Genomic DNA, 52,705 nt, shown 5'->3' with positions numbered 1-52,705 from the left:
TGATAACTTTCAAAAATCACCTTATTGATATAGTAAACTCAATAGACCAAAGGGTTGGTCCTGGTTTCCAATAAATCACACATGTCCAGGTCTCTCTTGGAAAAGAGGTTTTACATCTCAATGAACAACCTGGTTAAATAAAGGTTAACAATAAAAAAACCTGATCTCCATCCATCCAAACTTCTTTGAAATGAGCAGTGCAGCATATTTTGCAGACTTTTTTTAACTTAAAAGGAAAGCCAAACCATTTTCTTTGCACACATGCATCCAGCCATAGAAACATTTGCAAAAGTAGATCGTTTTAATTTTCAAAAAAATAAACTAAATAAAGTCTTGGCATTTTATAGCCCTTCAACACCACAAAAAAGTACAACTAAAACATTTACAAAGTCTTGCATCTTATCAATGTGAATTTAAATGCCACAAGTTACACCCACACAAAGTAACAAAAACATCTGAATACAAGAATACTAATCGTACACCAATATAAACATCTAGGCCCCTGCAACAGGATCAAACTAAAGCCTACTTTTATACAACAAACTTGTTTTTGGTTATGGAGTTGCTCTTGGTTGCAGTGTCTGCATGGGCTTGATATCCAATGACAAGTTTCGGCGGGAGTCCAAGACTTTCTTTATACTTTTGACTGAAAGGGAAGCAATACGAGAGAAGTGAGACAACCATTTGAAGAGCAAGTCTGCTTGGGAACCTATAAAAACATTAAACATCCATGGATTCTTTTTACTGCACAATCTTTATAGTGAAAATGGGTTATTTAGATTGTAAAAATGGTTAAAAAAAGAAAAAAAGAGGAGTACTTCCCAAAAAAAAAAAAAAAAAAAAAAAACTTTTGCTGATTATTTACTCACCCCCATGTCATCCAATATGTCCATGTCTTTCTCTCTTCAGTCGAAATGAAATTAAGGTTTTTGATGAAAACATTCCAGGATTTTCTCCATATAATGGACTTCATTGGGAACCAAACGGTTCAAGATCCAAATGAGAGTTTCAGTGCAGCTTCAAAGGGCTTTAAACGACACCAGACGATGAAAAAGGTGCTTATCCTGACTCTACTGTTTGAACTCGTTCATCAAAATAAACAAATCTTTTTGAGTCATTTGGTTGATTCAACGAACGAAATGACTCGGGAAAAAAAGATTCGTTCATTTTGATGAAGTCCTTTTTATTAAGTTTGATGAAGTTCATTTTTAAAGTCCTTTGAACAGTTTGCACTGAAACTGTCTTTTGGAGCTTGAGCCGTTTGGTTCCCATTGAAGTCCATTACATGGAGAAAAATCTGGAATGTTTATCAAAAACCTTCATTTCTTTTCGACTGAATAAAGAAATAGACATCTTGGATGACATAGGGGTGAGTAAATTATCAGCAAAAGTTTTTTTTTAAAGTGAACAACTCCTTTAAGAAACCAAAATGGCATCGCTGACGGGCCAATATTTAAAAATGAGAGTTTGTTTCACATTGCACTAAATACTGGCCCACATCAGGTTCATGTACTGATGCTTTGGTGGAGAACGGCCGACAGATCTGCACTCTTCTATCTACAGTAGCAAATGTTTACTTCTGATTTCTGTGGTCTGCAAGTTAAGAGGCAAGTACTAGGGCTCGGTTCAAAATATTGATTTCTCAATTGTAATCGATTGTCATTTTGATGAACCGATATCTATTCTTAAATCCCAAGACTTGATCTTTTAGTCCATGCTATAGAGCTGCACGATTGATTGAAATCTCGATTGAAAAATCTTATTGCTAAATGACAACGATTCACCGGTGTCTATTAAACCTCAAATCTGCATTGGTGCTTCACTGAGCTAGAGAAAGCAGGTATGAGACAGCTTCGCAAACAGTCTTTTCAACATCACAGTATGGTTGTGCGTTACAAATACTTAAATTAATCACAGAAGTACTGAAATAAGCTTATAGTTCAGATAAACACTGATGTCAATGGAGGCTACTAAAAGAAAAAAAAAAAACTTGACGCTTCAAATGAGGAGTTGTTACGATAGTAGGTGGCGAAAAGTGACTTTAAATTAATCCCTTCAATGAATGATTCAATGACACATACATTTTACAAAAATCTGATTCATCCAGTATTATTTACATTGAAACAAGTGATGTCTTCATGAGCGAGTCATTGAATCCTTCATTCAAAAAATTACAATTCAACTCATTTGAGAATCGTGATCTTTGGCCCCGCCCACACTACTGCATTTTCGTTCAAAAACGGAGAACGAATACGATCACCGTCCACACCAGCGTTTTATCTGCATATTAGAATTGATCTCAGTCCACATTTAAAGGACTGAAAACACAGATCACGTGACCATTCACCAACAGTAGGCATGCGCGTGCCGGTGTAAACCGTAAACGGATTGACTGATGATGAGTCAGGGAAGGACACGTCATGACTGATGACACCCAATCATAGAGCAGAGCGTGAGACTCTGCGTCATCATTTCTAAACTCCTCCGTTTTGACCCGTCTTCACTAAAACGCCCTCCGGAGATTCGAAACGCAAAACGGAGCTGCAGCGTTTCTAAATTTCGCCGTTTTAGGTCTTCGTTTTTTCCGTTTTACTCTGGACGGGAGGTGCAAACGTAGCAAAAGGTCTCCGTTTTTAAACGAAAACGCAGTAATGTGGATCGGGCCTCTATTTGAAACATGAAAAACAAAAACAAAAATTATCAATTTATCCAGAATTGTACAGATCTACTATGAGGTTTTTAGTGGATGAAATAACAAAACTTTGTGGCGTGACATACATTTCCCATGTACTTTACCAGATACATTCCCAAATTGAATCGAAAGCTTGTGAATCAAAATCGAATCATGAAAAGTGTCAATGCCCAATCCTAGGAAGTGTGCCTTAAACAATATTAAACCCTAATCAGCTCTGACTGTTATTTGGTAGAAAATACTTTAGATCAAATACTGTTTCGACTTCAGATTCAGACCATTGGGAATCTCGCAGCTGAACAGTATATCCTAGCAGCGGAGGACTGCAGGCTGTTCCCCATCCGTCTGATATGATGGATAATTAGCTTCATTAGGTTGCTAGGCACAAATTCCTTTCTCATGATCATTAATGTTTACAGCACCATGAGTGGTCAAATGCTTGCATCTGGCTCTACCGGACTTCATTCAAAAACACTCAAATACACACATCATAATACGCCAGATGTAAGCCCTCGTTCATATGGAAGCTTGTTTCTGCAATACAATAAAAAAAAATATGGTATTTGCAACTTTTAATCCCACAATTCTGACTTTCTCTCACAATCTTGAGTTTCTTCTCACAATTCGGACTTTAAAACTCACATTTCCGAGATTATATCACAATTCAGAGACAGAAATATATGAATTGGGAGTAATAAATTCCAAAGTGCAAAAAAAAATAATCAGAACCGCATGGCGCATAAGTTGTTCTAGCTTTTATTTTACTTTATTTGTATATATTGGTATTAATTGATCCTTGCACTCAATGGACTGAAAACTAGTTAACGTCATATTGTCCTAAAGTGTAATCTAACCGTGTACCGCCTGCAGAAACACTGCATCCGTTGGGGTGCCATTGTTGTTTTGTATGGTTTCGCGGGCTGTGTGACGTCAGATCTTGTAACCAGGACTACATGAATCTAGTACGAGTTCACAGGTGGGAAGTCACGGGTTTGACTGCCGTTACACGGTATAAGTTTGGAAAAACAGGGGTTACAGGTTGCCTGTTGATTAATTATTGAACAAATTTCACGAGTGTTATTCGCCAACCTTTAACGCCTCGTGACTAAACAAAGGGCGCCAATGTGAGTGTGCACACCGACACGTAAAAGTGTCATTTTAAAGCTACCCTGTGTAACTCTATTAGTTTATTCTTGGCTAAAAACACTTAGTTCTTTCAAAAATATATGTGCTCATTAATGTATATGTACTTCGTTCAAGTAATAAAGTATTCTCGCGAGTGTATAATATGCCATTGAAAATACATACGGGTAAGGGGTTCAAATGTCGGTCGCCATGTTGCCCCTCCATCTTGAAAGTACATTAGCCAAAGAGGGACATACCCGTTCGCCTTCACGTTTACGTTTGGGTTAACACTCATGGACGAGGTCGAACTGGAAGCCATGTTAATCTGGGACTACATTGGCCACCGTAGGAGTTAAAACGAAATCGGAATTGAGAGGAACAGAAACTAATATTCACTGGATGGTCATATACCTTTTCACCACTAGATGGGGGTAAAAATCACACAGTGTAGCTTTAAAAAAACGCCTCGGGTTAGTATTTCTAGTTTGACGCGCTGCGTCAAAAACTATCCGACCAATGAGATTGGTGCTTTTGCTCACGTATTTGGAGCTTCTTCAGTTACAGAAAACACAACTTGGGGGCGATCAAACACAAAACGGTCTTGCCGAGCAAACATGTGCAACGTCAAAGAAGATCTACGCCAATTAGAGTCACCGTCTAAACAGCCAGGAAGAAATAAGACGAGGAACATGGAAGGAAAGATAAATGTAGAGCTGCTGGTCTCGTTGGCACTAGAACATAAAGAACTACATGACAAACGCGACAGCGACTACAAACACCATGATAAAAGAAAACTGATATGGAGTGGTATTGCAGAGCCAATTGGCGCCATCTAATGTCAGGGAGTGAATTTGCATGTTCACTCGGCTCATTGTCAGCGAAAATCGCTTGGGTGTGAACACAAAAGACGCGTTGAAAAATGCTGGTGAATAACGTGCGCTGAGGTGTGTACGGGCCTCAACTCTTCTCACTGCTTTGTCGGATGGCGAAGTATGATTGGTCAGATAACCTGTCAATCAAGCTCCCTGTGAAGGGTCAATTGTGTAAAAAAAAAAAATAAATATTGCAAGAAAAAGGGTCTTTTATTTAGTTTTTTCTCTGTGGCGGAAACAAGCTTCCATATATTAATTCGTATTGTCTGAAATAAAGCAGAAGTGTTGGCCATGAAAAGCAGGATTTAACAGCACAATAGAACTAAAAGCATGCTCACCCAATGTATGTAACGGTCTCACTGTTCTCAGCATTGGAGGTCCAGATGGCGATTTTGTCCCCTTTGGCACGGATATTGATTACACTTCCACAGATATCCCGACTGAAGGAGCCAAAGCCTTCTCCAATAAGACACAACATCTGCCACAAGCACAAAAGTATATTCAGCATACAAAAGCAGCTTTCTGAACAAAGTAATTCATATTTTCATACACACAATGAGAAGTTCTGATAATTTATAATCAGAAAGAAGAGAATTTTAACTTTTTCCAACAGACAAACAATTAAATCCAAAGGTTAAATAAAGCAAGCTATTATAATGTCTCTGACCGTTTCCAGCCAGAACCGGTCAAGTTCAGTGTGTCTATGCTGCTTGGCGAGAGTAATCAACCAGCGGCCGCCACATTTATTACTTCTGTCTTCCCACATGGGCTCGATGCCATCCTGTAAAGAAACAAAGAACATGCATTACAAAGAGTCACTGTGGAAGTGAAATATGAATGATTCAATTACATTTCTTGTTGAGTGCAAATAGAATTGCATTAACAGATCTAAATGTAGACAGCTATGTTTTGAACCGTAAACAAGACTTCAGTCATTAACAGGACAGATATGCACAATGGTAAAAAAAAAAAACCCTAAAGAATAGTAGTAAGAAAGCACCTTGAACATGGAGTAGTCACAGCCAGAGGACAGTTTGCTTGGCAGCTGTATGTTGTTGTATAATCTGAAACAGTTGAAAGTCAGTCAGAAAAACATTTTGCAGATGAAGGTGACAAAACACTTTAATATTTAGTGGAGAAATCAAATGTAAGAGTCTATTTAGCCTGTCAAGTGTAGAGGTTGAGGCCTTCCGGTGAAGACCCATCTAGGCTCTTAGGATTACAACAGCAATTATATCAACTGATATAGTCTGAACGATTTGGGGAAAATATGATTTATCGTATTTTAAATGTTTTTTGTTTTTTTTCTCCAGGAGGTCCAGGTTTGCTGTTGGTGTTTGAAAGGTTGCTTAATTTGGCCAAAATGCCATATTGCGAGATAGATAGATAGATATTTGGCCAAATTAAGCGTGCATACTGTGTATATATATATATATATATATATATATATATATATATTTGAACGGTTTAAATGAGAAACATTAACATCCCATATTGCTGCTGCTTCAACACCCAGGAAGATTAAAAAATAAAGATGGAAAAGTACACAATCTGATACCATTTTTTGAAATGTTACATTTTTTTTTCCCAAAAAAAAAAAAAGAGCTTTTCCCAAGCCTTTTAAATGACAAAATGCATGCAATGATGCTCAGATTAAAAAAAAAAAAACTGACAGCAAATACATCTTATTAGACAATACTGGTAAAAATTAATAACATAATAGTACTTGGGTGCCCATTGAGCCATTTTATATTGCAAAAAAAAAAAATTAACAAAAAATTAAGTCATTTAAAAAAAAAAATTGCAAAAAAACCTGCAGAGGGGGCCAAAAGCCTGGCGATTGTAACCTTTTACCACACATTTTGAAATCAAATCCTTGAACTATATTTTATTCAAAAGTTCCAATCACCCAATTTTCAATATTGAACAGCAACTGTTAGAGCATTTATTTTGAATTTGTCATTAACAAAAAATAATTGATGGAAACATGTTGACGAATTCACAAGTTAACTTTACACAACAGAGGAGAGATTTTTTTATTAAATGTCTGCTTTTCATTCAATTGCTAATTATGTGCATTTAAGTGGAGGAAACCGATAAAGCAAGGCTGTCATGATTCTCATAGTTGTGCTAAAAACGGGAGTACAGGTCAAATTGTAAGAATCATTATCCGTGAGGAAAAATAAAATTGCCAGGATGTTACCATTTTTACAGTCTATGGATGTTACACAAGCAATGAACTTTATTCCTTAGCCTATAATAAACTTTGTAAGCGGTGTCTGTTTGCGGGCCTGTGAAACTTGGGTCCACATCTGGGAAACTCATCACGATCGGTATTTTGCTGATTATTCTTTTGAAATCAGGGCTACCCGACTAGAGATGTTGTTGTCACTTTTGTCAAATAGGGAAGAAAACTTCAACGCCCTACACACACTGGGCATGTGAACCAGAGTGCTTTAGTAGAAAATCCTCCTTAGCAAACTTTTAGTCAATGGTATCGACTTTTGTTACTGAGTGCAAGAATTCAAAGAGAAAACGTTTAGCAAAAGTGAGTAATTTCCAGTTTCCAGGCATCCAGCACGTTGTAAATATGGATATGGAGAGAGTATAGAGATATGGAGAGAGCACCGCGACGGAAAATCTGAAAAACCTCTGTGTTCGTAATCAACATTTTAAACTGGATGACCACAAACACTGTGTTTTAGGGAAAAACTAAAAAATAATAAAAAATAAACAGCTGGTCCATCAGCAAAACTGCTCATTTTTGTCCTAATGCCATTAAATGAGTAGATAAATGCTTACCCTTACAATAACTGTTCCGTTAATAACCCGGTCAATCCGACTTCCCATATCTCACCCTCATTAAATTTGGGTTATGAGGTGGTCCTTGGGAAATTTTCTACCCTGACTCAAAGTTTGAAAACCCTTGTTCTCCAAGAAAATGGACAACTGGGTTTGTTTGTCTAAATGGACTCAAGTGACCATGAACTTACGCCCAGAAGTCCTCAACTGTGTCGAACCTGGTGATGAGCCTTAGATTGTCTTGCCACATTTTGCTCTTATCGTGCTTGTAGAACCAAAGACCCCATCTACACACAGTACAAAAACGGTACAACATGACACAAGGCACAAGAAAAGAGTAAAGTTAATCAGACATTAGAGAGTGAATGAAGGAACGCTAAAGATTCAGAGTTTCAAAGATAATCAGCTTGAACACACCTGTTTTGTAAAGGGTGCTTTATACAAGGGCCCTTCAAAATGTTTGCTTCAAATTTCTTTTTCTCCCCCTTCCTCCTCGTCACTTTGTCAATCTGGTAAAATGTAAAAATACAACGTTATGTTTGTATGGGCACAATCACATGACGCCGTTAACTCGGCGTGAAATCGCTTCAGTAAATGAACACAGGTATTTAAAGGTTATTTCAGGCAAACCAAAACAAACATTATTAGATTATAAATCGCGTACACATTTAAATTAGTACTTTAGTAACATTTTGGAGGCGTTTTGCTCACCAGCTGAACGGCGCAAGACGCCATGATGTCAATCCTGTCGCGCGAAATTGATTGAGCCTCGCGCCCAACGCGCTCGCTTTTATAAGTTCAGAAATGTTAAGATAATGATTTTGAGAGGACAATAATTTTGACATAGTGAATTATTGCAAGTACAACTAGAACACTTTCAAAACAATATAAAAATAACAGTTTTGTATTATTTTATAACACCTTGGCTTGTGGCCTTATTTGGTAAAATGAGCCTTTATTTTAAACGTTTCTTGTCACTTTTCTAACAACTAATGGCACTGGCAGGTGAATTTGTGTGACCTATTTTGTCTCAAATATTATTTTTCAAGTTGAAATGGGTTTGTGACATCCAGTGCAGTCCGTTCGTCTCACCACTAGAGGTCTCTGTCACCCCCTTATTGAAACGGGCTCTAAAATGCAACACAGCCATTCACACAATTTAATATTTATTCAAAATCCCTTTTTGTGAACGTTTGTTGTTGCGGTTATGAGCACCATGCAAAATATATGTTAATAGTATTATTTTTTTTCTGTATAAAATCTGCTGTATAATAGGCTATGTTTGAATTCATCTACATTATGATAGCTAGAATAATACATTTAAAAAATATATTTTTAAACATTACATAAAAATGTGTTTCAATAGAAGTTTAACATGCCATATTTGTAAAATATAATAAGATAATATATGTCATATTTTGCACAAACACGAACCATTTTGCAAGATGTAAACAACACTGGTCCAGAAACACTTCCTGTTTCAGTTTGTAACTGTTTTCTTTATTTCACATGTAAAGAAAACATCTTAAAGATGTTTGTTTAACTTTTTGATTCAGTTTTATATGTTCTGTTGGTTGTATTTTATCCCAGCTTTCATGTTGAGTTAAAAAACTGAAACAGGAAGTGCTTCTGGACCAGTGTTGTTTACATCTTTTTTTTAGTAATGAGTAAAACATTGTGCCTATAACAATAGAATGTAATATATTATAATAGAATAGAATATAGTTTTTTAATAACTAATGAACTTTAGAAGGCCAATACGATAGTAGGCCTACAGAATTTACATATTAATTTACATCCAAAAACAAACCAAAAAAAAAACATACAAAATTGTACAAACTATTGATTAATAAATACAAAGAAAATTATATTCATTAAAGATATGGCAAGTATTGACAATGTTCTCCTGACTGTCCGTTTGTCCTTTCTGCCAGGTTGTTATGTCAGTAGGTGGTGACAAGTCATATGAGTGAATCATTGACTCATAAATTATTCAACTGATTCATTCAGCCATTGATTCATTCACTCATGCCACATCTGTGTGTGTGTGTGTGTGTGTGTGTGTGTGCAATGTTTTCTGTTCCTGGAGATCTACCTTCCTGCAGAGTTCAGATCCAACACACCCGTCTGTCATTATCAAGAGCTCCTGAAGATCTCAAGAAGCTGCTTCAGATGTGTTTGAACTTTGCAAGAATGATCTCCAGAAACAGGATTGGGCAGCCCTAGTGTAGTGTACACATCCTTCGTATGAGACGTTATACCAAGGTGGCCAAATATATATATATATATATACACACACACACACACACACACACACACTCACACATTGTCTTCCTCACTCTGTCTGCTCTCCACAAGCTGGTGTGTGGTGGGCGTTCTGGCGCAATATGGTAGTAGAGCTTGCTTATTAAATAAAATGTGGATGATTAAGGAGCACAATCCACAGTAGCTACCTTTGACAGGAAAATAGTCAAACATTTTAAAGAACTTTCCCTTTTTTTCCATTTAATATTTAATTAAATCGGGACATTTTGTAATAAAAATGATTCTATAAATGATACAAAATTACAATTTCTTTCTTCTACTGAACACAAAGGAAGGTATTTTGAAGATTATGGGTTGATGGGCCACATTAACTTGCATCATATTAAAAAAAAAATATATATATATATATGAAGAGTTCAGATGCAAAAGCCTCTAAGTGCCATTTGAAATTTTCTTCTAAAATCATCATTTATATCAAGCTTGTATATTTAAGTTGAGTAATTTCACTTAAATGGCAATGAAGATTACCTATTAATTGTTATTTAAGTGAAATTACTGAACTTAAATATACAAGCTTGATAAAAATGACCATTCTAGAAGAAAATTTCAAATGGCATTTAGAGGCTTTTGCATCTGAGCTCTTCATATATATATATATATATATATATATATATATATATATATATATATATATATATACTGTATATTGAAAAAGCAATGGCCAAAGCAATGACTAAAAAAGCAATGACCAAAGCATTTACAGCATTTATAAATCTTTGTCAAGGTTAGTTAATACAATCACAACTGTTCACTGTCAGTTCATGTCAGATGCATTCAATAATATTAACAACTTTTGATTTTAATATGTTGAAATTAATGTAAACTAATACATTTTAATAAGTGTGTAGAGAAAACCCAAGTGCATTTATTGCAGCCCATTCTCACTCCCAAGGCGTCACCTAACTGACGCCTTGGGAAGCATTTGGACATGCTTCAATATCTGACGCTTTAGGCGCCCTTTAGCGTCAGTTAGATGACGCCCTAGGATCGCGTGTACCCTACCCCCACCCCACACCTAAACCTAACCGCGTCCTCTAACTGACGCTTTCCTTTAGCGTCAGTTAGATGACGCCGTAGGATCGCGTCATATAAGTGACGCTAAAGGGCGCCTAAAACGTCAAATATTGAAGCATGGTCAAAGGTGACGCCTTGGGGTGAGAATGCGTTGTTTATTGACAAAACTTGAACAAACACTAAATAAACTTGACCATGAGCAGAAACATAAAACTCATCAAACAGGGGTACAGGGAGCAAATAATCATTTGACAAGGAAACATGACTTCCTGTTTACAAAATAAAAGACATCCAAGCATGAACAAAACCTAAGGACTATGGAGCAGTGGTGGTGCATATCGACTGCAAAGGCGATTAAAATGACACCTAAAATGACAATGGGACACCCTTGAGGATCTTGGGTTAAGTTCCCATCATCATATATCACAAGTCCCCCATTAAAGACTTCAGGCTGCATCCAAAATTTTTCTTTTTTGCCTTTTGTCAATTAATTACTTTTGCCCACTCTCCACTCCCACAAGGACGAATTCTTTGAACTTATTTTTCGGTTTACCCGCTTCTTCCCTCAAATATGTTGGAGCTTGTATGGGGGGCATACTGTCAGGAGTATCCTTTGTTTCTTCCTGTCTTAACCTAATTTTTAGTCTATTAGTTTCATTTAGTTATTCATTTAGTTAGTTTCATTTAGTAATTTTTTCCCCTCTCTTTTTAAAGAACTGTTTATCTTTTATTGTTTTTAACCTGTAGCACTTTGAGATCTTTGGATGAAAAGTGCGTTATAAATAAAACGTATTATTGTTATTATTATTACCCTGCTATCAGTTAATTAGCCTATTAGTCATTTAGTTTAGTATTTATGCTGTAGTTTAGTATTAATATTTCCTGAGTTTGACCTGTCTTAATGGCATCTACGTTAATATTAGTCGGATCCAAGCAGTATCCAGATCTGATGAAGCATAGTCCTGAAGTGTCAACTCATCTGATCTCTCACCCGAAGGCCTCCTTCCCTTTACCCCACAGACATTGTCAAAATAATTCCAGTTCACATGGCTTAGCAGAAGAGATAAAAAAACGTCTGTATTATACATTTTATACAACCGCACATACCCATAGACTAAACACGTAACATGCATTTGAACGCCGTCAGCATTTTCACAGGTTCATGTTTATAACTTAAAGCCTTAATTTCCTATTTTCACTGTGTAAATCTGCTTTGAAACAATCTATATTGTTAAAATCGCTATTATGAAGGTGACTTGACTTCATTTCATGTTTGGTGAGTGTTGCTTGCTACCTATTGTAATTTGGGCTAAAATAGCCTACTGTTCTCTTTGTCAATTCGTCTTCGTTATAACAATTATAAAAATGTTATAAGAAGTTTTAACAGACAGGTTCTTTCCATTCATCACTGGTCCTATGATCATGTGATCATCACCACATACAGTAGAAAACTGACAAAAAGTTGTTTATATGCATTTAGAGACAACTTCGTTAAACTCGAAATAAATAGAAAGCTTCAAAAATCCATCAAGGTGTATTCGAATGCTATGATTTTCCCCTACTCAATGCAAATGAGTTTGAACTGGTTTGCAGTGAAGAAAAGTTAAAAGAAAAATGAACACAATAAATAACAGCAAAAGACATTTGAAGTAATTTTACATTGATTGTCAGTCAAGGTCAGATCAAAGTCACTAAATACAGACACGGAAGCCTATTTAGTATTTCAGGTGTAATTTCATGACTAGTGTACATACCCACCAAATAAGAACGCAAGACATGATAATTAGGAAGAAAAGCCTGTAAAAAATGATTTTTTTGGTTAAGTAAATACTAGTGAAAAAACCCAATGTAATTTACTTGAAAAAGTTAGTTCAGGCAAGAATTAAAAAAACTAAGTAAATTCCATATCAGTACTTATTTCAAGCGAGTATAAATGAAAGTTTAATATCAACTCAATAAAATCAAGTAAAAATTACTCAACTTTTCTGATACTGGGGTTCCCATCATGCACTGGACCTTGAATAATTAATGAGGTTCATTTTTCACTGGTTTCCAGCTGTATTTACACTGTTTTATCATTGATTTTTGTTTTCAGTATTAGTAAATTGCCATTTTGTGACATTTCGAGTACATTTTTTGCTTAAAACGACACATTCAAACACAAAAACGATCCATCAAATGTTACCACCATTGTGTATTTACCAAGTATTGAGGTGTTTGCATTCACATAAGGCTTAAAGTCTGACATGATGTATATATAAATTACTTCGATGATCTAAGTAAAGAACACAGTATAAATGACTAATAAAATTGAAGATAATTGTTTTAGTGAAGTGTAATACAAAGGCAAAGGAAATCGGTATTAATCAACCTTTTACAAGCCGAGTTAAAATTACTTATTTTTTGTGAAGTTTACTTAATTCCACATTCCAAGTAAATTTAACTTAAAGATTTCTAATTAAAGCTACTGATAAATATGTTTAGGTTTATCTTAGCAAATCTTTGTAAATTTACTAGCATTTTCTGAGTGAGATCGTTTAGCAAGGTTTTTTCAAGTAAATCCTACTCCAAATTTTTTACAGGAGATTCATCATTAAAGATTATTAAAGAAAAATTAATGATTAGTCTTGTAACTTTGCATTCTATTAGACCTTTGGTCTTATTTTCTGCTTTAGTTTTGCTTCTTTCAGCAAATAACTACATCAATCCACATGATCTCTTCACTGAAAGCCACTTCAACTTTCTACCAACAAAATACAAAATCTGTTTATTACCTAAGCAAGAAAAAACTACCCAACAGTCAAACACAAAGTCAGCTTCAACACACCTGTGCTTATTGGGTTGTTAAGTTGTAAATTGTAATAATCATTATCCTGTATTGCCTTGCCGACCCTGAATAACAACATGATACACACGTACTGATTACTAATATGTTTTTAATATGGCACCACAGAACCACTATAGTGACTTTAGTTCATTTTGCTGTGATTGGCGTTGGCACATTTATAGCAGAAATAGAATGAGTAGAATTAATTCTACCAATACTTGTAACAAAATCTTACAATGCATACTGTATTGTAGTCTTATATACTGTGGTGAGACAAAACGTTTTAATTTTACTGCAAAAACTGGCCAATTATGATATATGCTGCTCAATATAATTACTTGTTTAGGACTAATGTCTAAAATCTACGTAACTTGACGGTAATATGCTATTCGGGATAAATGGACTTCAGCCACTGATAATAAGAGTCAGCAAGAAGTAATCTTTCTAACTGTCCTAGTATCAGATTTAACAGTGCAGTGAACCTCAGTATTTCCATGATTCATCGGCCATGCATCTTTATTTCCTGAAACCTGAAACATTCCCTGTTTAATTTATTTATTATACTATGTACTTTTGTATATGCATGTGTTTGAGAACATATATATTTGTATTTAAAACAAAAATACTGTAATTGCATTAATCTCAGCATGGAATTACTTTCTATTATGTCTTCAATGTTACTTAGGGGTCTTTGTTATATTGTCAAGGACTGTACATTTACTTTGCAATCAGAAATGAGCTTGATGTCTGAGATATAAGAAGATGAGGTGAACATTAAACATTTGGTTGTGCCGTTTTCTCCTACACTGTAATAAATGAGTAGAATCAACTTGTATTATGTTAAACTGGCTTAAAAAGTAACACATTACAAGTAACCTGAAGTATGTAATCAGATTACTTTTCTCAAGTCGCTAATACATTTCCAACAAAAAATCGTATTTTTTCACAAAACAAATACACTCCTGTAAAAATACACAATATTACACAATATTACACAATATTAAACAAATACACAATATTACTCCTGCGGCATTGTGTGATAGATTCAGTATTCCTCAAAATGAATAAAAACTGGGAAATGCAAACCTGCAATAATTATATAGGCTACTTTATGTATTTAATCTCACTTTATTAACCAAAGTCTTTTCTGCTGACCTTTGATGATCCAGTTCAACCTTTCCGATAAGCAAAAATGCTTTGGATAATCATCAAAATTATGTTTAACTCTTTTTTTTTATAATCTGTCTTTAATTAATTCGTCTTTAATCCAGAATGGCAGCAGCGGGAAGGTTTGTTAGAGCTGCGTCCTCTACCGCAGTGTTTCCCAACCCTGTTCCTGGCGGCACACCAACACTGCGTGTTTTCATTGTCTCCCTAATCAAACACACCCGATTCAACCCATCAGCTCATTAACCCACCTGATTGATGATTGAGCTGATGAGTTGAATCAGGTGTGTTTGATAAGGGAGACAAAGAATACACGCAGTGTTGGTGTGCCGCCAGGAACAGGGTTGGGAAACACTATCTCAAGACAGCCCGATCTCATGAAAGTTCGTGTCTATGGCACGAATGTCATTTCTCGTGGCATTTATACGCCAAAAACAGTTTTTGCGTGTATTTGGCACGCGATTTTCGCGTACATACGATACGCACTTTTTTGCGTATAATACGCACCAACTCCCCACCCCCCTCCCCCCTAAACCTAACCCAGGGTTTTTTAGTGCGTACCATATACACGAAAAAAAACACTTTTGGCGAATAAATGCCACGAGAAATGACACTCGTGGTATAGATACGCATCTTCATGAGACTGTGTTGCTCAAGACCAATTCGTTCGAATTCGCCGAATGATTAAAAAGTGGCTAATTCGTAAAAATTCATTCGACCTCACTCGTACGAATTAATACGATTTTGCTAATTCGTACATATTTTACGAATTGGCCAATTCGTATGAATTCGTACGAATGACCTACCCCTTACCCCGCCCCTAAACCTAACCATCACGTGGGTTTACACAAACCGTACGAATTAGTACTAGTGAGGTCGTACGAATTATTACGAATTAGCCACTTTTTAATCATGCGTCGAATTCGTACGAATTGGTCGTGAGATCGGGTTGTTCCTGGCGGCACACCAACACTGCGTGTTTTCTTTGTCTCCCTAATCAAACACACCCGATTCAACCCATCAGCTCATTAACCCACCTGATTGATGATTGAGCTGATGGGTTGAATCGTGTGTTCGATAAGGGAGACAAAGAATACACGCAGTGTTGGTGTGCCGCCAGGAACAGGGTTGGTGAAACACTGCTGTACATACTTTGCATTTCCTTCAGCCTGAGACTTATTCGGTGTGAAAGGTCCGTTACAGTTGCCAAAATAGAACTTGTTATTAGAATGTTATTAAAAGAAAAAAACAAGCCCAGCCCAGGTGAGATAAGGTAATGCTAATGTAATTTATCACATAACTTTATTACATACGACACGCGTGAGAGTTTACACCAAGACAAATTCCTAGTGTATATAAACATACTTGGCAAATAAAGATTATTCTGATTCTGAACTTATTTATTTAGTACGTAAAGTATTAAGTAACGTTATTAAGTCCACAACGCCATAGTTACTTTCTTTTTGTTTTGTTTTTTTTACGAGTTAAAGTTGCCATGACATACTGATCACATATTTATTTTACAGTTAGTAATTTTTACAGTGACCTAATACAGGGGAAAAGTGTATTTTTTGTCAATTATACAGCAATTTAGCCAGTATAATACTGTAATTTTTTTTTTACTAAATGACTAGATTTTGTGAATTCAACCCATGTTTTGGTCAAATATGAACCAGCTAAACAATTGATTTACATTTTTTTTATAAAATTTTGGTTGGGTTTGTATGTATTTGATCCAAACATGGGTTGAAATGTGTAAAATACTGTTTATAATTGTTGCATACGTGTGCTGAAGTTTTTCTTTTTGCTGTAGATATTGAGTTAAAGTTGCCATGACATACTGATCATATATTTCTTTTACAGTTAGTAATTTTTACAGTGACCTAATACAGGGGGAAAGTGTATTTATTGTGAATTATACAGCAATTGAGCCAGTATAATACTGTAATTTTTTTTTACTAAATCACTAGATTTTGTGAATTCAACCCATGTTTTGGTCAAATATGAACCAACCAAACAATTGATTTACATTTTTTTTTATTAAATTTTGGTTGGGTTTGTTTGTATTTGATCCAAACATGAAATGTGTAAAATACTGTTTATAATTGTTGCATATGTGTGCTGAAGTTTTTCTTTTTGCTGTAGATATTGTTTTGTTTTTTTGTTTTTTGCAAGGGGATTTTTTTGGCATCACAAGTTATTTCTGAAAATGCTCCAGTAAGCACTTTAGTTCATTCAGCAACATAATAACGGTTGCTGTTTCCCTCCCCCCAATATTCATGTTTTTGATTTGACAACTTTCATAAAATCATATACACTCCACACTTTTAGAGTTCCTTTGTTAAATACCTTATGTCAGGCTTACAAGTGGAAAATTCAATTTTTTCAAGTGTACATCTCCTCTTCAGAAATCACACATTTCTTCTAAATGTAACAGAGTCTGTCAAAAATGACACGTGAAGTTTTGTACACGTGACGTGAGATTGGACAGGAGGGGCTCTGATATGGACTGTGCCTAGAAACCCTGTGCTGTGAGGCAACACTCACACCTTCACACACTGCTCGGGATCTACACATGCAGGTGAGAGACTTCACTACTGATGCTAAAGTGAACATTCAGTTAATTATTCAGTTGTATATGCTTCAGTCAAAGATAGTTTAAGGAGACACTGTGTTTTTGTTAAAGATACAAATTAAGTGCATAATTTCTGTAAAATTCCTCAACTAAAATGATTTTTGAAAAAGAGCCTTTACAAAAAAGGGGAGATTTTAAGATTGACATGTTGTTGCACTCTAAAAACTGCTGGGTTGTTTCAGCCCAACTTTGGGTCAAACATGAATAAACCCAGCCGTTGGGTTCGATTTTTACATTACATTTTTAACCCAATGTTTGGGTTTATACATATCTGACCCAAAGTTGGGTTACTTTGCTGAGTTTACAAGTTCCTATTTTATTGATGCACATATTGTCCATTAGTCATTTTAAGCGGACATCATAAGAGTATTGACCAGATATTACGTGCTTAGAATGGAAGACTTGAGATAAGTAATATGACTTCTGAACATTAAAAATCAGATGTTTATAATGTAAACTATTAAATATCAAGTGAACCAGTTTTTAGACATTATATGCTCAAAAATGATCAACCTCTTTTCCGAATGAAATTATATTGAAGCGTTTTGTTCCATACGTCTTTAATTTATATTTGAAATATGTATTGTCATTGTCATTGTTTTCTTCACTTTTTTGTCAATCTCGTTTTTATTTTCTTAATGGTTTACACTTTTTTCTAAGTGGTTTGTGCTCTGACCTATAAAGTACACTGTAAAAAAAATATTTTAAAGATTTGTTATTACAACATTTTTTCTTTTGTCAAATCAACTTAGATAATTTATTTAGTTGAGATAACTTAATATTTTGAGTTTCTGATGATTAAATTAATCTCCTTCATTGTATCAAGTCACTTTTTCCAGTTCAATCAACTTAAAATTTTAAGGCAACCATGCAGGTTACTTAGTTTTTTAAGTTAAACCAACAGTTTTTTTTACAGTGTACTTTGATCTGCATTTTATGAATGATGGTATACATTTTTTATTATTCATTATTTCCTGATAATGGACGCACTGTAAGTCTTCCTCAAATTAATGGAAAAAGAAAACTGACTGAAAATTAACTTTCACTGTCAGTGTCCCAGGAGGGCACTTGGAGTGCTTTTTTATTGCCTTTTCCCCATTACAAATTTTAGTAATCATCATAAATTTGAAGCTTAAACCCTCAAAATTCATAATTTTGATGATTATGGCTTACGAAAACCCTAACGAAAACCATAAATTCAAAATTAGAATATTGTGAAAAGTTTTTCAGCTGTAAGCCATAATCATCAAAAATATAACAAATAAAGGCTTGAAATATATCACTTTGCATGTAATGAGTCTAATACATTAGTTTCACCTTTTAAGTTGATTTACTGAAATTTTTTAGAGTTTCAACCTTTTAGCAGCTCAATTTTTGTGATATCAACTTCAAATTCGGAAACTTGTTTAGACATAGGCCTATGGCTTTGCTTTTCTAGCAATTTTAGAGTCCAAATTATTTAGTGAAATAGATATATTGTATAAAATAAAAATCAGTACATTTGTTATAGTAAATTTACTTTCTTGTACTTAAATGTTTGCTTTCATTTCATAATTCTGAGGGCTTTAAAAAGGCATAATGAAGAAAACTGATCACGTTTCAACATTTAATTTGGACTAAGGGAAATTAGCTGATGGAAACTGAACTAAAATTAGTTCAAATGAATAATAAAAAAGATAAAATATGAATAAAACACTTACACTGTAATAAAATATGAGAAAAATGCTTAGTATATTTTAAGCTTCAATGTCCAACTTAACTAATCAAAATATTTGAAGTCAAGCAGGAACACATAATTTAAGTTGAAAAAACACATTACTTATTCTAATGTTGTAAAATTTTAAGTTGTGATAAGCAATCACAGCAATCAATTTTTACATGCAATCATTTAAGTCCTTTATGCTTTGCTTAAGTGGTTTATGGTCTGACCAATAAGTACTTTGAGCTGCAATTTATGTGCAAATAAAATTATTATCTCCTGATAACAGAAGCACGCTGTAAGTGTGACGTCTTAAGGCAAGGCATGTTGATTTGCTTTTAGTTCAGAATGAAGAAAAAACTGATCGTGTTTAAATATTATTTGTAATTTTAATATTTAAAGTGGTCTAAGGAAAATGAAAAATATCTTTCTTTAGGAAAATAGCCGGTATCACTTTATTTTACGACCCGCAAACAACTGCGTAATTACACAGAAATTACGGACTACATTTCTGTAATTATAACATACTTCCGTGTAGGTATAAGTGAACAATATGTTAAGTTTTGGGTAATAAAGGGGTAAAAGCAGATATACAAGCAAATTATTTATAATTTAATTATTTTAAAACTAACAGGTAGCCTACATATTCTGTTAATATATTCCAGGCAAAAATTGCACGTCTGTTGTATAGAAAATTATCATCACATTTCTGGCAAAATTATGTTCTTGTGCAATTTTACAGGGGAATTTTGACATCTGTGGGTTGAAAATTATATATATATATATATATATATATATATATATGGCTGTATGTAAGCACAGTATGATAAAAATGAATTTATTGACTTTTCTTACTAGATTTGTTAAGTCAACCCACAGATGTCAAGATTACCCTGTAAAATTGCAATAGAACATATTTTGCCAGAACTTTTGTACAATTTTTGCCTGTAATATATTAACAGAATAGGTACCTGTTAGTTTTAAAATAATTAAATTATAAATAATTAGCTTGTATAACTGTCACCCCTTTATTACCCAAAACTTAACATAAAGGTTCCCTTATACCTACATGGAGGTACTCTATAATTACAGAAACGTATACACCGTAATTTCGGTCCACTTACAAAGTTATCTGCAGGTTGTATATCTGCTCGTTACCTCTTTAGTACCCACAACTTAAAGGGATACTCCACTTTTTTGGGAAATAGGCTCATTTTACCACTCCCCCAGAGTTAAAAAGTTGGGTTTTACCATTTTCGGATGTATTCAGCCAATTTTTTTTATATATATTTAGAAGAATATCAGTAACAAGACAGTTTCTGGTCTCATTGACTTCCATAGTACAGTATATTTTTTCCCTACTATGGAAGTCAATGAGACCAGAAACTGTCTGGTTACTGATATTCTTCTAAATATATTAAAAAAAATTGGCTGAATGGATTTGAAAACGGTAAAACTCAACTGTTTAACTCTGGGGGAGTGGTAAAATGAGCCTATTTCACCCAAAAAAAGTGGAGTATCCCTTTAACATATTGCTCCCTTATACCTAAATGGAAGTACCCTATAATTACAGAAACATATACCTTAATTTCGGTGTACTTACACAGATGTTTGCGGGTCATAAAATAAAGTGTTACCAAAAAGATTTACGAGTTAAAGTTCAACACAGTGCTGCTGAATTAGAGAATGCGTTTCTCATAAATACATCCGTCATTAACATAATTCTAAAGAATGATAGACGTGCTGCATTACATAATCACCTATATTATTTGTCTCAGGATGTCCTGTAACAAGGTGCTGTCCTTTCTGAAGAGCCTAACGAGGCGAAAGCCACTGGAGCCCGATGGGGAAGAGTCCAACTTTAAGCGTTGCTTAACCACACTCGACCTAGTGGCCCTTGGGGTGGGAAGTACACTCGGGGCCGGGGTGTATGTCCTTTCTGGAGAGGTAGCCAGAACAGTGTCTGGGCCCAGCATCATTGTGTCATTCTTCATCGCGGCAGTGGCGTCTGTGTTTGCGGGCTTGTGCTATGCGGAGTTCGGCGCCCGGGTTCCCAAGACCGGCTCTGCCTATCTGTACAGCTACGTCACCGTCGGAGAAGTGTGGGCCTTCATCACCGGCTGGAACTTACTGCTGTCGTACATCATAGGCAAGAACAAACATTATATGACCAACATTCATTGACCACGGATTGTTCAAAATTAAAAGCCTACTGACTTTATTTCTCAGAATTGTGAGATATAAAGTCAGAATTGCCTGAAATAAAGCCTCAGTCGCATGTTCTAAAGACAGAATTGCGTGAAATAAAGTCGCAATTGTGTGCTATAAAATGAGAATTCTGACTTTTTTCTCGCAATTCTGAATGTATAACATAAAATTGCGAGTTTATATCTCCCATTGCGAGTTATAAAGTCAAATTCTAAGGGGGAAAAAATCTGGCTAGTAGCTACTTGTTTTTTAACCTCAGAATAGTTCAATATCTCACAATTCTAACTTTATAACACGCAATTGCGCCTTTATATTCTCCCAATATGCGTATTATAAAGTCAGAATTTCAAGTAGCCTCGCAATTGCTAGTTTTTATATCTCATAATTCTGACTTACACGCAATTGCGACTTTATATCACGCAAATCTGACTTGATAACACACATTTGCGACTTTATATCACGAAAGTCTGACTTTATAACCTGCAATTGCGACTTTATATAAATTCTGAGATAAAAAGTCTGACTAGTAGTGAGATAAAAAGTCGCAATTACCTTTTTTATTTCTCACTCTGTGGCGAAAACAAGCTTCCAGACATGTCTCACTGAACAGCAAATTAAGAGGAACATGTAGGCTTTTATTTAGTTTTTTTCCTACATCTGACAAGATTTATTTTCCTGATGCTGTTATTATTTTAGCATTTTCCTTTGAAATGTTTACTGGTAGGCTATTTTAAGAGTGGTATCTTACATATCACTTAAGATCAATGCATGCGAATTGTAATCCTGAGATCGGCACTGCACATGCGTATATGATAACACAGTCTCATCCCAAAAAGTCATATAACTGAAGTTTTGGGACGTATTTTGACCATACGTCAATATCCGCCTTTTGAGGGCCCCCTTAAACGTCGGTAGATGGCGATCCCGGGCCGTCATACAACTGACGCTTTACCTTTAACGTCAGTTAGGTGACGGGTTAGGTTTAGGGTTTAGGTTTAGGTCTGGGGTAGAGTTAGGATCCCATAACCTCATCTACCGACGTTTAAGGGGGCCCTAAAAAGGCGAATATTGACGTATGGTCAAAAGACGTCCCAAAACGTCAGTTATATGACGTCTTGGGATGAGACCGGGTTGTATATGACGTCACCAAAACACACCTCCATCCAATACGTATTGGACCATCCAGCTACGTCATCGAGCTACAGACTGCAGCGTTTTGTTTTGTTTGTTTTTTTGCTTGTTTTTGTTGTCTCCATTTTGTATATATTGCAATTCTGACTGTATATTGACTTTGTTGGTTAGAATAAAAAAAAACAAAAAAAAAACATCTTGTTCCGCTTTGATGAGATACAAGTTTCCAGCGTTGAAACACACAACCAAACCAATGTTCTTCCGCAAGACTCATCCTGGTACATAATGTGGCTTTAATATATTATGAGTATAATCACACACACACAAAAAAATAGACATATTGCAGAAGCATTTCCAACAGAATCATAAACACATTTATCGGGATATTATTACACTGACAAGATGTCATCATGGCTCACTGCATAGTTCTATCGCCTATAATAAACTTGCTTATCAAATGTCTGTAATTTGTACATTAATCGCTTGATCTGAATGACTTTATGACAGGCACATCCAGTGTTTCCAGAGCATGGAGTGGCACTTTCGATGACCTGATTGGAAATAAGATCGCCAATTATTTGAGTGCAAATGTACCAATGAATTTACCCGGCCTCGCTTCGTATCCAGACTTCTTTGCTGCTGGCCTTATAATGGTTTTGGCAGGCAAGTAAGATTTACAGTGTATTTGTTGTAGTGTCAATAAAAGGTCTATTGTAAAACAGTAATACAATTCAAAAAGAGAATTAACATTTGTTGTCATTTCTCAGGTATCCTTGCATTTGGGGTGAAGGAGTCTGCCATTGTCAATAAGATCTTCACCGCTGTAAATATGGTAGTTCTGGTTTTTGTCATCATTTCTGGGTTCATCAAAGGAGACCTTGGAAATTGGCAGATAACACAGGGGGACATTTTGAACTACACAATAACTGCGTATGTTGCTTTATGAAATTTATAGAGCATTTGTGGTTATTGTAAAACTTAAAACTGCATGTTTTTTTTATAGTTTACACGACACCGTTTCCAACTAAAAATGGAAAATGATGTGTTTTGGCCATTCATTTACACTGTAAAAAAATATTGATGGTTTAACTTAAAAAAAGTAAGTAACCTGGTTGCCTTAAAATTTTAAGTTCAATGAACTGGAAAAAGTGAGTTAATACAATGAAGGAGATTAATTTAACCATCAGAAACTCAAAAGTATATGTTATCTGAACTAAATAAATTATTTAAGTTGATTTGACAAAAGAAAAGATGTTGTGATTACACTGTAAAAAAATATTGTTGGTTTCACTTAAAAAAGTACGGAGGCGTATTGCATTCACTTGAAGAAAAAAAATCTACTCTGTTTTTCTGAATGAACGAGTTAATTTTTCAGGAGAAAAAAAATTGCTCTGTTTTTCTGAATTAATGAGTTAATTTTTCATGAGAAACAAAAATTTTTCTCTGTTTTTCTGAATTAACGAGTTAATTTTTCATGAGAAAAATTTTTTTTGCTCTGTTTTTCTGAATTAATGAGTTAATTTTTCATGAGAAAAAAAAATGTTCTGTTTTTCTGAATTAACGAGTTCATTTTTCATGAGAAAATTTTTTTTGCTCTGTTTTTCTGAATTAATGACTTAATTTTTAATGGATTTTTTTTGCTCTGTTTTTCTGAATTAATGAGTTAATTTAGAAAAACAGCAAAAATAAATTTTCTCATGAAAAATTAACTCATTAATTCAGAAAAACAGAGCAAAAACTTTTTTTCTCATGAAAAATTGACTCGTTAATTCAGAAAAACAGAGCAATTTTTTTTTCTTTTGAAAAATTAACTCATTAATTCAGAAAAACAGAGTACATTTTTTTTCTTCAAGTGAATGCAATACGCCTCCGTAAAAAAGTAAGTAACCTGGGTTGCCTTAAAATTTTAAGTTGATTGAACTGGAAAAAGTGAGTTAATTCAATGAAGGAGATTAATTTAACCATCAGAAACTCAAAATAATAAGTTATCTCAACTAACTAAATAAATTATTATAAAGTTGATTTGACAAAAGAAAATATGTTGTGATAACAAATCTTGAAAATATTTTTTACAGTGTAGCAACATGACATCATGACTTTTGCGTAAATATACACGCCACTTTTCAAGTCAAGTGTACGCATTTTGAGCTATCCGCGTGTATGCGTGTATGTCTACGCCATTAAATGTCCGAGCGAAACGAAGCAAAATGTAGATCTACATCTGGGGATGCTATAGGGGAAGACTCATAAATGCTATTAACCCCAGTAACGGGTACACTCTAAAAATGCTGGGTTGTTTTAACCCAACTTTGGGTAAAATATGGAGAAACCCAAACGTTGGGTTAAAAATGTAATTAAAAAATGTAACCCAATGGCTGGGTATGTCCATATTTGACCCAAAGTTGGGTTAAAACAACCCAGCAATGTTTAGAGTGTAGGTTTAGGGACGGGGTTGGGGTACGTCATATATTTATATATACAGTAATGTAACGTTAACTCAACGGTGTTCATAAACACGCCGAAAAGCGATTTTGCATGTTGATAGCACGCCAAAAATGGAAATACGAATTGGCGTGTCATACAATTTACACAACAACTGCGTTTTTGGGGCCTGAAAATGGAATCGTTTGAAAACAAAAATGTTATCATCTTTGTGTCAACTACAAAAACGCGAATTTGTGAAAAGGTTGACGTCATGCGTATGCATTGTGTATTATGTGTGTAGTCATAGACGCAAAGTGTTTCTTTACAGTGACATCTACTGGCCTGGCAGCAGAATACAGCTTTTTTAATCATTTTCACAGATCCATTTGACAATCGTGCCGTCTATACGCGAAAAATACAAAGGAAAAACTTTTCCGCTTTTGGTACATCGTTGTCATGTAAACGTAACGTTACCCTCAGATCTGTGACTCTGCAAAAAATTTTAATTGAAAAAATGTAGAGCCTCTTTGATAACGTGGTTGCTTGTTTTTAGCCTACCACGCTATCTGCTACGTTGAAATATTTTTTAACAGTGCTTTTTTTTTTGTTTGTTTAGAAATCTTTCAGTTTCAAATGAAACTTTATCCAGTTTTGGAGCTGGAGGATTCTTTCCCTTCGGTTTTGAGGGAACGTTTGCTGGAGCCGCAACCTGTTTCTATGCCTTTGTGGGATTTGACTGCATTGCAACCACAGGTAACTACTTCATTACGAGTGCAATAGTCTGGTTCCGGAAGAAAAACCTCCATTAACTTTCTCCATAGGGAAATTGATTTTTAACAAAACCTTTAAAGACATCCCTAATGTGAGAACTGAGGTTGTTAATCGATGCTATATGCTTTTTCTGAAGCCATCAGGTCATATTATTTCAAAATGATAACAGTTGAATTTGAGGTAAAACAAAAAGTACATTACCAATGATGCTGTACAGAAATTTGCACAAATCAAAGAGTCACAGGGAGCAAATGACGTAATTGAGTTTGTCTCGCTTTATATGCTCTCAAAATACTTCAATATTCGTATTTCTATGCATATTTTGCAATAAACCTAAATATAGCTATAATTTCTTTAGATGAAATCAACATTATTTTAGCCCCTCTCACACTGCACACTGAATGGCCACTCCCTAAAATAAACATCCTGACATTAGAGGGTTGTTATTTAAAAATATCTGAATAGTATATTTTATGCACAGCCATCATTTGTAGTATAGCCTATTCACAAACTGTTTGCTCAAGCGTTTACTGTGTAACTGCTCCAGCCAAGGTCTGAACCTCCCCTGAATCATCACGCTTATTTATTTGTGGAATGCTAACTGAATTTGTAAGTCAGCAACACTGTTTAATTGTTAATATTATATTTTATTCTGGTGCGCTTAACTCAGAGTTATCGCTTTCTCAGAGTTTAGGCTCCTGTGTTATAGTAGCATAGGCTATTCAGCAACTCAAGCAATTCAGAAGCTTTGTTGTGGAGAGGAAGGTATGGCAATTTGGACAATCCCTGGATAAAATTTTTACATATGAATAACTTATTATTGATATTTTGGTCTGTTTTTTTTAAATGGTTCAATAATTGCAATTTAATTGAACATTAAACACAATTACGCACTACCAAGTCTCCCCCTTTTCTAATTTTCTTAAAAACACATAAATAACACTTAATTTTAACATGTATTCTCTCTTAATTCAACCATATGCAAAGCACGCTGGGAACTAACAAGCACCGCCCAGTTTCAGTTAATGCAACACAAATCATTCATGTAATCCAACACAAAAGAATTAAGTAAACTTAAATGTTACATATATTTGAGCAGATTGAACACAACCAAATTAAGTTTGAACTAAATGTACAGCGATTGTGTTGCATAAGCAAATTTTTTTACTTAAGCAATTTGAACAAGCAGCAAAATTCATTTCTTTAGTGTAGGCCTATATATTCATATTCAATTTACTTGTCTAAATGTTATACTTGTATTTAAAATCTCTGTCTCCTGTCATCTAGGTGAGGAGGTCCGAAACCCTCAGAAGTCCATCCCTATAGGAATTGTGGCTTCTCTTCTCATCTGCTTCTTGGCTTATTTCGGAGTTTCGGCTGCTCTCACCCTCATGATGCCTTACTACCAACTAAATGTTCAGAGTCCCTTACCCGCAGCCTTCACTTATGTGGGCTGGGATCCTGCAAAGTATGCTGTGGCCGTTGGATCTTTGTGTGCTCTCTCAACAAGGTAAAGCATCACATATAGCCTATAAAGCACATAGTACACTAGACTCTAAAACACAGCATTGCATGATTAGTAGAAGATACTACAGTAAATGCTCATGAACTAAAAAGGAAAGTGTGTACATCGGTTTGGTAAAATTAGCATCATAAAGTCAAAGTTCACAAAAACTTTTGCTGATAATTTTCTCCCCCCCGTGTCATCCAATATGTCCATGTCTTTCTTTCTTCAGTCGAAAAGAAATTAAGGTTTTTGATGAAAACATTCCAGGATTTTTCTCCATATAATGGACTTCATTGGGGACCAAACGATTCAAGGTCCAAATGAGAGTTTCAGTGCAGCTTCAAAGGGCTTTAAACGACACCAGACGATGAATAAGGGTCTTATTAAGTCGAAAAAAGATTTGTTCATTTTGATGAACGAGTTCGAAGAGGAGAGTCACGAACGCGCATCACAGAACAGAGCAAGGCGAGCATTTGAGCTTATAAAACTTAAAGTTTTGTATTTATTTTTGAAATGAGCAATCGTTTTGCTAGATAAGACCCTTATTCATCGTCTGGAATCGTTTAAAGCCCTTTGAACAGTTTGCAGTTTGCACTGAAAGTGTCTTTTGGACCTTGAACCGTTTGGTTCCCATTGAAGTCCATTATATGGAGAAAAATCCTGGAATGTTTTCATCAGAAACCTTAATTTCTTTTCGACTGAGGAAAGAAAGACGTGGACATCTTGGATGACATGGGGGTGAGTAAATTATCAGCAAAAGTTTTTTTTTTTTTTAAAGTGAACTACTCCTTTAAGGATGACAAGTTGATTGTTTAATACCTGTGTTTGAAATCCAAGTTCATCAGGTTCTTTATATGTTTTTTACAACTTAGTTATTACTAGTATAAATGTAAATATAAATAAAACTCGCCATGAAATGGAAGGTGCCATAGTTTTCTCTTCCCTATTGTCACGTATACACGAGTGAAACGGCTTCTTGAACAACAAAAAATGTAGGGCGGGACTTGATATGTTTCCATTGGGAATTGATTAGATGGTGTGAGTGACAGGTACGCCACATCATCAGAGAAGAGGTCACTGCGAGAGGGAGGGAAAGTTATTTTGATTAAAGATTATGAGGTCAATTAAGAAATGAATGATGAATTTATAATAAATACTGCAATATTACATAAAAAAACCAAGAATAGTCTATTTTGGTTTCATGGTGACTTTATGCCCCTTTACAAAATCCAGATTTTTTGGGAATAGGTTTTCATAGCTGAATGTTCAAAAGATTTCTCTCCCAGTCTGTCGGTAACGCTCTGTGTTCTGCGTTTCCTAAAGCCAAATATGCTTGCAAGTTCCGTACGTTATCAATAGAGTTCAATGGAAATTGCGATCATAGTTGGCCAACGATGCTTTTGGGAAAAACCCCTGTTTAGTTACCATGCACTGTTCTTTACTGTTCAACAGCCTGCTGGGATCCATGTTTCCTATGCCCCGTGTGCTGTTTGCTATGGCCAGAGATGGGCTGCTCTTCAAACCACTGAGTAAAATGAGTGCCAGACAGAGCCCTGTCATCGCCACACTCGTTTCTGGAGTAGTAGCAGGTAATTCTGATCGAGAACACACACGTTACAGTAAAAGTAACTAATCTAAGTGACATATACTGTACCTTAGCTTCATACCAAAAACATATTTAGGGCCTTGTAGCTAAAAAGGCATGAAGGGCTGTCCCAAAGCTCACTGAAGTTGAATACTTAGATAGAACAACAAAAAAATATTGTTTTGTTAACTATAGTACATGCAAATGAAATTCTAAGAGTGAACTATTTGTGATTTTAGCAATAATGGCGCTGGTGTTTGACCTGAAGGCTCTTGTAGACATGATGTCTATTGGAACGCTCTTTGCCTACACCCTCGTGGCCATCTGCATCTTAATTCTTCGGTAAGACGCAGATAAATATACATATAATAGAAAGAATAATCTATATTATAGATTTTACAATTGTTTTTGCCCCCTGAAGTCACAAAGCACACAGAAAATACATTCACACTGAAATCTAATGCTACCTTAACCCTGTAAATCCTGTTTTTTTTTTCGAAAGGTTATTGAAACTTTTAGACATTAAAAATCTTTTAAAAAGTTTGCATATTTGTTTTTTTGTTGATGCATCAGGCTTTTATGGCTCATATAGTGTGAATATTGAGCTCACAAAGAGGAAAAAGACTCCTCGATTTTATTCAGAGGACCAAACTGAACAAAAAATATACAATTTGGTGTAGTTGCTGATATTTATATGGATAAAAGATAAAATTCTGATAGCTTCACTGAGCATGTTTACGTGCACAACAATACGCTGATAACTCCCCAAAATAAGCTTATTAAAATAGCCTTTTGTCCAGGTTTACATGCAAACTACCCAGGCATTAAAAATAACTTTTGCTGATACTTTACTCACCCCCATGTCATTCAAGATATCCATGTCGTTTTTTCTTCAGTCGAAAAGAAATTAACGATTTAAATCCAGGATTTTTCTCCATATAATGGACTTCAATGGGAACCAAACGGTTCAAGGTGCAAAAGACAGTTTCAGTGCAAACTGTTCAAAGGGCTTTAAACGATTCCAGACGATGAATAAGGGTCTTATCAAGTGAAACGACCGCTCATGTAAAAAATAAATAACAAAGTTTAAGTTTTATAAGCTCAAATGCTCGCCTTGCTCTGTTCTGTGATGCGTGTTTGTGACTCTCCTGTTCAAACCGTTTATCAAAATGAACGAATCTTTTTTCGTGTCATTTGGTTCATTCAACGAACGAAATGAACGAGTTGACTCTGGAAAAGATTTGTTCATTTTGATGAACGAGTTCGAAGAGGAGTCACGAACGCGCATCACAGAACAGAGCAAGGCGACCATTTGTGCTTATAAAACTTAAACTTTTGTATTTATTTTTGAAATGACTGATCGTTTCGTTAGATAAGACCCTTATTCATCGTCTGGAATCGTTTAAAGCCCTTTGAACAGTTTGCACTGAAACTGTGTTTTGGACCTTGAACCGTTTGGTCCCCATTGAAGTCCATTATATGGAGAAAAATCCTGGAATGTTTTCATCAAAAACCTTAATTTCTTTTCGACTGAAGAAAGAAAGACATGGACATCTTGGATGACATGGAGGTGAGTAAATTATCAGCAAACGTCACACGTAGGCTCACTATTGGCCGACACTGGTCATGTGTGTGATGCGTGTGGCGTACGATAACAGAAGCTTACGCTACTAAACTAGTAACCTGACTCGAGGCAGAGAGAGAAGTAAATGAATAGTTGAAATAAAGACGTTATTTTTGTTTTTTGCGCACAAAAAGTGTTCTCGTCGTTTGATAAACTTAAGATTGAGCCCCTGTAGTCACTTGGACTATTTTAACGAAGTCTTTAATGACTTTGAGGCCAGCAAGTTTCAATCCCTCAAGAAGCCTATGGACTAGAGTGATCCAGCTCTCAGATTTCATCAAAATTATATTAATTTGCGACGATGAATGAAAGTCTGATGGGGTTGGAACAAGTAAATACTGACAGAATTTTCATTTTTGGGTGAACTAACGCTTTAACTAATTAAACGACAGGTGACAGTAATCATTAACTAATTAGAAACCAAGGGTGAGGAGAACACTAAACTGAAAGGGAACCAAACACAATTAAACTAAATTACCTGCATAAAATGCATATAAATATCTGTTGTCACTCTATTCCCAATAATATGTCTTTGTTAGATTACATTAAATGCTTTGTTTTAGGATTAAAGCTACACTTTTATTTTGGGGGGCAAAACAGGTAATCCAATGCAATAAAATAATGATTAGGAGATAAATTATTATACAGTATGTAAACAAATATATATGTATATTGATACTGATGATGTATCTAAAAAATATGTGGAAAATCAAGTAAGCCTAAGTTGCTTTTGATGCTATTTACAATACACATTGATTTTAAACTCACATTAATGTTATATCGGGGATAAATAAAGTGAATAGTCTTATAATCAATAATTAGAATTTGCCTCAAAAACATTTTGGCATTGGTAGTGCTCAGTAAACCATTGCATAAGATCCAGAGCGAACACAACTATTCAGATTTATGTAAATTACTGGCAACAGTTAAAGTATTTTTGTCCATGCAGGTACCAGCCAGAGCAAACTGAGATCAGTGAGAAATCACAAGTCCAGAAGTGGAATCCTTTTCGCCCCCCTAAATATGCTTCTGCTTCAAGTTCTAAAGCTGTGTCTCTGCTGACCGTACTGAGCGGTGAGTTTCGGCTTTATATTTTCATGCTTGAATGTGTGCAGTGATAAGAAAGTGTACAAAGTAAGTGTAGCTAATACTTATTTCCATATTTCCTTCTCTCTTTCTCACATCAAACAAAGAGCAAAAGATGCACATTAGTGTTTAATTCATTCTGTATCTAGAAGTGTTATCATTGTTGTGCAATCACAATTTTTTACACACAATCACTTACACAAAATGAGTACAAACTAAATTCTTGAACAAAACCCTTGGAATTAATGAAAATTCCAAGCCTAAAGAAAATCACTAGTTTTCTGGTAATTAGGACTGTATAGTATCGTTCAACTTGTAAATACTATCATTCTGACATAATGCACCATAAATGCCCATTCACACCAAGGATGAAAACTATAACAATAAAGATATAGTTCTAAAAATCATTATAAATATATAAGAATAGCAGAGACCACACCACAACTAACCAGAGTCAGAAGCATGCCAACGCTATGGGCGCATCCCATTTGACTCATATAGTCTACTTTTCTTCTATGCCTTACAGCAAGGGAAGTCCCGGCTGCTTTATCTTCCTCCCTTGCGGGACAGGTGTAACATAGGTCAGTAAGAGCTGTGTGTGTAAACCTAACTCCCCTAATCTCAAGAGGAGCGCTAAAGGCTACGGTCTTTAAAGGGATATTTCAGGATTTAGCATTAAGCTTTGTATTAGGAGAAAACCTGTAGTATTTTCGAATTACCGTGCCACCCTCATATCCCCCTGAGACGAGAGATTTATGTATTTTTTTTGTCTGGAAAAAATCCTCCGATGACGCAAAAATCGTCATTTTGCGTCATTGGAGGATTTTTTGGCCAGAGGCTAAAGACTACAGTCAGTAGTCGGGTCTGTCCCGCATATCCTCAACCCGCCCATAGAGGGCGATCTCACTCACAGAATGAACACATAGTGTCAGTAGGGCTGTCGCGGTAACCGCAATATTGTAGTACCGCGCTTCTGACAAGTCAACCGCAGAGGATTGCACGTAACCGCAGCAACCGCGATATTCACGTTTTTTTTTATAAGGCTATACCCTTCTTGTTTTGAACTTAATGCATGTTTATTGAATGTTAAACAAGTTCGTAATGATAACAAGACTGTTTATCATGGTGATGTGTAGCCTACAGGCTTCACACAGACAGTGAATGATCGGCAGAGCGCGTGCGATTACCTGCGTCTGTCTTTGAAGTCGTGAAAAGCTTGTCGTGTCATAGGGAAGCGGAATATTTGTCGCATCATCATTTTAACGTTCTCGTCACGGGTATTTTCCCATAAATGCGCGTCAGCAGCAGCGCTGGTCTGCATCCCACAGCACAAGGAAGCCACGGGGAAATAAAATCAGTGAGTCACGCATTGAATCAATGCTATATTGGTCTCTAATAAGTGAAGCATCAGCTTCAGAGTTGCCCATGCGACGCATTGCTGCTCAGCTGAGCCTTGAAAAGTTGAACCTCAAAGTTCAAAATAATTAACATCTTGTTTCTTTACATCTCTTATAATGAATCAGCTTTTTTAAACGTGTTCATTAAATGAACGGTTCAATGACTCGCTCAAAGTCCGTTGTCATAACAATATGCGCGCTGAGTGAAAGTCTTTCAATGCGCATATACTGTGTAGACGCTGTTTAGTTTCGGTTACATTGGTTATGTCCTCGTTTTTGTCCACATCGGAAACTTTATTTATATAGCAACAAATACATATAAATTAAATAAATAAATAAATAAATGGCGGTAATGCCGCATATCGCGCTATTGAGCCACTCAACATTACCGCAAGGGAAATTCCACAACTGCGACAGCCCTAAGTGTCAGCCATCTTTGTTTGGAAGCTAAGCTCGCAGACGTGTTATATCTGTGAGAGATACGAGACCGGTGCGTCTCACAGGTGTCGCTCATCGGTAATCGCGCCGTTCTCCCGCGGCCCTCACTCGTCCCGCTCGCCACAGTAAACATGATGAACGGCGACTGTAGGACGCAAAAGCCCAATCCCGGACATTTTGGGCGATCTGGAAACACATTTTCGGGCAGACTCAACACGGAGACTCACTAGTAGCCTAGACTTGTTGTTTAACTACTGCGCTCTGTTACCGGTAGGCGTGGCCTCCTAGGGCAGCGAAGCAAGTGCATTCTTGGAGTTGCAGTCTTTCAACCACATAAGCCAAAAAAATTTCAGTTTTTTCTCAGTCTAGAAAGCTCCAAATGTAAAAATAATTTCACATTTCTTCTACATAAATGACCCCTTTTAAATACACATTCATCTTTCTAGAGGTGAGGTATCCCTTTAACGTCCTTGTTAGTCCACCGTGAGATGGGAGTGAAAGTTTACGCGGGTGAGTTTAACGGATGTAGGTCAGTAAGAGCTGTGTGTGTTTAAACCTCACTCCCCTGATCTCAAGAGGAGCACTGGCGCCTTCCTTTACTATTGCCACTCATCCAAGGAGGAGCATACATCCTTAACTTTTACTCAGGAAAGGGAGGCAAATGAGAGTAGGACATACAGTATGTAATAATTTTCTTCACTCATGCTCTAAACCAGTTCTCAAACCTGTCCTAGGGACCCCTCAACACTGCACGTTTTGCATGTCACCCTCACCTAACACACCTGATTCAACTTATCAGCTCATTAGTAGTCTTAAAGACTTGAATTGGGTGTGTCTGATGAGGAAGACACACAAAATGTGCAGTGGTGAGGGGTCCCGAGGACAGGTTTGACAACCACTACTCTAAACCCCATGGAAGCCAAAGGGGAGCTTATAGGCCTTAAAGGGTTAGTTCACCCAAAAATGAAAATTCTGTCAGTATTTACTCACCCTCATGTTGTTCCAACCCCGTAAGACCTTCGTTCATCTTCGGAACACAAATTAAGATATTTAAGATATTAAGATCGCTCCTGCATACAGTCCATATGGCTTCTTGAGGGACTGGCTCTTGCTGTCCCCGAAAAGTCATTAAAGACATCGTTAAAATAGTCCAAGTGACTACAGGGGCTCAATCTTAAGTTTATCAAACGACGAGAACACTTTTGTGCGCAAAAAAACAACAAAAATAACGACTTTATTTCAACTATTCACTTCCTTCTCCATGAGCCTGTAAGTCAGTTAACGTAGTGTGATTGCGTAGAGCTACGTCACACGTAGGCTCACTATTGGCCAACGCTGGTCATGTGTGTGTGATGCGTGTGACGTACAATAACAGAAGCTTACGCTATTAAACTAGTAACCTGACTCGCGCAGAGGGAGAAATAAACCAATAGTTGAAATAAAGTCGTTATTTTTGTTGTTTTTTTGCGCACAAAAGTGTTCTCGTCGTTTGATAAACTTCAGATTGAGCCCCTGTAGTCACTTGGACTATTTTAACGATGTCTTTAATGACTTTTCGGGGACAGCAAGAGCCAGTCCCTCAAGAAGCCATATGGACTGTATGCAGGAGCGATCTTAATATCTTAAATAGCTTAATTTGTGTTCCGAAGATGAACGAAGGTCTTACGGGGTTGGAACAACATGAGGGTGAGTAAATACTGACAGAATTTTCATTTTTGGGTGAACTAACCCTTTAAAGACCCCAAGGCACTCTGCATAACACCCGCCATAGCTAGTTCTTTGTCTTTTTCATTTAGTACTAAACAATAGTATGCAACAGATAACAAGGTAGGATGCCCGCAGGTAAACTTTAAGTACTTATTAACATTGTCGAACCAGGACTATTACCTTATACACTTCCGAAGGGGAGCATACATCCCTACTTCAAAACCCAACAGTAGTTGGGGAGGGAGGTAGACAAAGTGGAGGGAATCTATACTGCCTATAACTCTACATAACGCCGTTCAGCGGATGACATGTAACTCAGGCACCGGCGTCTGCCAATGATTATGCCTCAGACACCGGTTACACCTATAGCGTCAATACCATGACAAAGTGTCGAAGTACCACCTCGAAAGGGAACTGCAGCAAGCACTTGCAAAAAACAGACTATTATAGTTTTCATTTTAGTTATATGTTTAGTTATTGTTCTTGGTGTGAACAGGTCTTTAATTGTTGTGATTACTCAATGTTTCAATATTTCTACACTTCTTTTTTTTACTTTTAATGTTCTTTCTAGTTGTGTTAGCGGTTCTCCTGAGTGTGATCCTCACAAAAGCTGTACCAGCTGGTCTGATTGAGGAGTGGTGGATGATTCTGATAATCGTTTTGGTTTTGCTGGGTTTTGTCGGGATTATCATAATTATTTGGCTGCAGCCACAGAATGGGACCAAGGCTGCATTTATGGTAAGTTTTCACTGGGTAAAAAAGGCATCGACATTTCATTTTTTAAGTAATGCATAAATTAGATGTGCCTAGATATTGTTGCAGTGGTTCTCAACTGGTTTTGCTTCGGAATCCAGATTTTACATAAGAATTAAATTGCATTGTCACAGTTAATTAGTTAATAATTTAATTTCCTACCGTTTTTGAGAGAAATCTAGTAGCATGCTAATCTGCAGACGTGGGTTTTTCATGCGGAGAACTTTTAATGTTAATGACCAAAAGTTTCATACATTTTTTTTTACAATGCTGTTGCAAATTAAATATAATGTGGATAACATTAAAATATATATATATTTGCGTCAGGTTGATGAATTTCGACAGTCAATCACTGAATGAGTGAGTGAATGAATGAGAAGTGTCGTAAAATAAAACATACCTGTCACACAATCGTTTGTGACTTCTCTTATAAAATAGCATTTTATTTCAGTGCAAACTCTAAAAATAGATCAATCCAATACTAATGTTAGTAAGAGCAAACATGATAAAGATTAGCCAATGGGCTGTGAATTCATTCAATTCTAAACTATTTCCTCACAAAAGTGGTTTATTCAGTGTAGTGAAGCTTCTCCTCCATCGACATCTATTTAAAATAAAAACAAATACGGCCTCTGGTCTCACGTGTACAACAGCGTTAAGCTTTTTTTGGACTTTTTATCAGGGTTGCACTTGCAGATATGACATTTATGAAATAAAAAGGCCACAGGTTACTTAACAAGTTGACTAATATACTAAAACACATGTAATTTATTTGATTATAATTTTAACTGTAGCATGTTATTCAATATTACCTTTAAAGTTATTATATTTTAAGTCCACTAAAGTGCAACTTATCACAAATCACAAATATACTCAAATACAACAAGACATAACCTAACATGTTTAAATAGAAATTACATAAAAGTATCATTTCATTTACCATAAATGCTTATCAGGACTTTCAAAGACAACAGAACTATGAAATTACTGTACATATAAATATGCCCTTAAGTCCTCTGAGTGGGTCAAAAGTTCAATTAAAATTGTATTTAAGGATTTAATTGCATTTAAGTGTCCAAAAACATTACATCCAGCACGTACTTCAGTATATTCTTTTGAAGTATAATATTTCTGTAATAAGTCTTTTTAGAAGTATAAGCTAAAGTGTACTTTTTCATAAGGTTGACAAAAGAAATGTTGAGAACCACGGTTGTTAAGAACAGTTGTCATGGAAAGTTTTGAATTAGTCCTCAGAAACATTATCGCATTTTTCTGTAGGTTCCACTCCTGCCACTACTTCCTATTTTCAGTACATTCATCAATGTCTACTTGATGGTCCAGCTGGGAAGTGATACATGGATTCGCTATGCAGTGTGGATGGCAGTGGGTAAGACAACAGAGTCACACACACTGTCAGTTAAAGGAGTAGTTCACTTTAAAAAAAAACTTTTGCTGATAATTTACTCACCCCCATGTCATCCAAGATGTCCATGTCTTTCTTTCTTCAGTCGAAAAGAAATTAAGGTTTTTGATGAAAACATTCCAGGATTTTCTCCATATAATGGACTTCAATGGGAACCAAACGGTTCAAGGTCCAAAACACACTTTCAGTGCAGCTTCAAAGGGCTTTAAACGACGCCAGATGATGAATAAGAGTCTTATCTAGCGAAACGATCGCTCATTTAAAAAAATAAATAAAACTTTACGTTTTATAAGCACAAATGCTTGCCTTGCTCTGTTCTGTGATGCGCGTTCGTGACTCTCCTGTTCATCAAAATGAACAAATCTTTTTTCGAGTCATTTCGTTCGATGAATGAACCAAATGACTCGAAAAAAGATTTGTTCATTTTGTTCAGCCCTTTGAAGTTGCAATAAAACTGTCATTTGGACCTTGAACCGTTTGGTTCCCATTGAAGTGCATTATATGGAGAAAAATCCTGGAATGTTTTCATCAAAAACCTTCATTTCTTTAACTGAAGAAAGATGTGTACATCTTGGATGACATGGGGGTGAGTCAGCAATATAGTGTCTCTCTGTCTCTCTCTCTCTCTCTCTCTCTCTCTCTCTCTCTTTCTCTCTCTCTATATATATATATGTACTGTATGCTTATTTACAAATCTCCTAAAACTTTGAATATATTATAAATTGATGTGGATGTGTGTACTTGCTAAAGAATAATTATCGTTCCTAATGAAACATAGGCTTGCTCATCTACTTCTGTTATGGAATGCACTTCAGTGTACAGAAGAAACGAAATCAGTCTCCCAAACATCCCATCCCCGTTGAGACAAGTGATGCTATACTGGAGGACAAGCAAAGAAATGGATCCATTACATCGAACCTTCAAACCAAGTTTTAAAGCCAACATTAGTCTCGTTCTTTGCACTTGGGACAGGGAAACTGTATATTAGCGGTACGTTTTTTTTTTTGTACTGAAATTTTAATTAATATGAGGATGAATTTGTATCACAAATTATAAAACAAAATGTTGTACACAGATGATGACCGAGACGGAGTCAGTCTCTTTTTGATAAAAGTCTGAACCTATATTATATATTCGTATACATTCGTACAGCCCCAGTGTCAGTAGTTATTATTGCATTATATATTTATTGCTATTGTTAATCATAAAGCCTAGATAACAGAAAATATGGAAGCACTATGCATCAACCCATGACATTTCTCTTTCTTTGTCACCGCTGTTACGTTCAAAGTTTGGCTTTTGAAGATCAATTAAAAAATGTACATAAATGCCATTAGCTAACAAATATGTTTTGTACATGTAACATATGTCACAAGGACACTGTAAAATAAAGTGTTAGCAATTATTACTATGATTTTACTATGGTTGAACTATTGAGCTTGAAGTTGTGTAAGAGTAAAGACAATGAAATACTGAAAAAAGGCTGTAAGAGAGATGTCTTCATGTGTCTCTGCTGTGGTTGTGACCTGCCTAGCAAATAATCTTTTTCCAGGCCTCTGTTACGACTGGAATTTTTTAATATATATATATATATATATATACTGTTTATATACTGTATATATAAATAAACACACAAAATGATATCCAGTAGAGCCAGACCGATATATCGGCCGGCCGAAATTAGGCATTTTCCATAATATTGGTATCGGCAGTTATAAATGACAGATGAATGAATATTTAAAAAATAAAATAAAAACGGACGAAACACGCTTCAATCATCTCTCCTTGGCCTGTTATATTGAAAAAGTATGTTTTACAATTTGCAGTATGATGTTATTTATTGCTAAATTATGGCTCATCATAGACAAGCTAATGCCACTATCATCAGTGGAAGACCGCTAACGTTAACATTAATGAGCTTGGAAACCACAATTAACTTTTTCTGCCTAAATAAAGTAATGATTACTGTATTTATAACTAGCATATCTCTAGTTACAGTCCCTGCATTGTAAAATGTAAGTTATACTTGCGAGGAGTGAAAATTTAGACATAGAGAAAAAGTATCAAACGTATCTTGTGCAGAAAAGTTAGCTTTTCTTTTACACGTGTGTGAAATCCAACAATATTTAATACAAATAAATAAATAAATAATCGGCCGATATATCGGATTTTAAAACCCAAAAATATTTGTATCGGTATCGGCCTTCAAAATCCTTTATCGTCGGGCTCTAATATCCAGTGTTAAAGGAATAGTTCACAAAAAAAAGAAATTTACGTGAACTAACCCTTTAATCTCAATGAGACTTTTTCCAGATACACAATATAATACACATATATATATATATATATATATACATATATAAAAATACACAATATATACATATATTATATTTATTTGATCAAAAATATTGCTAGAGACAATTCAGTAGTCACTGTATTTGGATAAGGACATGCATCAGTGTGTATCTACACTCATTTGGAGTTTCTTCAGAGATTTGTAATGAGTAAGCATCGGTTGTAGTCTACTGATGGGGTACAGAGAATTGTACAATAGCCTATTGAAACAATAGCCTATTGATAGCGATGGCAAAACACCTTTTCGTTCCATGGAGCCTTTATTTTAAGAAGCAAATAGTAAAACGCCACTACTAGGAGAAATTAAGGTGAAAAAATGCTGTTTAAATAAAGCTTAACTTAAAAACATCATTAAATCGATGCTCGTAACGTACACATTAATAACCGTCCCGTCCATAGACTAAACCAATTTTGTTTTTTTTTGTTCATTTAAAAATATAAACGACAGTGTAAATCTGCACAGCAGATTAAAATATCTGTAGATATTCAGTTGGGCTTCACTCAGCCTACAGAAAACTATTTGTTTTTGTGAATTAAAATCTAGCTTTGAACTGACACAGAGGGCCCTATTTTAACGATCTGAAACGCAAGTGTCAAAGTGCAAAGCGCAAGTAACTTTGTGGGCGGGTCTTGGGAGCTGTTGCTATTTAACCGGCGGGATAAATGACTCTTGCGCCGTGCGCAAATCTACTTTCAAACTAATTTTATTTAATGAACAAATAATCTACCAGTCAAAAACTATTTTGGGCTTAATATTGAACTGATAAATGTGGTTGAATTAATATAAGCAATTTGACTTCATATTGACTTGAGCAGTGTGTGATTTTACTTTGCTGACTGAGAATCATGATTGGCCGTCGATTTAATGTCTGAAAAAAATTTCAGATTGCATTCATACACACATTCATACTTAAAGACATACTTTTTTAGCGGCTGTGTAGTAATTACTTAATCAAAATAACTACTCTAGAGAGTATGTGATTTCAGACGCACCCTTGTCTTTTTATCAGTCGTGCTCTCTCTCTCCATCTCTCTCCTCCCCCATCATGACTGGACACGCCCCCTACTGTTGATTGGCTTTCTAAAGCAGGGATTGCTCACTGCACCTATAAGACATCAGCAGTCAGAATGTTACAATGACATAAGAAAAGTGATTAAAACAAATTAAAGTATGGTGCAGTTAATAATACTGGAACATGGTGTCTATGTGGATTGCAGGCAAATGAATACTGGACTGTTTTGAGAGCAAATGCTCAATACTATGGTCATGAAATGACCGTTCTCGGGCTGAGTGAGTATCCCAACAAAAGTATAATGCAATAAAACAAAGAAATGAAAGTCCTTTTTTTTTCTCTCCATAGTGAGAACAATAGGCTCTACATGGATATGCTGAGGAATGTAAGAGCACAGCTGGATGCACATACGGGCCAACAGTGATTGATGTGGACAAAACCATTGACTGATGAAGTCAATGGAGAGTGCTGAGACTGCGTTACTGATCTAACGGATGTGGGCAGGACAGCAGCCAATATTTTTTGCACAGAGTTCTCTCAGAGATTGCAATTAGTTAGTTTGCAGGAAGGCTTTTTATACAGTGTGCATAGGAGAGCCACTTTAAAATAAAATTAAAATAAATCAATTTTTGGTTTATTAAGTAGACTAATTATTAAATCTTTTTAAAATAAAGAAAAGTCATGGGAAAACACATTTTTAAAAAGTCATTTTAATGCAAAAAAAAAAATGTAAATAAATAAATCTGTTTTTTTCCCTTCAATTTGAACATTTATTTATTTAAAAAATATATTGGTTGATTTTTTTTTTGTGGCACTTTTAGCCTTCCATATAGCTAACATGTGGTGTGACATGTAGTACTCAAAACTGTTTTGAACTCTTTTTTTTATTATTCTGGCCGTCTATAATTATTAAATTATGCAATTCTTCAGACAACACGAAATATATTAAGCCTACTTAACTATTAGAGCTCTGACATGTTCTGCAAAATAAAAAAAATAAAAAAAGTTCAAAAAAAATAGAGGAGACCATGTCAGCAACTAAATTAGCCTATACTTTCCCTTTTTACATAGGCGAATTAATGCAAAAAAAAGTTTATCATATGATGGATTATATGCCAAATTTATATTTATATATTCAATTGTGTGTAAAGACAGTTACTTAAAAATAAATTGTGCATTTTGCACATTTGTTGTATTCACTGAAAATTTATTTAGAAAAATTACCAATGTTCAGCATTTCAGAAGAGTAAAAAATATATGCATTTGAACACAGATTTCATTACAGTAAAGTAAAGATAATTTTATATCACGCGTGCCCTTATTGCATCACCCGACAGCATACATACTGTACATACAGAGACCGTGTTCGTCATCATGGCCTACTTTTCATACACGCACACTGATGCTTTAATATGCTTTTTTTTGGCTCGCTGCTTTACGCGTTTTACACACACTGCTGCAACATGTCAAGCCAATGATGAGCGCAATCGTGAGTTTACGTAACACTTACAGTCCAGCTCCAAGCCAACCCTCTCTCCATCGGCGAGCACGCGTGATGCTGTGGTTTGACGGATGCTGAGCTGGTTCCAGTCCCTCCCCCCTCACTGGCCCGCGGAGTGCTCATCCATGGTGCCAACAGACGGACATTACACGGGCGAGGAAAACAACAAACAGCCTCCATCATAGTGAGTAGACGCATCATATCTCACTGCGTTGTCGGAACATTAGACTACATTACACTATCGGTTAGTGATGCGCAGTTGCATATTGTCATTCATTTTTTACTAGAGTGCGTCAGGCTCAAGTTGGCGTTTTGGTCAGTTTGTTGCGGATAATCTCGATCAGATTGAGATTGTAGTCGATTTAAAACAGCGTAAATGATATGCTTTTGCTCGTTCATGTTACGTAGTGACTCGACTTGTGTTTCAGGGAAACCAATGAAGATTTAAAAAATATATATACATATTTTTTTGTATGGCGTTATCAAATTGATCAATTTAGGCCATTTGGTGAGTTAAACACGGACAAAAATCTTTGTCAATAGGGTTATAGTGTCGGAGTAAGCAGTAGCCAATGCTCTTATTTATTTTGCTATAGGCACATAGTGTTTGAAAGTAAAATCTTGTCTATTTAGACGTGTGTGTGTGTGTGTGTTTCAGATTATCACCACTGCAGGTCCGTGTTAATGTGTCATGGCAAACAGGGGACCAAGCTATGGGCTTAGCCGTGAGGTCCAAGAGAAGATTGACCAGAAGTATAACGTGGAGCTGGAGACCCGGCTCGTGGAATGGATCCTGATCCAGTGTGGTGACGACTTGGAGCGACCCGAACCTGGCAAACAGAACTTCCAGAAATGGCTCATGAGTGGAACAGTATGTGCTGGAATTTATCTTAAACATTTCAGTAACCTTGGTTATATTAATGTCAGCAAATCATTTTTAACAAGGGGGGCCTGAAACAACACTGCATTTGTCATAAGATACACACTTAAAGGGATAGTTCACTTTGAAATTAATTTTTGGTATGTTTTATCTTACCTCAAGGGCATCCAAGATGGAGGTGTCTTTGTTTCCGCAGTAGTTTCAATTTTGATATTTTTCGGTCAAACCGTTCTTGTCTGTCAGTCATATAATGGAGGTCTATGGTCACCACCTCAAAGAGTATGCACAGACAAGTCCAAATTAAACATGATTCATTAGCTGCGTTTGAAATTGAAATTGCGAAATGATAATTCATAGTACAGGTTATATATATGTACATTAGATCGAAATATCTGAAAAACACATACCCGATTTACCCGCCTATAGACCCCCGCCACCTCGAAGACATCAGGACAGAAGTGGTTAAAAGTGGACAAAAGAGACGATTAAAACACCAGGTGTAAATGTGTCTACCTCGTCTACATGTGATCCGATCGACCCAAACGCATCTTAATACCAGGAGTAAACGGCATTAGTTTAAATGTATGGTTAGATCCCTCAAAGCATTCACTTTGCTGATGATGGAAAAGTACACATTTTTGAATAAGTAATAAGACAGTGTACAAGTATTAGAACATACTGTGTTGCCATGACATTGTCTTGATACCACACAACTAGTGTTGACTCGTCCAGACTGCAAATTCCAGGCTCAACTAAATTTAAGTAAGATATAAAGTAAATCCAGATGGTTGTTATCACAGAATAAACCCTGACAGGGTGATCAGGACTCCTGACGCGAAGCTTTAGTCATCACTAGGACTAAGACTACATGTTCCTCCTTTCTCCCTTCCCTCTCTTAACCCCATCCCAGATTCTCTGCCGGCTCATCAACAGTCTATACCCCAGCGGTGAGGAACCAGTTAAGAAAATTACAGAAACTAAAATGGTCTTTAAACAAATGGAGAAGATTTCTCAGTTCCTGCAGGCTGCTGAAGAATATGGTGTTAACAGGGGAGACATATTCCAAACTGTTGATCTTTGGGAAGGTAAAACACACACACACACACACACACACACACACACACACAGCAGTTTGTTTGAATATACACTTAAAATAAAGTTTTTTTATTGGTATTGATGGTTCAATTTTAAAATATATTCAAATATGTTAGATTTTAAAGTGTAAAAATATTTCACTATATTAATGTTTTTGCCAGCCTAAATGTACTGTAGAAAGTCAGTAAAATAAAGTAAAATTTACATTTAAAGGGGTCATGAAGATAGAAATAAAATTTTCCTTGAGGTTTTGACATTATTTACACTGAAGTCTCACAGCCAATCACAGCAGTGGGCGTTTACACTGAAGTCTCACAGCCAATCACAGCAGTGGGCGTTTACACTGAAGTCTCACAGCCAATCGCAGCAGTGGGCGTTTACACTGAAGTCTCACAGCCAATCGCAGCAGTCGGCGTTTACACTGAAGTCTCACAGCCAATCACAGAAGTGGGCGTTTACACTGAAGTCTCACAGCCAATCACAGCAGTGGGCGTTTACACTGAAGTCTCACAGCCAATCACAGCAGTGGGCGTTTACACTGAAGTCTCACAGCCAATCACAGCAGTGGGCGTTTACACTTAAGTATCACAGCCAATCACAGCAGTGGGTGTTTACACTGAAGTCTCACAGGCAATCACAGCAGTGGGCGTTTACACTGAAGTCTCACAGCCAATCACAGCAGTCGGCGTTTACACTGAAGTCTCACAGGCAATCACAGCAGTGGGCGTTTACACTGAAGTCTCACAGCCAATCGCAGCAGTGGGCGTTTACACTGAAGTCTCACAGCCAATCGCAGCAGTGGGCGTTTACACTGAAGTCTCACAGCCAATCACAGAAGTGGGCGTTTACACTGAAGTCTCACAGCCAATCACAGCAGTGGGCGTTTACACTGAAGTCTCACAGCCAATCACAGCAGTGGGCGTTTACACTGAAGTCTCACAGCCAATCACAGCAGTGGGCGTTTACACTGAAGTCTCACAGCCAATCACAGCAGTGGGCGTTTACACTGAAGTCTCACAGCCAATCACAGCAGTGGGCGTTTGCACTGAAGTCTCGCAGCCAATCACAGCAGTCGGCGTTTACACTGAAGTCTCACAGCCAATCACAGCAGTGGGCGTTTACACTGAAGTCTCACAGCCAATCACAGCAGTGGGTGTTTACACTGAAGTCTCACAGCCAATCACAGCAGTGGGCGTTTACACTGAAGTCTCACAGCCAATCACAGCAGTGGGCGTTTACACTGAAGTCTCACAGCCAATCACAGCAGTGGGCGTTTACACTGAAGTCTCACAGCCAATCACAGCAGTGGGCGTTTACACTGAAGTCTCACAGCCAATCACAGCAGTGGGCGTTTACACTTAAGTATCACAGCCAATCACAGCAGTGGGTGTTTACACTGAAGTCTCACAGCCAATCACAGCAGTGGGCGTTTACACTTAAGTCTCATAGCCAATCACAGCAGTGGGTGTTTACACTTAAGTATCACAGCCAATCACAGCAGTGGGTGTTTACACTGAAGTCTCACAGCCAATCACAGCAGTGGGCGTTTACACTGAAGTCTCACAGCCAATCGCAGCAGTCGGCGTTTACACTGAAGTCTCACAGCCAATCACAGCAGTGGGCGTTTACACTGAAGTCTCACAGCCAATCACAGCAGTGGGCGTTTACACTGAAGTCTCACAGCCAATCACAGCAGTGGGCGTTTACACTGAAGTCTCGCAGCCAATCACAGCAGTCGGCGTTTACACTGAAGTCTCACAGCCAATCACAGCAGTGGGCGTTTACACTGAAGTCTCACAGCCAATCACAGCAGTGGGCGTTTACACTGAAGTCTCACAGCCAATCACAGCAGTGGGCGTTTACACTGAAGTCTCACAGCCAATCACAGCAGTGGGCGTTTACACTGAAGTCTCACAGCCAATCACAGCAGTGGGCGTTTACACTGAAGTCTCACAGCCAATCACAGCAGTGGGCGTTTACACTGAAGTCTCACAGCCAATCACAGCAGTGGGCGTTTACACTTAAGTATCACAGCCAATCACAGCAGTGGGTGTTTACACTGAAGTCTCACAGCCAATCACAGCAGTGGGCGTTTACACTTAAGTCTCATAGCCAATCACAGCAGTGGGCGTTTACACTTAAGTATCACAGCCAATCACAGCAGTGGGTGTTTACACTGAAGTCTCACAGCCAATCACAGCAGTGGGCGTTTACACTGAAGTCTCACAGCCAATCGCAGCAGTCGGCGTTTACACTGAAGTCTCACAGCCAATCGCAGCAGTGGGCGTTTACACTGAAGTCTCGCAGCCAATCACAGCAGTGGGCGTTTACACTGAAGTCTCGCAGCCAATCACAGCAGTGGGCGTTTACACTAAAGTCCATTGCACACTGAGTATGAAATTTTTGCATGCGTTATTTCGTGTTCGTCAGCCTAAAAATTTGTCACGCACAGAAACCTTGCACACGTATTTAGTCTGATGCGTATTTATTAAACCTTTGTGGAAAAAAACGCAAAAATACAAAATGGATTCGTCAGTGAGGATGATTTTGTCATCCTCTCTCTTATTGAAAAGAGAAGAAAAAGAAAATATTGCGTATATCCAATCCTGAAATTGCGCCAAGATGGTTTTGAGTGGTTGTTATCTGGGAATAACTTACCACTGAATGATGCGATTGACCAATCAGAATTAAGCATTGAACTGAGCCGTGTAATAAAAAATAATAAAACATTGCAGTTCATGAATCATGACCCCTTTAAATACATTTTCCACTATATCGTCATGAATTATTTATAAAACGCCTCAGCTTGCACTGGGATCAATATCACCTTGTCAGGGTTTAATTTTTTGATGATCAGTTGACTGTACATTATCCTTTATATTAAACTTACATTAACTCTTAGGTATGGTTCAAAAACTTACAGTAACTTGTTAAGTGAGAAGTTTGTTAAGTGATGTGTCCTGTTTCGAAGCATTTATGTTATCTGGAAATGGGCAAATGATTTAGCCGAGTTATACGCATTCCTAGGTAAATGTATTTTGCTGATCCTGGAATAACATTCCTGTCCAAAAATGTAGTTCATATCCCTAAACCCTATCCATAAGTTACCAATGATGTAAAGTTAGTAAAATGATGGTGAATAACACTGATGTAGAAGCACTCAACCCTGTCTGGAAGCCTAAACTTGACATAAACTGTAAACTTGTCCCTTAAATCTGATTGGTTGATTGGAAAGTTGGTCCAGAATCAACAAAGATGTCGATCCAGGAACATGTTGTACTTACTTGGTGAAATCAGGTTCTGCTGTCATTAATATGGTGTATAAATGAAATTACAAGATGCCTTTGCGAAGCGTAGTGTCACAGGAATCATGTTCATGTTTTAAAGGAAAGGACTTGGCCGCGGTCCAGAGGACACTGACGGCTCTGGGAAGCGAAGCTCTCACAAAGGATGATGGACATTACCGCGGGGACAAGGACTGGTTTCACAGGTGAGCTGGACAGAGAAAGGGTGTTAGTCATTTGCACTCGGCCCAGGGATGGACTGAGAGGGCAAACATTCAGCCTTCTCTGCTGGTGTAAAACGTCTAAAAAAAAAAAATACATATTTTGTCCTCTTTTTATTCTAATTTATCTTTATTTGCATATGCACTTTCCAGATTCTGTCTTTGTGTACAAACCGAAAGTTGACCTAATCAAAACGTATCCATCACTTAAAGGGATACTCCACTTTTTTTGGAAATAGGCTCATTTTACAACTCCCCCAGAGTTAAACAGTTACCGTTTTTGAATCAATTCAGCCGATCTCCGGTTTTGGCGGTACCACTTTTAGCATAGCTTAGCATACATTAGCCATTAGCTAAGACCATTAGCATTTCTAAAACAAAAATGATTAAAGTGTTTCGATATTTTTCCTATTTAAAACTTGACTCTTCCGTAGTTACATCGTGCGCTAAGACCGACGGAAAATGTAAAGTTGCGATTTTCTGATATGACTAGGAACTATACTCTCATTCCTGCGTAATAATCAAGAAACTTTACTGCCGTTAGAGCCCGACCGATAAAGGATTTTGAAGGCCAATACCGATACAAATATTTTTGGGTTTTAAAATCCGATATTCCGATATATCGGCCGATATTTTCTTTTATTAAATATTGTTGGATTTCACACACGTGTAAAAGAAATCTAACTTTTCTGCACAAGATACGTTTGATACTTTTTCTGTATGTCTAAATGTTCACTCCTCGCAAGTATAACTTACATTTTACAATGCAGGGACTGTAACTAGAGATATGCTAGTTATAAATACAGTAATCATTACTTTATTTAGGCAGAAAAAGTTAATTGTGGTTTCCATTAATGTTAACGTTAGCGGTCTTCCACTGATGATAGTGGCATTAGCTAGCTTTGTGGTTAGCTAGTCTATGATGAGCCATAATTTAGCAATAGATAACGTCAAACTGCAAATTGTAAAACATACATTTTCAATATAACAGGCCGAGGAGAGATGATTGAAGCGTGTTTCATCCGTTTTTATTTTATTTTTTAAATATTAATTTATCGGCCATTATAACTGCCGATACCGATATTATGGAAAATGCCCAATATCGGCCGATATATCGGTCTGGCTCTAACTGCCGTACCATGAGTGCAGCCTGAAAATAGTCTACCTTATGTCAACATAACTACACAAACTTAGTCCCGGTCACGTTGGAAGTTAGCGAGCTGGGGACTATTTTCAGGCACTGTGTCATATCATTTTTTTTTTTTTTTGAGAAATGCTAATGGTCTTGTCCACTTCAATGATGTATGCTAAGCTATGCTAAAAGTGGTACCGCCAGAACCGGAGATCAGCTGAATGGATTCAAAAACGGTAAAACTCAACAGAGTTGTAAAATGAGCCTATTTCCCAAAAAAAGTGGAGTATCCCTTTAAGAGCTTGCAGAATTGCCAACAGTGTGCAAACAAATCGAATCTATATTCTGATGAATCAGCCAATCAGAGTTTTATTTGTACCTGGTTGATGTAGTCTGTGCAGAGGCTGTCTGGTTGGCATTAAATCGATCGCACGTAAAGTAATGTAGCTAATTAGAGTAGGAGATGTTCTGTAAGAACTGCTGATGAATTAAAAATGAAAGGGCTTTTTATTGGTAAGTGCCAATATATGGTTTACTTAAGTTAAAATAGGCTTTTGTTTCAGAGCCATAGCTTTGTGGGCAGCACTATGACACATAGAGAACGTTTTATCTCATAATTATAACAGTACGTCATAATATTTAATTACAACTTTTTATCTCAGTGACTTTTTAATCTATCAGTTTTGACATAATATTGACCTAGAATGTCATGAACTGGCTTTTTAAATTTTACTATACTGTTATGACGTTCGCTTGGTTTTTACATTCCAAAACATCAAAATGAATAAGTAATAGGCTATTTTCTACCCTTGTTTTGAGCCTAGCTGAAAAATGCTTGTTTTTATGGGCGTCTCACACTGGAGACTTGGAAGTAAACGCCCACTGCTGTGAGAAGATAACAGTTTTGCATATTATAATGAGTTTCAACTCACCCGTCGGTGCACGTGGGGGAAATTGTTTTGAAAACGTCCAATGTTGTAAAATGGCATCTGGAATGATTCGCCCATACATGTTGGACCCAGAGTCTGTGTGTTGCACCATTCCTGTCAGATCCAATATAGACGGCACAGCACCGTTCTTTACTCTTAATCGGTCTGCAAATCCAGTCTTGTTTACAAAACAATCATCAGGGAAATGAAGCGAACAGAGTCAGGGGGTGGAGCTGGGTAGGTTTAGGGGTGGGGTTAGGGATCGGGATGGAGCTGGGTAGGTTTAGGCGTGGTTTCAGGGATCGGGGTGGAGCTGGGTAGGTTTAGGGGTGGGGTTAGGGATAGGGGTGGAGCTGGGTAGGTTTAGGGGTGGGGTTAGGGATCGGGGGTGGAGTTGTGTAGGTTTAGGGGTGGTTTCAGGGATCGGGGGTGGAGTTGTGTAGGTTAAGGGGTGGTTTCAGGGATCGGGGGTGGAGTTGTGTAGGTTAAGGGGTGGTTTCAGGGATCGGGGGTGGAGCTGGGTAGGTTTAGGGGTGGTTTCAGGGATCGGGGTGGAGTTGTGTAGGTTTAGGGGTGGTTTCAGGGATCGGGGGTGGAGTTGTGTAGGTTTAGGGGTGGTTTCAGGGATCGGGGTGGAGTTGTGTAGGTTTAGGGGTGGTTTCAGGGATCGGGGGTGGAGTTGTGTAGGTTGAGGGGTGGTTTCAGGGATCGGGGGTGGAGTTGTGTAGGTTAAGGGGTGGTTTCAGGGATCGGGGGTGGAGCTGGGTAGGTTTAGGGGTGGTTTCAGGGATCGGGGGTGGAGTTGTGTAGGTTAAGGGGTGGTTTCAGGGATCGGGGGTGGAGCTGGGTAGGTTTAAGGGTGGTTTCAGGGATCGGGGGTGGAGTTGTGTAGGTTGAGGGGTGGTTTCAGGGATCGGGGGTGGAGTTGTGTAGGTTAAGGGGTGGTTTCAGGGATCGGGGGTGGAGCTGGGTAGGTTTAGGGGTGGTTTCAGGGATCGGGGGTGGAGTTGTGTAGGTTAAGGGGTGGTTTCAGGGATCGGGGGTGGAGCTGGGTAGGTTTAGGGGTGGTTTCAGGGATCGGGGGTGGAGATGGGTAGGTTTAGGGGTGGGTTTAGGGATCGGGGTGGAGCTGGGTAGGTTTAAGGGGTGGTTTCAGGGATCGGGGGTGGAGTTGTGTAGGTTTAGGGGTGGTTTCAGGGATCAGGGGGTGGAGTTGTGTAGGTTGAGGGGTGGTTTCAGGGATCGGGTGTGGAGCTGGGTAGGTTTAGGGGTGGGGTCAGGGATCGGGGGTGGAGTTGTGTAGGTTTAGGGGTGGTTTCAGGGATCGGGGGTGGAGCTGGGTAGGTTTAGGGGTGGGGTTAGGGATCGGGGGTGGAGTTGTGTAGGTTTAGGGGTGGTTTCAGGGATCGGGGGTGGAGCTGGGTAGGTTTAGGGGTGGGGTTAGGGATCAGGGGTGGAGCTGGGTAGGTTTAGGGGTGGATTCAGGGATCAGGGGGTGGAGTTGTGCAGGTTTAGGGGTGGTTTAGTGGCGAACAGATCAGCTGGAACGTCATTAAAAATAAAGTTCTTTTGAATCCAGAGGAAGCTTATGTCTTCTTCCACGACCAGGCACTGCACAATATTCTGTATTGCTCGGTAATCGATCCGGTTTGTCATCACGAGGTAGGCATCTATGTTTTTTAGCTATGCGCGAATCAGTGGGCAGGGCTAAACCGGCCGGGTTGATCATCTTCTGCGGGGGTGGTGTTTTATCCTCTTTGACGTCATAGTTCCCCACTTTTAAAAACGAGTCGTTTGCTGAGCCTGGTGTCAATAAAAGCTTATTGGACTAACAAGGACGTTTTCAGTTCTGAAACTTACAGGATATTCTTATAATATGATGACCTCTTAGATGTCAAAAGCTCAAGGAAAATTTGATTTCTCAGTTCATCACCCTTTTAAGGCTATCTCATAATTATGATTTACTAAAGCATTTTTTTTTCTTATGTTGCGGAATTGGGCTTCCATTACGTCTTTCATGAGCAGAAGATGTTATTAGATTGCAAAGACCTCTTTTAAATTACATAATAAGCAGCAATTCTTACAATTGTGAAATCACAAAAGGCCAATGAGCACTTATGAAGAAGGAAAAATTACTGGTAAGGTTCATCACTTACCAGACTTAACAGACGTTTCCCAGTCATTTATTAGCCGTCCTTGTCTGCAAACTGGACTTTCTGGCAGTAGTCAAAAGTGTGGATTAATCATCTCGCGCATCACACACTTTCTGCATTTAAATCTTTTGGAATTGTGTTTTAGGAAAACCAAGGGCCACAAGCGGGAGTTTTCAGAGGAGCAGCTGCGTCAAGGCCGGAGTCTTATCGGGATGCAGATGGGAAGCAATCGTGGAGCATCTCAAGCTGGCATGTCAGGGTACGGCACCCCGCGGCAAATCATGCGGTACGACTCTCCTCGACACAATGGAGATCAGAGCAATCCCTAAACACGGAGCCGAAACTAGTGCTCCAGTTGTGGGACGAATGTGTACATGTGTATAGATATACAGTGAACTAAAGTTGCGCTTAAACCAGTCCTAGTGTTGTCCCTTCACCCACAATGCACCAGTGCCGTCTGTTATTGTTTCTCAGGCAAGCTGCAGATTTTGTCCAATATGTGCAAAATAAATTAAATATTAGAATCAACTATATTAAAGGGGTAGTTCACTTTGAAATTAATTTTTGATATGTTTTAGCTTACCTCAAGGGCATCCAAGATGTAGGTGTCAATTTTGATATTTTTAGGTCAAACCGTTCTTGTCTCTCAGTCATATAATGGAGGTCTATGGTCACCACCTCAAAGAGCATGCACAGAGAAGTCCAAATTAAACATGATTTAATGACTCGTAAATGTAAGTACACATCGATGGCCTAAGACACGAAACGAGCGGTTTGTGTGAGAAAACAAAAAGTATTTATATCGTTTTTACCTCTTGTAACCACAGTCACGTCCAAGTGATCTGAGGGCGAGGGCGATTCTATCTGCGCCCCAGAAGTCATCTCTCGCGTGTGTACGTCACTCATTGTTTACACAGAGATTTCAGAAGT

General features: G+C 37.1%; 3 protein-coding genes across 5 annotated transcripts; 2 read left to right on the top strand and 1 right to left on the bottom strand.

The window, feature by feature from the left end:
• Positions 1-278: 278 nt before the first annotated feature.
• eif4e1b (eukaryotic translation initiation factor 4E family member 1B) lies at positions 279-42,227 on the bottom strand. Of its 2 annotated transcripts, XM_089129852.1 has the most exons (8): positions 42,091-42,227; positions 40,561-40,673; positions 7,909-8,000; positions 7,683-7,778; positions 5,690-5,753; positions 5,357-5,470; positions 5,028-5,167; positions 279-646 (listed from the first exon to the last, which is right to left on the bottom strand). In XM_089129852.1, exons 2-8 carry the CDS (start codon positions 40,594-40,596, stop codon positions 532-534), a joined length of 657 nt encoding a protein of 218 aa, XP_088985978.1. In that variant the 5' UTR covers positions 40,597-40,673; positions 42,091-42,227; the 3' UTR covers positions 279-531. The 2 variants fall into 2 exon arrangements, with proteins under 2 accessions (XP_088985978.1, XP_039517582.1); XM_039661648.2 differs by lacking the exons at positions 40,561-40,673; positions 42,091-42,227 and adding an exon at positions 8,203-8,331.
• LOC120472308 (cationic amino acid transporter 2) lies at positions 17,318-38,620 on the top strand. The gene is made up of 12 exons (XM_039662445.2): positions 17,318-17,405; positions 20,937-21,307; positions 23,005-23,160; positions 23,265-23,427; positions 25,538-25,674; positions 26,980-27,202; positions 28,652-28,788; positions 29,024-29,126; positions 31,358-31,482; positions 35,608-35,774; positions 37,068-37,176; positions 37,991-38,620. The coding sequence occupies exons 2-12, from the start codon at positions 20,938-20,940 to the stop codon at positions 38,146-38,148; spliced, it is 1,848 nt and encodes a 615-aa protein (XP_039518379.2). The 5' UTR covers positions 17,318-17,405; position 20,937; the 3' UTR covers positions 38,149-38,620.
• Positions 42,132-52,297, top strand: tagln3a (transgelin 3a). Of its 2 annotated transcripts, none has more exons than XM_039661722.2 (5): positions 42,132-42,265; positions 42,740-42,952; positions 43,872-44,046; positions 47,444-47,546; positions 51,921-52,297. In XM_039661722.2, the coding sequence occupies exons 2-5, from the start codon at positions 42,773-42,775 to the stop codon at positions 52,102-52,104; spliced, it is 642 nt and encodes a 213-aa protein (XP_039517656.2). In that variant the 5' UTR covers positions 42,132-42,265; positions 42,740-42,772; the 3' UTR covers positions 52,105-52,297. The 2 variants fall into 2 exon arrangements, with proteins under 2 accessions (XP_039517656.2, XP_088985979.1); XM_089129853.1 differs by having other exon boundaries at positions 42,258-42,325; positions 51,921-52,196.
• Positions 52,298-52,705: the final 408 nt, after the last annotated feature.

The sequence above is a fragment of the Pimephales promelas genome, chromosome 4, assembly GCF_988280905.1.
Source record: "Pimephales promelas chromosome 4, fPimPro1.hap1.1, whole genome shotgun sequence".
Classification (NCBI taxonomy): domain Eukaryota; kingdom Metazoa; phylum Chordata; class Actinopteri; order Cypriniformes; family Leuciscidae; genus Pimephales; species Pimephales promelas.
The sequence above is the reverse complement of the archived record's forward strand: the minus strand, read 5'-3'. Positions and strand labels throughout refer to the sequence as shown.

What these genes read in the sequence shown, in the direction of transcription:
- tagln3a (XM_039661722.2), top strand. Translation starts at nt 42,773, where the DNA reads ATGGCAAACAGGGGACCAAGCTATGGGCTTAGCCGTGAGGTCCAAGAG. An exon ending in AATGGCTCATGAGTGGAACA is followed by an intron (nt 42,953 to 43,871) that starts GTATGTGCTGGA and finishes ACCCCATCCCAG; the next exon opens with ATTCTCTGCCGGCTCATCAA. An exon ending in AACTGTTGATCTTTGGGAAG is followed by an intron (nt 44,047 to 47,443) that starts GTAAAACACACA and finishes CATGTTTTAAAG; the next exon opens with GAAAGGACTTGGCCGCGGTC.
- LOC120472308 (XM_039662445.2), top strand. Translation starts at nt 20,938, where the DNA reads ATGTCCTGTAACAAGGTGCTGTCCTTTCTGAAGAGCCTAACGAGGCGA. An exon ending in CCTTATAATGGTTTTGGCAG is followed by an intron (nt 23,161 to 23,264) that starts GCAAGTAAGATT and finishes GTCATTTCTCAG; the next exon opens with GTATCCTTGCATTTGGGGTG. An exon ending in TGCAGTGTGGATGGCAGTGG is followed by an intron (nt 37,177 to 37,990) that starts GTAAGACAACAG and finishes AATGAAACATAG; the next exon opens with GCTTGCTCATCTACTTCTGT.
- eif4e1b (XM_089129852.1), bottom strand. Translation starts at nt 40,596, where the DNA reads ATGGAGAGAGAGAGCACGACTGATAAAAAGACAAGG. An exon ending in CGACTGATAAAAAGACAAGG is followed by an intron (nt 8,001 to 40,560) that starts GTGCGTCTGAAA and finishes ACATTTTACCAG; the next exon opens with ATTGACAAAGTGACGAGGAG. An exon ending in AAGCACCCTTTACAAAACAG is followed by an intron (nt 7,779 to 7,908) that starts GTGTGTTCAAGC and finishes TACTGTGTGTAG; the next exon opens with ATGGGGTCTTTGGTTCTACA.